Source organism: Diadema antillarum, unplaced genomic scaffold (assembly GCF_040938485.1).
Source record: "Diadema antillarum isolate AM-2024a unplaced genomic scaffold, OU_Dant_1.0 seq00000427_RagTag, whole genome shotgun sequence".
Lineage (NCBI taxonomy): Eukaryota > Metazoa > Echinodermata > Echinoidea > Diadematoida > Diadematidae > Diadema > Diadema antillarum.
Genome location: NW_027271408.1, coordinates 1 through 72089, shown reverse-complemented (window position 1 = coordinate 72089; position 72089 = coordinate 1). Strand labels below are relative to the sequence as shown.

Genomic DNA, 72089 nt, shown 5'->3' with positions numbered 1-72089 from the left:
TGTTGAATTTTAAAAGAAAAAAAATAACAAAACAAGATTCTCTGAAGGACTTGCCATACACATCATACTCTGGCTAAGCCCTCTTCGACTGAATTTGATTATAATTTCTTCAGGTGTCAACCACATTTTAGTATTTGAGACTTCTGACCTTGTCTTCTGACCTTGTCTTCTGACTTTCACCATCCATTCACAATGATATACCACTGACTACTGTAATAGTGGAAATTTTCGCGGTGTTGAAAGTTTCGCGCATTTCGCGCAACCAGAAACTAGCGCAAAAATAAAGCACGCAAATATTTTTGCTTGCCATACATTCCTGTGCGTGATGTCTTGATTCCGCAGAATTAAAAACACGCGAAACTCTTCTGACCCGGCCAAGCGCGAAAAATTAGTCGCACGAAAATATCCATTTTTACAGTATTCTTTCACAATGATATAGGCCTACCACTGACTTGCCCTGTTAACCAAAGATCTGTGACCAGTTTAATGACACTTCTTCAAATGGGTTTAAGTGTTTAGCAAATAACTGTAAAAATGCAACCACCTGTGTCCATAATCCTACCTAATGAAAATCATGTGAGTTTATTAAAAGTCCTCCCAACAATGCACAAATCAGGCCTGATTTTCAGACAGCACTTTTCTAATGATTGTCAGGAAAGTTAAATTTTGGCCAGTATCCTCACCCCATAAATTTTTATTTCAGGCTTAAAATCTCAATACCCATTTGAGAATCTGTCATAACGATTTTCATTTTCATAACTGATCGTCCTTCAGATTATAGTCCTCAGACTGAGTCAAGAAGGCCAGAAAGATTTTCCTCTGTATAAAATTTACCTGCATGCTGTACAAACACAGAATATGCTAGGTCATTCACACACACATTATGAGATGCTTATAAATTCCATGAATGTTGTATATCCTGTCAGCTATGATCTGGCTAGTTTCAAATCAAAACAAGCAAAAAACAAACACAAAACCAAAATCAGAACCGAAAGCAGAAAACACCAGAGAAGATTTCTAGATTGATTTTTGCATGTTTGTGCAATAAAGATGATAGCATCACGACAGGGATGCTCGTTTGCTGCGGATAATCACCCCTTGTAGCAAGTAGCTGCCACCAAACAAACTCGCAACAAATTTGAAAACATGGCCTTTGTAACTCTCAGGATGGCTGGAATGTCGTGGATATGGGCTTTGATGTAGGTTGTGCGGAAGAGCATTTTACATTATTATATATACGAACGAGTGTCGTTTGTTACTGTGGGATGATGCTTGTTTATGGCAGGTCTGACGTTAACATGCTAACTGTTGCTTGCGATGTAGGTTGGGTCAGCCAAGGTCTGGCTTATAAGCTCCTGTTATTATGGCAGGGATTTTCCCCAAGCATGCACCATCTGTGTCTTTATTAAAGGGAAATTTACCTGAAACATATATGTGAATTTACATGAATGTAGAAAAGGTAGGCCCACAACACAACTTTCAAAACAGACTATTCAACCTTTCTCAAACTTCATGAATGTAATCTCCTAATATTTCTGAATTCACAATTACACAAGCCTCTGCATTAGTCATGTGACTGCGTTATGACCACTCATCGACTAGAATTTATTCAGATCATTTTATACATAATTCATACAGTCGTCTCGTGGTCTCATGGCATTGGTTTTTACGGAAGGTAATGTAAAAGTGTGGTATGTGTCTGCAGTTTGAAGATAACCTTTTGCTGAGAGGCTCCTTGTCTGGGGAAATATTCAGAAGTATTCAAATAACAGTGTTATTTTTTCCTTTCAATTGTACAACTATGAGAAAGCACATGGCAAATGTAAACCTTTAATAACTATTTACCAACAGGAAAATGTCCGTGCATAACAATTCTCACCTTGAAAGAATGAAGGTGTAAGGAAAAAAATTGGACGTAGAAAATGAGGTCTGTCATTAATCATATATAGGAAATGAAACCATTCGCCAAACATTCTCGAAATATAACACAAGGTACAATACAGTGCTAGACATTATACCGACAAAATGATCCATAGAAAACACCAATCTTTCTGATGGGCCTTAAATTTGATCCAAAAGTCACTTATCTGTACAATCCCGAACATAAATGACTGCAATACAAACATCAGGTTATTTGATGAAATGGTCATTATCAGATTTGCAGCTCTTTTGCACACACATCCTGTTTCACTGCTATCTAAACATATGGACATGTAATTTCATCAGGTTTTGAAGAGGTAACACTCGTAGATCTGCCGTGACGGCTGTCACTGAATACAGTAATGTCAGACACACAGGGCTCTTACTAATATCTTCTGAAATATACTACTCCTGATCATTCAATTTTCAAGACACCAGGATTTCTTTTATCATCATGCTTGATCATGTGCTTCGTGTGTTATCTTTACTGGTCCAGTTACGACTTACTATTTTAGCTGACCTTAAAGGGACTGTACAGTACTGGTTGAGGTAGGGATTCATGTTTTGAACATTCCTAAGTGAGATAATGAAAAGCCTCTTATGAAATATGAAAGAGCATGTAATTTTAAGAAGGATTCAACGTTTATTTGATGAAAATTGGTTTTCAAATGGCTGAGATATCCAAAAAAGTGCTAATAATAAAAGGCGACATGCCACAACTTTATTAGGATCTCTTTGTTCCACGTTGTTTTTGGATATCTCAGCCATTTCAAAACCGATTTTCATCGAATAAACTTTTGATACCCCTTAGAACTGCATTCCCCCTTGCATCTCATAGAGTGGTTTCTGAATATCTCGCAAAATGTTAAAAGCTAAATCTACACCTCGACCAGAACTGTACACATCCTTTAATGGGAGAAAGTAGTGCAGGATTTTCAGTCAGATACCAGAGAACAAAAAAACAAAAACAAAAACAAACAAAAACAAAAGAAGATGAAAAAAAGAGAACATTTGACGGGGTCTTGATAGGATCTATCCAAATCTTGGTTGACTGGACATGGATTGACCAAAATGTGAAGTGTTCATCTTGTCATTTCTGCAACCAAAGGGCAGCACAACACTTATGGCACACCCAATTTTTGTGCTGAGATGTTACCGAGCAACAGGTTGTTGGGTCCATATATTATGAGGTGTGACAAGCCATCTCTTTGCAACATGCATTAACATCTTCACTGAACCACATCCACAGTACCCCCTAATAATGATCCACTAGCTCAGGAGTGAGCAGGGGAGGAGGGGAAGGGAAAGGGAGGATCAACCTTCGTCATTGGGGGGAAACCACTACCACCACAGGGGGCACGGGAACCTTGACACCAACCCACTCTGACATGTAAATCCTACCTCTACTCACTAGTAAACCGCCCTCTAATCTTGACAGAAGAGAAGACGTCTCTCCCCCTCTCTCTCCCTTCATCTCTCCCTCTCTCTCCCCACTGAAAACCCTGCTTCGTTGAAGGTTTCATTAGTCACAGATAGTCTACGGGTAAGAAGCGTCTTGGAGTCTTTGGTCCAGGAATGGGTCTACCCAGAGCTAACCTGTGGAGAATGGGAAATGATCACACTGAACAGCTATGAGCGGCTTTTCTTGCTTTTTTCTGTAATTGATGCCTGAGTTTTGTGCCTAGTACTGCTGTGAAAGCTAGTATCCCCTTATCCAACATCCTTTCCTTGATGCTGATCCACTCTAGGTGTCCATTCACACACAAGAATCAACCATTTTTGGATCACGATGCAAAAATCAATTTAATTTTTCTTCATTCACATGTGGCCAAGCAAAAACTCGTTCAGCTGCAAGCAAGGCGTTTTAAATCTGCCAACTGTGCATGTATAAACAATGACTGGAGCATGACCCGAGGCATGGCCCCCTCCCCCAAGATCATGTGTGATGAGCTACATTATTAGAATAAAAACAATCTATTTTTTTAAACATGCCATTCATGCTCACTGCGCATAGGAAATAATTTCGAGGGTTTCCTTAGGAAAAAATTAAGGCGAAATGCTTTTGCATCAAGATGTGGATCACGGTAGTTTTTTTATTTTTGTGTGTCCACACACAGGAATTGTCAAGTTTTGTATTGTTTAGGAAAAAACTGATTTTCAAAAAAAAAAAACATTTTGGGTGCGTGCAAATGGGTGTTTTTTAACAGCTCGCACATACGTACAAATGCAGTGCACTGAAGGTTGATTAGTGCACCATCAAATGCCGTCATCTCTCACAGTAAATGTGACTGAACTTCAAATTGTATGCACCAATTTGCTGATTTTCCAAAATATTCACTGACAAATTACATGATAATGGTTAAAACTGTGTTAGTTTTAAGTGAGATTTGGCACTGAAAATACATAAAAATATGCACAAAATTGTAAGCCAGCACACATTCACATGATAGAGAGATCCAAATAAGTTATAGCTGGATAACTGAGGTCAAACTGTACTACTAGTACTGGAACAACAGGCCACTGACAAGCAAACTCCAAGATGATTCAGTAGGTCAGATCACTGCTGTAGAATCCCTCTCAGAAAAGGAAGGTAAAAAGAGGTGATGATATCGAACATGACAATAATGTACTGAAATCATATTCTTTTTATTTATTTATTTATTTTACTTTCTTTTTTTTCTTTTTCTTTTTTTTTTGGGGGGGGGGGGGGGGTAAATGACCCCTTTTAATAATCAGTAAAACTGGTGGTAGATAGAACCTTAACTTAATTGTATCAATATTGAATATTTGTCGTACTAATCACATTAGTTGTTCTGCTCTGTAACATTTCTGTCAACTTCTTTCATCTTGCATAGTGGGAGATATCAACAATGACTTTGAAGTGAACTACATTCCACCCTTTGTAGCATGATAATCGCATTACACACAGCCACATATAGTGGCATGTTTGATAAGGAAAATATTCTAGAAGTGATCATTCATACTGTGATTTACATAGAGAAGGGGTCCTCGTTAACCTTTAGTGGTATCTTTAAATAGCTGAACAACTCTTCTGCTCTGCACAACGGCACAAAACATTCGGGAGTTAGGAAAGGGGGGGGGGGGGGGAGGAGAAAATATGAGGCAGCGATCCCAGCCAAAGATATGCCATAGTCTCCAGTAGGGATCATAAAAATTTGCGCCATAACGTCTTAGCGAGGACGAAAGTTGTAGTTGTAGTAGTAGTAGTAGTAGTAGTCGTAGTAGTCCTGTGTGTTTTGGGAATGGGGTGTTAGAGAGAGCTCGTAAGGGATTGTTAGCATCCCTGCTTGGGCTCTAACTGGGTACTTCCTGTGGGAAGCCCCTCCAGGCTTGTGACTCAACCAGCCAGGGGCCCCCAGGCAGGGGTGGGGCACTTGCCACGGAAGCCTAGACGACAGACTCTCTCTCTCTCTAATGTACACAGCAAAACTCAAACCACACTGAACCACCCCTCCCTTTCACATCGCAATCACTTCTTTGAAAAGTTTGAAGAAAATCCCTCCCCCCCCCCCCCCCCCCAGACGTCAGGATGCAGAGTAGCTTTCACTTGGCAATCCAAAACCACAAGCAGAATATTCACCATCAATCATTTTTCACTTAACATAGAATGACATCTTGCAGTTGTACATCGCACAGATCTGTACCACTAATTTGACACATTTACAAACAGTGTAGAAGTTTGTGGTTGTCTTCTGACCTCTTATCAAAATACATCGACCAGTTTAGAGAACATGCAACCTTGGAACTTGCTTCATGAGTTAATGTCATTTCAAATATGCTTTTTGTACTTAACCCCTTGAAGACGAGTCCTGAGTATACTCGGGCAGGTGTCTATGGGAAATGTGTGTTGTAGCAAAATCAGCCCCTTCTCAACGAAAACAAAATTAACTTTGCAGAGTTTGCCAAAGTCCAACAAAATCAAACACATAACATGCTCTGCTAATGACTGAGAAGCTTTGATGTCAAATTACATATGAAGATAAACTTAAGTGGATTTCATAGAGAGGGGAGCAGGTTAATGGATATGATAATCCCCCATATGCTAGCACCATATAATCTGGGGCAGAATATGGTTGGTATAGCCTACACACATGCAGCACCCCACAATGCCTCCATTCTCGTGCATGTCAAAGATGACTGGTCTATAACCGGCAAAAGGAATTTTCTGACCGAGCAGAGTAGCAGCACTGAACATTTCACACAACTTTTAAAAACAAATAACAATCACTATATTTCTCCTTTCAAAGTGAAAGTCAAATGCAGAAGAGAGTGTTCACTTGCTTTCTCATTGTTTTCTAATGACATTAACAATATCAGGTGAAGTTTTATCATTACTGTTTGTCAAGTCACCTATGCTTTAAGCCAATGTATGGATAGTTTCTAGAAAGTTCTACAACACACAGGAAACCATCACAACTGTAGACAATAATGCTGCTTTAAACTGAGAGTAGAACTTTGATGTCCAAGGACATAGGCCTATAATTATCTATAGACAGAAGAGAGGTAGACATATTGAGATTGAAAATCTCTCTGTATCCAGAAAACCTGTTAAAGGCCAGATACAGGGCACTCCATGTCCAAAGTGCTGATAGTACATCCTGCTGTGCTATTACCAGCTACAGTTTGAAAATCACTCTAAAAGGAACAAATGAGCAATGAATATTAGGGGTTTCAGGGGATGAACACTATACTAAGGCTTTCTGTGGCTCAGCAGGTAGAGCATCAGTCTAGCAATCCACAGTTCTCGGTTCAAATCCTGTTGGAATTCATTCATTTCATTCATTAAAAGAAAGAAATGATGAAACTTTTGATCTTTTTGTATTAAATCCTTGAATGCAAGACCTTCCACCAAGATATAATAGCTGACTTCATTCAGTTCTAACACAAGAAGTTAAAAAGCAAACTCATATATAATTTCACATCAAAGTTGTGCTGGCTGATAGAAGCAGTTTTGTTGTTGTTGCTGCTGTTTTATTTATTTTTTCTATAAAAAGGAACAAGGGAGGAGATATTCTTAACATACATGTACATTGTAAAAAATGCATTCATATACGGTATCTTTTTCTTTTTCATAAATGTGTCAGAAAGGCATTGGAATGAGGTTAGACTGAAAAACAGCAGACACTCTGCAAAGTTAGAAAATACTTGATTTGAAAGTAACTCTCATCGTGAAAGCAAAAACTATCTTTTTTATGGACAGTGAGTCAAAACTATCAAAACAGAGACCAAGTTGAGCACTCCAACAGAAACTGTGTGTTACTTGTTTGTTCAGGGACTAGGTTAATGCCACGGAGCACCGGAAAAAAGTGGCTCCCTCTCCAGAAGATTCATATCTAAACTCCGCTCCAACTCCAATTCTGTCTGTCGGGGGACCCGGGGAAGGACTGGTCTGGGTGCCACCTGTGTTCACTGAAAGCAAGCCAAGTTGTGCTGTGGCTAGCTGGCATTAGTCCCACCACCCCACTACCCCACCCCTGTCTCACATCACGGCCTCTCGCGCAATCCTGTTGGATCAAGTTGAATGAACTCGCACAACTCTAAAAATACAATATCATTCTGTGAACTAATCAGACACTTCTATCTCGTGAATCACGAAGGGTTTTTCAATCTTGATCCATTCATGGTCAGAATAGAGAAAAAGAAAGCCCTTATGATTTCATGTGGTGTGCAATAACTTTGATCTGACATACTTCTGCTGAAAAAGAATACAATACATTTTTTTTATGTAAAAGGCATGATTCAATGTGTAAGGTATTGATTTAAAGAGTTGTGAGTAATACTACTGTGGCAAATCTGCAGTATGACTTACATATGCACAGCTGTATCTGCAGTATGACTTACATACGCACAGCTGAGGTACTGACTGAGTCCATACTAAAGTTGGTGATAATGATGGAAATAATTGCACTTCAAGACATAATTCTTAATGAGCATCAAATAGCGAAGAAAAAAATATGTATATTCTTATATCTTTAAAACAAATAAATCTCAGGACTGAGATAAATGCTTCCTTGTAGAAATTTTACTATTTTCTCATGAACCTTCCGGGAGAGTTTGAATATTAGTGAGAAGGCATGCTTGACACTCAAATGTCGTACTGCATCTGATGTAAACACCAGAAAGGGACAGTTGACAATTATGGTTTCACAATCTTGTATAAGCTGTTATTTCCACATACAGATATTTTTGCGAATGAGGAGGTCACTGACATTTTCACGAGATGTTGTTTTTTCGTGAATTGATACTGAGGCTAATGTAAACGCATGATTTTCCTGGCGCATGGCGACGTTTTCACGTGTTGTTAAATTTGCGGTCCGACGGCGATTCGCGAAATCCGCGAAAATGACCCTCGCAGAAAATAACAGCTTATACAGTACTGGATGAAGGGAGCTCATGGTGGAAAGATGAGACTGATAAGTAGGCGATGGTCTGTGAAACAAAGTGCAGGTAGAGATAAAGGAATTGATACAGTAAAGGACTGTGGCAAAAGAATTGAAGTGTAATACCACATCATGTTCAAGTTTTCCTTAATATGTGAAATGAAACAAACAGAACAGTTTAGGTTTTATCAAAATTAGACATAACAACATGAAATTTATGGATTAAAAAAAGTTCACATGCTTTCATAAAATGGTGATATTAGCTGCAACTACATATCCCAATTAGATCAAATAAAGATGTCATAACTTCACAACTCTCCTACTGACCTATCCCAAACCTTCACTGATTTCTTTACATACATGAAATCAAAAAGACAACTCTGTCCTTTGAAAAATGTGTGTGTGTGTGTGTGTGTGTTGCTATGACCTGAGCAATGATGACACTCATAGGGAAAGAAAAATAAAAGAAATGAAGTAGGTTATAGTTGCCAATCAGCCACCATAAGCATGGCTGTTGTGATATTTATGTGTGCAAAGTAGTGGAAGAGATTTGGGCTGATGATTTTTTCACCTTTTCTACTTTGCATTTGTGGTTGTGTCACCAATATCACCCATTCAGCATTGTGAGGTCTCAATTTGAATCTGGTTCAATGCAATTAATAGGATTGAAAGTTTGCCTGGCAAGCCAGTCATGTTTGATTCTTGGTTACAAGGTTCCGTGCTCTTCAAAAATGCGAAGCTGCTGCAAGGTAACTGAGAGGTACCTTTAATTAGTTGGTAAAAACAGGGTAAACTTTGAGGTACATCTGCATTTAGGGCATTGTTTGCATGGTCTGGTTAAAGTTACACTAAGCATTTTTCTTCACCTGTGTCAACTGGTTTGACAGAAAGCAGGTACTGATGTGCAGATGTCATACACAATGATGTGTCTACCAGACATACAGAATTTCAAGTTCAATCATAACTAAAACACTCCCTTATTTCATATGCAGCAACCATTTCGTGTTTTTTTTTTTTAATTCAAGGAAGCAACATTCTAGCCTAAGAATCCTATGCTTCAGTAAACTGTTGATTGACATATATTGCAGAGTACTATATTTCATTTTTCCAAGGGATAGCATGTGGTAACAAATGCAGAAGATGTCACAGCTGATGACTATCTAAAATTGTCTCTTCATCCGACCATGAACAAATAATTTATTTCTTTGTTTTTCTTGAAAGTGTTACTGCAGGTAAATGACAAGGCTGCCAATATGCTGTTGTCATAGATTTGATTTTCAAGCATTTAACAGACACAATATACTAACATACAACTTAGTTAGGTTAGTTATAGGTCTCCACATCTTAGTTTCTTTGTTTTTCCACTTTTTATGTATATCAGTCTATCAATCACATAATTTGATGTATTACATGTGGGGGGAATGCACCTTACAAGCACTGCTTTTTAGCATTCCTCCCCATTTCCAGCATTTCCGTATACTTACAATATTTTGTAAAATTATCCTTTATTACGTATTATGACGAAATTTATGTATTCAATTTCTGTAAGATATTTATATGTTTCTGTTGGAAATGGAAGAATGAATGAATGAATGAATGAATGAATGAATGAATGAATGAATGAATGAATGAATGAATGAATGAATGAATGAATGAATGAATGAATGAATGAATGAATGAACGAACTTAGGAAATTTCTCCAGCAGGGAAGATCAAGTAAAAGGAAAACATAGCAGAAGAAAAGAAAGAAAAAAAATGCCATCTCATATTCAGTGTGTGGGTGGTGGTACAAATCAACAACTTGCCTACAACCTACAGATTGCAAGTTGTTTGATAATCCTATGAAGCTTGTTAAAGCATTTACAGTATTCTCTGAAATAATTACGTGTCAACCAAGGTTGTCTCTCTATACTTTCGCACGAAGTATTCATGAGACCTTTGCACTGGTAGAAGCTGGTCATCACCTCTAATTAGATCTATCTTAAGTCCTTATCTCATTGTCTTTCCCTTTCCTTGATATGAGAAGATCACTCAAATTGCACCCAAAGGTCTGGATGAGTTGTTTTTCTTCCTCACTCTCTGTTTGCTAAGGTGGTTAGCGTAGGTGCATTTCGTCATTCATTTAGGGGTAATTACCAGAGCTTGGTGCCAAAACTGATTACGTCACCTACTATGTTTCCTCTGTAGTTCTCACAGCATGACTCTTTCCTGCCTGTCCCTCTCTCCCTTAGCCCCTCTCCCTCCCCTCCCCTCCCCTCCCCTTCCCTTCCCAAACTCTCCACTCCATCCTTCACAAACAAAACTGGAGCGGGCCATCAACAGCCATTGCACTTTTTCTCCACCACCTCAATTCGTGAGTCATCTTCCCTTTAAAATGCCGAGGGCTGGGATAAAATGCTGCACCTCTTGTTCCTCACCGACTTCCTGATTCATTGTGATGCCCCCACCTTAGCAGGGAAACAAATGTGGCATATTTTGTCTGCGGGAGCAGCTGCTACGCTTTTGTTGCCACAACGTTGGCAAATGTTCTCCAGTTATCAGCAGTGATGGTGGAATGCTCGCTCTCTCTATTTCAATCTTCTCTTGCCCTATTTGTTTATCTAATATAATTTTCGGGGGCAAATCCCGATTTGCGCATGAATTCTCACCACACCTGTCTGGAACAAGTGCCTGCTCACCGTTGATATATGACCCGAAGTTGAAGATCCACACTGGCAGTCAGTGTCTTGTCATCACGGGGGATGAGCAATTGTTTGCGACGGGTAACAGGTACTTCCTCCGCACCCAAACTCTGCTCCTCAACCAAGTCAAGCAGATCATGGAGGGCTTTTTAAACTTATTTTTAGTCATGTCTTCATGAAGGCCTGGAGAGGAAGACCAATTACACGCACTTTTTCCTCTTGATTTCAACATGAACTCTGGGTTAAGGAGGGTTAGGTCTCCCCTTGTTTGCACCTTGTCTGAAGTAGAAACAGAATTGGCAAATGAACCTCTACTCAAAGATCTTCCAGTCACAATCGATACAAGTCAATGTTACTACATGTCCCTTTGACCTTTAGGACAAATTGTGTCACAGTCTTTTTATCTTCTTTGACAAACAAGCAACACTTTCAGCTGCTTCCAACCTTCCGTCAAGTCTTACCACTGATCTGAGGAGTATTACACAAGTCCTGATGAAGGCGCTATCACAACACTTTCTCACTTCAGTTTGCTCTCTTCTTTGACTAAAGAACAAACCTCACTTGACCATTTTATTGAACTACCAGTGAACACAAATATCTAATCCACAATTCTCCCAGATCATCATGCATGATAAAAGGACCATGAAAGTATCTTCTTTGCTGTTTTATGAATGGAGAGATGATGATTGCATGAGACGTTCACTGTCATGAGAGCAGACCATCAGCCTAGGCTACTATGAGGCAGCATATGGGTAGATTGGAGCTGTATATCTTTACCTGAAAAAAACATGCATGGCTTCCAAGTGCTTGGATTACAGAGGAGAAAAATTTCAATAAACATAACATTCAGAATTTATCGGAACTTGAATCACAGAAAAGTCAAAGTTTAATCACACAACATTCATGGTTTCCACATACTTGTTGACAAAAAAAAGTTTAATTTCAATTCTCATGCAGTGAACTTTATTTTTAATGTTCACTCAAGGAGTGATTTATGATACATGTCACCAGAGTTGAGACTTGAATCAAGTATTCATTAAAAAAAAACAGCCATAGCTCTATAATCAAATTCTGAGCAAATACAGGAATACTTCCTCATTTCGCTTTTTCTTTGCTGCGAATGAACTCAATTTGCAAATCAACTACAACAGGTAGTGGAATTGCCAATTTTGAAAGACTTAAAAAGATTGTTTAAACAGCACACAAGCGAACATCATTAATTTCTTGGATCACAAAGAAACAACAAATTACATCCAGAATAATGGATCTAGTTGATCAAATGAGAGCAGGCAAGACTATCTACTGATCAGATGTTATCATTGGCTGTTTACTCGATTGTGATTTTGAACCTGCATTATGTCACTAGGACTGTTGCTCGATGACAAAATCATCTACATCATTGAGAACAACGTGTTGACGACACTGCACCGCCCTCGAAACGAACGACGTTTGTTACAAACAGCATTTTCGTTGACATGGCGGCAGTACCACGGTGCACCTCCGGGGTCAGTGTCATGGAGAACAATGAACACCACACATGCTCCACTTTACTAATCGACAGTTTCATCTCCTCAAGGCTACGGGAGAATACGTCATCTATTAGGGTCACCTTTAACGACTGGCACGCAGACAACAGGAAAGAAGAAACAAAAAAAAAATTGAAGAGAGTCGGAGAGGGTGAAATGGGGCACAGGTGTTTGATTTATGACAGATGCCGTTTTTTGATATGACACCGCAGAGAGGGAGAAGGTAATGAGACTAAAGACAATCACCTAACCCTTGCAACCTTTCAGCAAAGGTGACATAGAGTTCAGCAGGAGAAAGTTTACTTTACTGATATTGTGTCATTACACAGAGAAGCAGCCCCCCAAAAATCTCTGTAGATACCAGAACTCCATGAAGTACCAGGTCATACATGCATTCATAGTCTCTGCATATCGAGATATGAATATGCAACTCAGCTCTGCACAGATCCACTTGAAATAAAGCTCTATCATTTTCAGCCTTGTCAAAGTACTTTTGCGATTTGTCTAAAAAATCACTTATGTGATTTCTTTTTTTGGTCTTTCCTTCAGATGCTGAAATAAAGTATAACATTTAACTGCATTTCCGTTTTCATTATGTGATTGAACTTCTCGAGTAAATGAGGCATCTAAACCTACTTTTTTTCTCTCTTTTGGGAGGCCTACAAAATGCAGAATAAGAAATAGCAATCAGCATAAGAGATAAATCTATATGCAGTGAGTACATAGATCATCCACTAAGGCAAGTATTCATTTTATGATGTAAAATCCCATTTATGCGGGCAACAGCAAATTGTTAAATATTTGAACTCTAATGTTTTTGACTCATTGAAATGCCTGATGATGAGCCTACTCCAATTACATGTTTGTTGTAATCATGCTTTGTCTGGGTGAAATCCACCATGCACATATCTAGTGTCACTAATGGTAGGCAGATGAAGATAAACCCTGGGCAAAATTTGAGCCCTAAATAGATGGCAACCGTAAAATGTTCATGTGAACTATAAATACAGCTTGACACCAGTTTACCAGCTTCACATTATCAACCTACTGCAACATCGTCTTGACTGTCATTCATTAGCTAAGTTGTCACTCAAGAATTCCATCTTTGTCTCTGATTGCTGCTTAACAAAATCACAGCGAAAGAAATTCATACATTATCCACAATTGTATATGATACATGCCTGTTTTTATTGTACCTGGAGGGCTTTGTGTTCTCTGCAAATTTAACTTTTCTTACCCTGCCTTTCACACAATGTATGGCAGAGCCATTTTGTATGTAAAAGATGTATCTATCTGCATTTGATATTTCAACCAAAACAAACAAAATAATCACTACATCCTCTGGCACTAGATCGAGACAACACTGTCACAGTTGTGTACAACATGACATATTCTTTGAAATTCTTCCACTATCACTACGTGAGCAGGTTAACTCAGCTCTTCATAAGTGAAGATAGATCCTACCCTGTACAACCCTGTCAGTGCTGTCCTTCACTAGTCAGCTAAGGTTATGACAACATGTTAGTGTGAAGGAGAAAATTTCTTGCCACACATTATGTCCTTAAGTACTTTGAAGACAAAGATTGCTTTAGAAACATTGTTTTTTAAACACACATAATTATAAAGATAGCAGCACATAAAAGTATCTCCTATATTCTGTTTTAAATGCTCAGTGCAGTGATGCTAAAATCTGTGTCTTTTCAAAAACTTGGGGATAAAAAAAAGGAAGTTTGACCATAGAAACATGCTGCAAATGTTCAAACACAGCATAAGGCCATCTGCATCTGATTATATCATACATCCATCTGATGTTGCGTGCGTCATGGTGCTCGTTACAGTTTGGGGTATGATGATAGCAGGCAAGCAGCCAACGTAGACAGACTGAAATATGCAGGGTTTCTGGGAAGACTCTCCCCCGTGGATGAATCACTTGGTGGCCACTGTGAACAGGTGGCCTGTGGAGACTTGACGGGAGTCCCAAACTACAATGCGTTAAGGTTGACAGTTCAAACAGAAATATACCAATCACACGTAAGACTGACGAAACTCAGTAAGCAAGCCGTATCAGACTTTGACTTTCTTGTAGGTGAGAAACACTCATGAAAAAGTGACACTTTTTTTTTTTCTTTTTCGTAGAAACAGCTAGAAGGCCTGTTGGACTTCCTACACATTCTTACCAATGAGACCAATATTCTTTCATCCTAACATTGGATGACTACTTGATCGCAATTTTGAGAAATGTGATGACACCAGAATACATATGGAGATAAAAAACTTTAGGCATCTGTGAAACTAAGAAAGTGGAACGATAGTTCTGATATTTGTGTCATCCACAGGTTTCCAAACAAGATAATTTGAGTGTACTTTTAGATGCGTATAAAGTGTGACCTCGAAATGCTAGCGCACTTCAAACATGAGGGCCCCCAAAAGCCACCACTGCAACTAGCTTGTCTCACAGGTAGATTGATTGTACTGCTGTCACATTGTCAGTGTCAACAGACACATGAAAGCAAGTGAAAAAGATATCATACCACATCTCTCTGCAGAAAGGGTTCAGGGAAAGTTCATAATACATTACAACTGCAAATAAAGAGGAGGTGGGGGTTAGGGGGGAGAAAAAGCGTGGGGGTACGGGGGTGGAGGAGTGGAAAAGCACAAGAAACGCTTTGTTGTAACTATTCATCAATCCATGCTTTATGTAGTAGTGACTGAAAGAAAAAAAAGATTGCACTTGGTGTGTAATTTTCCATGATATAAAATAGCATTCATAATAAAGTGCTTTCACCTGACTAACATTTCTTTAAAATGTTTGAGAAAGCCTTGGAAGTAGTGGTTCTAGACTCTAATCTTTGTCCCAAAATGTAGTACCTCATTCCTAAGTCCTCTCCGTTTTTGGCAAAGTATGTCTGAAGATTTGACCTTATAAACACCTCTGCAGCAAATCTAAGGCAAAGCATTGTGCACACAACAGGTGGAATTACAGTGTCTGCGTTTGGCTATGCATCATGCATAGCAGTCCTGTGAAAGGACTGTTAGTACTCTTTCTTGGTCGAGTTCTGAGAAGAACCAAGCAAAACACTTTGGTTGGGCAACACTATGATCCGATTTTTATTATCAGGTTTACTGCCACTCCTACCATGGACTGTCAACCTGTTCAAAAAGTGTTGTTGACTACAACATCCATTGGTTGTTCCTCTTTGATGCAATTTTACTAGTCATTCGCACGGCAGGCAGGGTTTAGTCAATACTGCCTGCCAGGAATAAAATGATAGAACCAGAAAATGAACACAACTACCAGAACAGTCATAACATCCTTAGTGAGTATTGAGTGTTTCCAAATGACTACCAACAACAGAAAAAAAAAATACCCTGTCTAAGTTAATTTGTGGGAGTGAAAGTAGGCCAAGATCACTCCAGGGGTCAGCATATGACACTCTCAGTGGTGGTTGAGGCATGGTTTCATTGTCAAACTGACGTGCTAGAGTTCTCCCACATCTCCACTTGTCATCGAATTTCCTTCGATTTCAACCTTCTTGCATGACAGGCAATCCTGTTTGACATTTGGCTTCTTTCCGAGACATCTCCTACTGTCCCACAAACACCTACACCAAACTTAGACTCACCCAACTATCAAAGCTCTCTGGTGCTGCACTTCCCGCCAATTTACCTCCTGCTACTTTGCTTCTCTGAGCAGACAGCTGACGAAATGCGACTGAATGAAACAGGATGCCTAGATGTAAAACCACAATTGAAGAGTCCAACAGATTGACGGCAACGCGACAGTCTGTTAATGTTTATCACTAGCACTGGATGGAAGATTGGCCATTGAGGTACCTTGGCCACTGAGGTACCTTGATGCTCCAGTTCCCTGTCTACACCAACGTGGATCTGAAAATGTTGCAGTGATTTCCTCCGAGCCTTAACATCAGACTGAATTCCTGACCATGCACTGTGAAGACTCCCTATACACATCATTTTGCAATACTTTTGAGCTCTTTAAATCAATTCCTTACATATTAAGTGCACACCCTTTGCGGAAAAATCACAAGCAGATGCTTTAAATCTCAAAGTGAATGTCCACAACTCGATTCATATGAATAGAGTGAAATCATTTCACAGTATTTTGTTTGCATGACATAGTCAAAGCAATGCTGGTCAAACAGATGTACATGGCAGTTACATGAAGGGACAATGTCACAGCCTGACACATTGACCTGCACATTAGTCTTTTCTCTGCTTCCTTTTTTAAACAAATCCAAAAAGAAATTATATCCTTGCATCAAATCATTTTACAGTTGTAATGATTTAGCAATAATGGCTTTAAGGAAGGGGTCACTATAGGTACTTCACAATTCACAAGATTTTAAAGAACAGACCACTAGGAGAGTTGTAGTCTGATGACATCATGACCTCATCTAATTTGCATACATGACTATGACCAATATGACTGTTTCATGAAAATACAAAAAAGATTATTGGAAGGAGACTTTCAATCTTATGTCGATTCTTATCTAATTTCTTTATCAAGGTCACCTTGAAAATGACATAGAATTTACCTTAAAATGATCAAATATGCTCTTGGGTCCAGAGGGAGTCAGCAGAAATCATATTCATTGTGGTCAGCAAGTGATTGGGTTGGAAGAAAACTCCTTCTATCAATGCATGTTTAAAACTCAGACACTTAAACTGGCAATCCAGTGCTCCAAGGTCACTTTGTCACCTTACTTGGTGGTCTCTCACTGGATCAACGAATGTGTGAGTGTGAGTGTGAGTGTGTGTGCGCGTGTGCGTGTGTGTGTGTGTGTGTGTGTGTGTGTGTGTGTATTTGTGTGTGTCTGTGTGTTTAATGTACCTGAGAGGGCTTGCTCCTCTCTTCATTTGTAGAGCTGCAGATTGAACATAACCATCTGTCCACATGAGTGCTATCACACTATACCCTACTCAAACATACACACACACACACACACACACACACACACACACACACACACACACACACACACACACACACATATAAACATCCAAACCGCACAAAGCAGACATCATGACATACAGCCTACCCACAGGCATTCGAAAGTGCACATTTAAGACAAGAAATACCCGGTATGCGGGAGGTTACTAAAACTCTATCAGAGAGAGTGTGTGGCATAAACTTGGTAAAGTTACTACTCAGTCATGATGCCAGTATGCTTGAGCTTTACTGCACAGGGGAATACTATAAAACAGCACCATGTAAGATGACACATGATGTGAAAGTAGGACTTAAAAGTGAGTATATTGAGGGCTTGATCACACAAAACAGCTATAGTAGTGATACACAAGGTAGAGAATAAGAATACAACACATTCAATTTACCCGACACTGCCAATCAACTATCTATGAAAATTCCTGGTAAAAGTTTGCTGTTTTGTATGAATTCTTCTTTCTTATTATACATATCAAAGAAAAAAAGAGCACTTATAACAAAGACCAAAAATATTAAAGCAGTCCCTTAAGTTACAAGTTCATTGAGGTGCTAGTTCTATGCTTACGGTGTGATGCTGTACTTAAAGTCGAACAATTTTTTGTTTAACTTGTTGCTGTTGTTGTTTGTTGTTTGTTGTTTGTGTTTCCTCTTGATGAAAAAAAAAAGATTTTGCAGAAGGTAATTGACAAACAAATTGAACACTTGCATTGATCTGTTCTTCCTCCTTGTCCTTCGCCTCATTTGGGGTAGAAGACTCGTCCTTCTCCACACCTTCCATTGCCCATCGGTGAAGCAGCTTGATGCGGTCAACAATGGTATCCACAGAGGAGAGTAGGGTGAGTAGATATGGAGCCACATAGAGCAGGAGGCAGGGGTGTAAATCCCATGCCAGAAGGTCTGATACCAGCATAGATTGTAGAGGAAAGAGGAGGAGGTGGAGAGATCAATACATATCAAGAGAAAGGGGAGTGAGAGAAGAGATGATAATGCAAGCATATATGACATGTCAGGATAGTTAACCCACTGAGGATGGGCTAATTTTGCTATAACACACATTTCCAAAAGACACCTGCGCGAGTATTCTCAGGGCTCGATTTGATATACTACTATCAAATACTAAGTTTCTTAGATATTTATCAAGGTGAAATCTTGGAGAGTGACATTTATGTTGCAAACGACAAGTCAAGTCTGTGAAATTTCATTGCAACGCGAGTTCAGGCGAGTCTGTGCATTAAAGGTAGGGAATCCCATTTGCATGCCTTAAATGAAGAGTTGTATAAATATAGTGGTATGTTGAAGAGAGTATCATTTTAGAAACTCCCATAAAGTATTGAAAGTGGAAGGTAACATTTAGTACACTTTTTTGACCGTTAGATTTTGAATTGAATTTTTTTCGGGGCTCACCGTAAATTCCAGTACATTACTAGGCTACCTTTGCAGACCCATGCACTGCATGTGTGTCCATCATGTATATTTTGTGAAGAAAGTTCATCAAAACTTACAAACATTTCTATATACATTCTTGCCACACACTCTATATGTTATTACATCAGCTCTTATACTTTTAGATTTGTGTTTATAGATAAAAAATACAGAAGACTGCAACAAAAAGGCTTAAGTGTGGCTGACACACAGAACTACTGAGTAGTTGAGTTTTGTGCATTATTCAAATTGTAGATAACTGTTGACTTCCAAATTCTCAGCAGTGGCCTAAACAAGTCCCCTGAGGTTCATATCTAATGTTTTGCTGCATTTTGGGAGGTCTGTAAAAGGTATCCCCTACCTTTAATGGTTACTGTACACATGAAAAGTCTATTGTCTACTGAAACCCAAAGAAAGCAGCTTCATTTGTCTGATTTTTTTTAATGAACTTAACCAAATGAATGCAGCTCTTGATTTGATAAATCACTGCTTTTGCTCATTTGTGAGCAAGAGACCATAAATGCAGCAGTGTGTGTGACATATGAAAGCAACATGTTTTTAAAGACCCTTGCCCTTAGAAATTGTCACTGTAAAATCTTCAGCACAGAGAAGATGTTCTCACAGCTCAAACAGAACAATACATACTATCTCTAAATGTGCAAGCCTTTACTGCTGTCTCCTTACCTGGCAGACTACCATGCTCCCAGCGTAGCATGATCCGGAAGACGGCTTCAAAAGGCTCCAGAAGGGCCTTGGTGGTTACCATGACAACACTGCTCTCCTGTAGACCCAGTAGTACAGGCCAGTCACATGACAGCTGCTCCATAGTGCTCTGGTGAGTGCACAGCCAAAGTGAAAGTCAGCCCACAGAAGTGATGCAAAATTGGTAAACATGATACAAATTTCATTGGGAAAGCAACGAAAAAACAAACAAACAAACCCTGACACACACAAAAAATAGTGCTGTAGTAAACTGGATGATCCGCAAAATCTACTTTTGATAATCAGACCTACGTTTCTTGTCTGGCAGGAATTGTCTCCAGTATGCACATACAGACAGACAGACAGACAGACAGACACACACACACACACACACATGAAATATTTGCATATTTCCATCTCTTTTGTGTCTTTTTGTTGTAGAGGGTTGAATAATGCCATTAGAGACTTGCTAGATGACAAGACCTATCCCCCACCTGATGACAAAAGCTAAGATTCATTAAAAAGTAAGTTTGACCACAAGGATGGGACATTGACGTGGCCCTAAGAATGAATGACCTTTGACTGATTGCCACACCATGGACATCCTCCTACTTTCCACAAACTTTAACCCATTGAGGACGGGCTGATTTTGCAACAACACGCATTTCCCACAGACACTTGCCCGAGTATACTCGGGACTCGTCCTCAACGGGTTAGAGAAAGTGAAAACTATGAATGCATGACTTAAAAAGTTGCAGGCCTTTCACCATACATACAGTCCTACATGGTTGAGGGAGGGCATGGGGGTAAAATAAGCTACTAGTATCAAATATATAAGACCATCAGTTCCCTAAATGGAAACACTCTTCAAACCAACTTTTTATCTTTTAAAAATCCCAAAGAACCTGCAGACCAGATTAAAGGTAATCTGTAGTGTCACATAAATATGAAAATCACAGGTTCTGGTGAGAAGCAAAGAGTTCCAAGTCCTTCACTTATTGAGGTCTTTTTTTCTTTTTTCTTTTTTCTTTTCTAAAGAAAAAAAACCACACCAACCAGCTAGGTGCAGTTAAGTCAGACTTAAAGGCATAATTTACCATTTGCAGATAAAACAAAACCCAGCATTAGTGCTTTAAAATAGTTCTAAAATGTGAGTCAGGGATAGAAACAACCACTGTAAAATTTGAATCCGTATAATCGATGCAAAGTGTTGTTAAATGCACAAAATGTGAACAACAGTTATGATAATAATATTTCTGGATTAAACCGTCTACAGTTACAGTTTATTGAGAAAAACACTGATATCTCCTTATATTTTAGGTTTTATTGTGAAAATCTTATATAGTAGGATGTTTTGTGACACAGCAGACCGACACATATGCATCAAATGTGATATCTTGCACATTTTTAAAATCACTGCTCCCAAAGGTAAACAGGACCTTTAACAGACTGGGATGGATCGTTGTTGCTTTTCAATCATTGCATGCCTCAATACTCCAAAGATATGTACTTGTATGATCATGTGCAACTTCCATGGAGAAGACTTGCACTATATATGAAGATATTACAACATTTACAGCCATGAAAGCAGAGTGGGATCAATGCCAGACCAATACACTCTGCACTGTGAAGATGAAATTTGTCAATGGCCTTTTCCTTCCTGTTTCCTGCAAAAACACCAAGAATTCAACCTTGACAATGTAAACATGAGCAGTCGCATAGCATTAGATTATTTGATTTGATTCCAAATGTTTGGAAAAGTATTCATTAAAATACAGAAAGGAGAACTGCGAACATACTGATTTTTTACTGATAGCCAGCTCTGTAAAAACGCTTTATTCAATTTTACATTACATATAGCAGGGCTCGACATTAGCAGGGGACTGATGGCCCTGAGCCACTAAAAATTGATGTCAGGCACCAAAATTCCCCCAAAAGGATATCTTTTGATGGCCCAATCAGGCAACTAAGATTAAAAATGGATCATTATGTTTCATTTTATTTCAGGCTGACACAATTGCTTTTCAGGCCACCAAAATGTCAAATTCAAGATTTTTATTTAGTAGTCGGAAGTGGCCACTAAAGAAAAAAGTTAGCATTGATCCCTGCATATACAGTCCAATACGATGTCCACGACTGTACAGCAGAAATGAATAATGATGAATATCAAGCGACAGTCAACTGAAACAGTGGCTCTATTCATACCTCATCTATGTGATCACTTGTGGCTATGTCCAGCATGACATGATCCAGCAAACTTTCAACGTTCTCCACCTCTCCTAAGCCTTGGAAAAGTTCTGAGAGGAGATACAAAGGATCACACATAATCTTACAAAAGCTCATTATTTATATATGTACAAGCCCTCACAAACATATGTGCATACATACATCCAGGAAAGCACAAAAATTTGTTTCATTATTTCATCTATTTTCACTCTTTCAATTGCCAAGTAGGATAGCCAAATCACCGATGAGCAGTATTTCATTGTCTCCAGATATTACAAAAATGCTGCAAAAATTGCAATGCCAGACACAGAAAAATAAAGTATGAATACTGTAATTCATATACACAATTGACACAGATCGATAGAGACATTCAACTTGTGGATGCCCAGTCTATCACACGAAAATATCAAGTTAGTGTGAATGTGGTACTTTATACTTCCTCATCACCTATCTAGGGCCAATCTGAATTGACTTTGCATGCCCAATCAAAAGAAGGAAAGGATGAAAATAGTCCATCAACGGGTTCATGCTGCTTTTAGTTTGTAAACTGTGACTGTGATATTACTGGGTTTTGATAGGTTCACTTGGTGCAGCTTCAGGCACTGCCACACTTGCATGGTGCGAAAGTGTCTTCAGTGGTTAAAGAGAAAGCATAGTTCACATCTGCCTGCATAACTGTCAATCTTGGTTCTAAAATTTACACATATGCATAAGAAATGTGAGAAGTGATGCTATAATAAGACAAATTCAGTGGGATTATGATGAAAATGTGAAATATTACCCATAAAGGTTTGCCAGAAGTACTACAGTCTCAGAGCAATGGTTGCTGCATAATTTATTTCTAACTTTTTTATTCATATATATATTTTTTTTAAATAACCAATTATCGACAGTCAACAAACTGGGCCACAGCAGAATCCACAATCTTCAGCGCTACAGTGAAACGAATGCAGCTTGTTAAAGATACAATGGCTAGGGCATGGTCAATCATCATGTAACATTCTACCTGCGAACTACTGAATGGGGAGGGCGCTTCAGGAATAAAAGTTATGAGCATATGATCAAAATTATTGGACACTTTTGATCTCGCAATACTCCAAAATAACTCTTATCCTGGCAAATCCTGTCATCCAGACAAGTTTCTTGGTAGACCCTTTCAATGTATTGCAAGCAAATTCCAAATGGTGGATGATTAATTTTGAGCCCTTCTGAGAACTATGTTTTGGTTTGAACTTAAACCAGACATTGCATATATGAAAGGAGGAAGGAGCAGGTCTGGAGTGTGCAGTCAGCAGGGCTGCCTATAGCTGAATGCTTCACGGGTAATTACCAAAAGTCTGTGGAAAAGACATGGCTGCCTTTATGATGAGGTGCAGATGCAGGCAGAATCATAGTTTGGAAGCACCAGTGGGCTGTTAGTTTGTTTCCAGGCAATACGTTATGTTTGGTAGTTGCACCTTGTTTTTGGAGCAAGAAAGGTCAAGACAGCCCTTCCCCCTTCTTCCCCCCCCCCCCTCTCATTTTCACTGAGGGTATCATCACTTTCAATAATGGTACTACAAATGCTGCCCTCACACTATTGACTGTCAAAGCAATCACCAAACCAGACCTGCTCTCAAGGACATCACTTCCCCTTTGGAATTGGCATTTTGGTGTATGCAAAAGTCTGATAACTTGCTTTGTGCAGATTTAACAAACAGGATTTCTATGTATTTGACAAAGGAAGTCACCTGTTTCATCAATATCTATATTTATCTCAGTTACTGGTATCTGCCATAAATTTCATTCAAGTTCTACACATTACAGTGATGGGCAGACCTCAAGCCAGGTGATAAAGATTGATTTTGTTCTTTTGAGTGTAAAGCAAGGTGTGAAGAGTCATTCACTGTGTGATCACTACCAGTAATTTTCCACAGCACAGTCAAGAATCCAACCACACAAGTGACATAATTTAAAAAGGGAAAATACAATCATTGATGTACACAGACTGCATGAAAGGAGAAACAATACACAGATTCAAATTCATGAAATTCTTCCGTCGTGATGTGTTTATTGCAACTGATTGACAAATTGCCCTACATCGACGTAAATAAGCACTGAATTAATCAGTGTTTTAGTAGTAGCCATGATAAAAAATCATGGGCGTACATACTCGAGCAGGATTCGAACCTACGACCTCCTGATCACCGGACAGGCGTCATCTCCACTAGACCACCGAGCTTTCGCCCGACAGCAAGTGTTGGTTCTAATCCTTATAGCATGCAGCGGGTACTGCTTCGTTATTCAAATTCGTGAAATTCTTCCGTCGTGATGTGTTTATTGCAACTGATTGACAAATTGCCCTACATCGACGTGAATAAGCACTGAATTGATCAGTGTTTTAGTAGTAGCCACGATAAAAAATCATGGGCGTACATACTCGAGCAGGATTCGAACCTACGACCTCCTGATCACCGGACAGGCGTCATCTCCACTAGACCACCGAGCTTTCGCCCGACAGCAAGTGTTGGTTCTAATCCTTATAGCATGCAGCGGGTACTGCTTTGTTATTCAAATTCATGAAATTCTTCCGTCGTGATGTGTTTATTGCAACTGATTGACAAATTGCCCTACATATTTACGTCGATGTAGGGCAATTTGTCAATCAGTTGCAATAAACACATCACGACGGAAGAATTTCATGAATTTGAATAACAAAGCAGTACCCGCTGCATGCTATAAGGATTAGAACCAACACTTGCTGTCGGGCGAAAGCTCGGTGGTCTAGTGGAGATGACGCCTGTCCGGTGATCAGGAGGTCGTAGTTTCGAATCCTGCTCGAGTATGTACGCCAATGATTTTTTATCGTGGCTACTACTAAAACACTGATCAATTCAGTGCTTATTTACGTCGATGTAGGGCAATTTGTCAATCAGTTGCAATACACAGATTACCTTCCTGTTACATTTTATTTACAAATAAATGAATGAATATTATATATGGTCACCCACCCAAAGACTTCTTGGCAAGACTTCTGTATTAATCAAATTTCTGTTTCTAAGACTTAGCTCACTCACCCTGTTTGCTGTTTGCCCTGAGCTTAGTGTAGACTTCTGCTGATACTCTAGACAGACACTGGACAGCCGCCCCCTGAACTCTGAGGTCATCATCTTGGAGAAGGTGTACGAGGACACCTATGAGAGAGCAGCGCATGGAACCTGTGGAAGAACTGGATCTCTTCAGTCTTTTTATTTGCATACGTGAGCACTGCTAATGGCATATTTTTCTTTAAACATAACATTTCCTTCTCCAAATCAGTTTCACTTCCCCTAAGAATATCCCATTCATTTCCAAGAGAAAGTTTCCGCGATACTCTACAGCCTACATTACCAGACAAGTCACATGACTGCCGTGGTCAAATGAGTTAAGAGCTCTGCTGTCAGTACCATTGTAACACGCTGTGATTACGAACTTTCATTTACCAGAAAGAATCCAACTCTATCTATTCTTACAAAAAAACTAAATGATAATAATAATAAACATACAGAGCATATATTGGTCCTTTGAGTCAGCTTAACTTCAATAATATAGATCGATCATTTCAATCTGTGACATATGCCAAGACAGATTACAGTCTATGTTTGTGCCATGCTACACATTTGAAGATGTACAAGACCCTACAATATCCTCTTTTTTTTCACCTGCCACACGAATTCAAGTGCTACTTTGCTAATACACAGAATGATGTAAGTAAGCCATGTCAATGAAATCAGGGAGGGGAGAATTACCCCATGGAGTCATGAGGTATTTTTGCCGCAGAGATATTATCTTGTCCTCATTAACTTAGCACCTCTGAATAGCACTGTGTATCGTATATTGGAGAAGGATTACACAGATCTGGTAAAATTTATCAAATCTGCTCAAAGAAAAAAATTTACAAAAAATCACCAATGTGAGACAGATATAGGATCTTCAATCTTCTAAAAAGTGTTACCAATTAAGAAATCAGATATATTTAGGACTGATGTGCTGTTTGAGAATTCTACAAATGTAACAAACAATTAGGGAATGAACATGTATGGGCACCAACAAAAGATACTGTTCAAAACTAGAAGTTTTCATATGCATGAAACTTTCATGAATTTTGCAAGGAGCCAAGATACAAGAAAGTGAAATGCACACAAACATGTTAGTCTACACAGTGCATTGAATGCCAGTGGTGAATTGTGAAAGTTTCATGCGGCAAACGTTTCTGGTTTTACAGTCAGCAAATAATCAACGTTGGTGAAGGTGATGGGACAAACTATCACTTCCGAGGCGATCTGGATGTAGCTATCTTTCCGAAGCGCAGCTGAGGAAACATAGCGTACACATTCAGATCGCCGAGGAAGTGATAGTTTGTCTCATTGCCTGAAACGAAAAGTTGATTATTTGCTTTATATTCCACATCTATATTCCCATTCAATTCCACATCTGAAATCACTTTAAACTGTAGGGAACAAGACGAGAGGGGGAGGGGGAGGCGAACAACACAGCTAGATCTTGTTAGACAGTTACAGACTTGTCCAAAAACACTAACTGCAGATCTAACGTTATGTCTAGCGAGAGTCAAAGAGTCTAGACCTATCCTAGGTAGGTAGGCCTATACGTATCCTTGGGGCTTAGGCTACATTCACTTACCAATCATACAAGTTGCTAAAAACGTTGAACATTTTGAAACACGATCTACGAGCAAGGCAACTGACTAGACTACTACACACACGGTACGGTAAACATGCGAGTCAACCTTAGACGTAGGCTGGCGCGTCTCACTGATACTAAAAGTGTGTTGCACTGTGGTCTATCACTTGGCCCAGGTCAAAAGATAGACCACAGTGCAACGCACTTTTATTTTGCGCGTACTCAAAGCTGTAAGTGATATCACGCGTTAGGACTGTGGACTAAGAGATCAGCGAAACAGAAATGGCTATCACAATAGAGTGTAACGAACTTTACTTCTCAGGTGATGTGATGGGCAAAACTATGTTTTATCACGTGATCAGCTCTTAACCAATCCTGTAGCAAGATTCTTAGCATGTGGAATATAATAGTTTTTAACTCTACCTCATGAAATATCAAAATATAATAGTAAATATTCTAACCACAAAAATACAGCACCAACTAGATTATGTATTTGGACAATCACCCCCGGAGGACAATTACCCCCTGGCTAAATACCAGTTAGTGACAGGGTTGGAGTAAAGATTAGGGTCAGGGATAGGTTTAGGGTTAGAATTTGGGATAGGGTTCGGATTAGGTTCAGGATAAGGTTCAGGATTAGGATTAGGGTCAGGGGAAGGGTCTAAGGTAACTGTCCAAGGGGTAATTGTTAAGAGCCACTAGATAAATGTGGTCTCTAGATCTCGACAGTTTCAATAAATTGACATCATACCTCTGTGCAGGACCGATCCCTGCACAAGGAGAGGCAGTGCCAGGTCAGCCAGGAGCTGTGCCACACTAAGTCTGAGCTGTGAGCTTCTCTCTGTGTCACTGCAGGACATCATCAGTTGTGTCCACTCCAACAGGACAGCTTGCTTCTCATCACTGCCTTCCTGTCATCCAAGCAAACAATCAAAGTTTGCACTATACATTTACTTGTTTTTCTCCTTTTAAAAGAGGACTTAAAATAAACAAACTATATTACTCTTGCATCAAATCATTAGAGCACTGCACTGACTATATGCTATAGTAATTTGTTTTTAACGGGGAAGGAAAGGCATTTAAATTATTAATTAAAAATGGTACTTTCATCCTTTCTAATGTACAAAGCAATTGAAGGGTGAATTAAGGTGAACATAGAAAGGAGTTTCCCTTTAACTCTGATCAATTTCTATTCTCAGAGTCTTAAAATTTGTAAATGTACAACATACATGCTTCATCCACTTAGTAGCTGACTGAAGATGGAAGTGTACAATACTTTGCTACGGAATGAGTCCACCAGACATGTATTCTTACCTGACCACTGGCAGCTAGTACTGAAGGCAGGAATGCTCCAGTCAGGGATACAACAGCAGACACAATCTCCTCCCTGGGAACCACCAAAACACAGGAGTCATTAAATTGAGCTCTAGGGGGTCTTCATGTACATCTTGGCTTTAGTTAAATTTGACCTTGATTCAACCTTCTTGCTGTGCCCCTCAAAAGGTATGAAATTACACTAATAGGTCCAGGTCTCATGGATAGTCAGCATTCTCAACCTATAAAGATATCTACATTATAAGATATATTTTACCTATACAGCTAGAAAAAGAGAGAGAAAAAAATATATATATGTTTGACATTAAGCATTTTAGTGCTCTGAATTCACCACCCATAGATATGACTCCTGCTAAATCTAATCATGCATTTTGAAGAAAGTAATTGAAGGGTTGATTCTTTCTCTGACAGCCCACTATGATTCTCCCTCTGAAACTGGAAACTGCCAAGTATCTACAAACATAATACAACTTGATGTGCTATTAGATCTAGAGAAAATGCTTATATTATCACTGTTTTTGGATCTTTGGAGCATTGTTCTGGGACCTTGGTTCGTGACCCTGATGTGGAGTGTTGACAATTTACCCTGATACCCCCACCTCAACAAGAAACCTCCATTGTCAATTTAAAGCCACCTCAATCATTGTCACAAATAAATCATATTCTTTATCTCTACAAAAATCTAGATGCATTTCCCCCTGACTGGTTCAACAAAACGAGATATGTTAACCCGTTGAGGACGGTTTGATTTTGCTACAACACGCATTTCTCATAGACACCTGCCCGAGTATACTCGGGACTCATCTTCAATGGGTTAAATTTAGAGTTTGTGCCCTAAAGAACTCTACATCATTTGAACAAAGTTGTGTCCTGTGCCGCTTAGAATTATTGCTTTGGACTTCATAAAAATATAATCTGACATTTTATGGAAGGACAAATCATGTTAATTTCAAACATTAGACCACACCAAAACTTATGTGCCCTATCAGGTTACAACTAGGTATTTTGTACCTCTACTATTACCTACATATAACAAGACCTGGCTGTACTTCTTTTAGAACTAGAGAAGATCATGTTTAGTATTTACAAGTTTGGGCTTTTGGAGCTTATTCCTTAGGGTCCAAATGGGGAGCATCTCTACCACTTCAGCAATTTTGCATCCCATGTTAATTGGAATGATTCCTGATGAACGTGGTTACATTTTGAATGGGAGCATCAATACAGGCAATTTTATGGTTACATAATCACACCAGTTATTTCAAGGTTCTTAAAAAACACATAATTAACCTAGTTTTCTGAAAATCAAACTGTTTAGTTTCACATTTGATTTTGGTCAGACTTTCCACTGTTCTACCATATGCAACTTTCTCTTTTAGGTGAATTCCTCTTTAAACTGAAAGCTTGACATGGTCAAGGTACCTTGTGGCATGGTTCTGGGCAAGGTGTAGGCATAGACGAATACAGCTGACAGGTTTCATCAACGTGGGACCAGAGGATGAGGAATCAGATGTGAATGGTTGATGGTGCATCATTGGGATGAGGGAGCATAGTGCTTGACACACCTTCAGCACAAGAAATGAGAGATTAAAACTAAGAGTTGCTCTGTATCAAACTAGGTGAAAAAAAGAGACAGTCATATATATAACAAAATTGAGAAATACTGTATAATATCTTCATCATCGTCTTCCTTCTCTAACTTTCATACTTCATTTCCTCCTTCTCCTCACCACCGTCATGACCATTATTGTTAATCTCATCATTATCATTTACGAATTGTAAACCTGGAATGCACTTTAGTACATGTTGTCAACTATGAATTCATCTCAAGTGAAATATATCTCTTTTTAGTGAATTATTGATGTGGCCATGCTGGCTACTGCATCGGAACTAGTACAATTACTGTCAGTCTAGCACAAAAAGACAAAAAAAATCATTACATGATTATGGATACATATTTGAGACCTGACTCACTTTGGATAGGCATTCAGGCTCATGTTCTTCCATCAACATATCCATAAGTCTGTGGTATAATAGCCAAGCATTTTGCACACCCCTGTGGTGATGTTGCAAGTGGCCAGGTCTTCCATTGCTATCTATACAGCTGGAGTGTTCCATGTCCTGAATGAGGTGGGTCAATGTGACAAGTTTGACTTCCAGGAAAGGTGAGCTGAGGAAAAATAAATAGGGGCTTCCACTAGTACTAGTACTATCTGATGAGTTGGGAACAGGAGGCGACCCTGTAATTGCATCTTGTGGTTGCTTTTGTGGAGCTAGTGTGTTGTCTGGTGGACAACTTCGTGGTTGGTGTTGCTGCTGGCATGGACTTGTTATAGAGAATGTGGCATCACCAGCTTTCCAAATGTCATCATAATCCTCTCGCTGTAGGGATGTTGCTGACGCAAGGGTGGTGTGGACCATCAAACAAAGTGATGCAAACGTTGCCTGCCACAGGAGAAAACCAGGGTGGCTGCAAGACAGCTGCAAATGAAACTCTCCACCAAGAATCTCTGCTTTTATCAACTCCACCACTGCTCCAAGGAATGATTTGGGGCCGATGTCTCTCTCTAAGTACTGCTGAGATGCAGGCAAAAGCCTCTGCAGCCACTGACAGTCCAGGCAGAAGTCCTTGATGATGGCTGTGTAAGCTGCTCTAGTGACGAAGCAGGTATTCTGGCTGCAATATGGAGAAAAAGGCTGGCATGTTCAAATCACTATATAACAGAGATGATCAACATCATCTCAATCATCACTATATTTGGAATCACAATTGTCTGACTAGGGTGTTAACCCGTTGAGGACTAGTCCAGAGTATACCCGGACAGAGGTCTATGGGAAATGAGTGTTGTAGCAAAATAAGCCCATCCTCAGCGGGTGAACGTTGACTCACTGAGTGAGCAAAATGAATTTAAATGTCATATACTTGCATTGACTGGTATTTTGTTTGTTGTTTTTTATCATTTTATGTACACAATTAAAAACACAACATGTCCACAGTTGGTTTCTGGGACTCCAGAGGATCAGATCTTTGAAGTCAGATCTAGTTTCTTAAAGATATATCTGGTACGTGGACAATAGCTTATTGCAAAACAATATAACAATTCAACATTTATATTCTTTACCCGTTGAGGACAAGTCCTGAGTAAACTCGGGCAGGTGTCTATGGGAAATATGTATTGTAGCAAAATCAGTCCGTCCTCGACGGGTTAAGGATAGGAAATCACATTCAAAAGCATGCAATCATCTCTTCCTAGACACATAGTATGTAGAACAGGATGATTTGAATATCACTGGCAATCAAAGTAGACAGAAAAAAACAAACAAACAAGCATCAAAGACAGACTGCTGTGTCTACATGATCAGATACAACAGAGCAAAAGGCAAATAGAGTGGCCGAGTATTGAAATACTGCAGCTTTTTGACATGCTGCAGGCAGGTCAGATTGTACATCATCACAATGCCACAAACGCTCGAAGAAACTGCAATTAGGACTCTGGACCATGGAAGAATATATCAGTCTTTCAAATCTACACTGTATTATGTTTTCTTGGAGTCTATATTACACTTACCTTGATGCAAGCCAGATGAGCTGTTGAATTCTAGGTAGCACAGTTCTTACGATGTCCTCGGCAATGTCACTGGGAATGATAGCATCACTGCTGTGCCTTGCCAGCAGGCCGTGGATCTGTGTTTGTTTGAAATGATCATTGTCAAAAAAAGGGAGAAATTAAACTTTAGCTGAATGTAGTTCCTGTATTGATAAATTACAGATTAGCATGTTGATATCTACATGGTTTTGGCATATTTGGGTACTGTATTGATGGTGGGTAACAAGCTGAATACTTTTGCCTACTCTCCTCCCCCCCCCCTCAAAAAAAGAGAAGAAAACAAACAAACAAACACATGTAAATCAAGGGTATGTACACAAATGACATAGTGAACAATACCATATATGTCATCACAGTTCAGCACATTTTTCTCCATCAACATTCTATTTTCAACATTGACATCATTGCAATGTTATGTTTGCTCACACGATGCTATGTTGACCAATCAACGAACAGAATTTCATTAATGAGGGATATACAGTATGTCCCAAAAAAAATTACAATCGGATTTTCGCATTGATAACACTCAATATGATTAAACCATCTAAATGCTACTTCAGTGTCTTAAAATATTACATCTCAGCTCTATTATGCAGAAACTCCATTCAATTTGGTTAAGCGGTCACAGAGAATGTGGATTGTTGTAAAGCATGTCATGAGTCTGATTCTTCCAAGTTTAGCAATTGGATGCTCTTGGAACTGCATATTAATGTGTGAACACAATAGACAGAACTTGGAGGGAAGAGATTCCTGACATGCTCTACAAAATTCCTCATATCTCTTTGACCACTGAAACAAATCGGATGGGGTTTTCTGTAAGATATGGGCAATGAGTTATAGTTTCATACCCTGAAATTGTATTTGGATTGATTCACTATTTTTAAAGCTATCGTTGCGGAGGGTACTGTTGTAATTTTTTTTTTGGACATACGGTATAATAATATGATATGGACCGACCTTGAGGGAAATGTGACATATATTGCCTGAATTAGAATTGTATTGCCCTCATTTTCAACTCGGGCATTACAATTCTAGTGAGGGCAATTAATGTCATATCCCCCGAAAGAAGCTAGTCCATATCGTCGCTGGGGCGACAAGACCTCGTATCTACAAAATGTCAAATGTTCAGGAGAGCCAAAAAACATGGCAGCCAAAGCACTGTGGCAAATAGGATAGCCTTTCCTTTGACATGCCATGGTTGCTTCATTTTTGGAGTAAGACTGTTGGGATTTGGACAGGACATCATTTAACCCATTATTTGACCATTAATCCAAATAAGTCATTTTCACCAAAATTGCAGATACAAGGTCTTGTCACCCCAGCGACGATATCATTATTATTACCCATTCCGGGTATCATGAGGAGTAAAAGAAATTATTACAACGTAAACATTTTACAACTTCCCAGTAACAATCTATACTTGGCGCCAATTCTAGCCCTACACCAATGTGCTGCCTCCATACCATGCACACACATAAGCACAGCTCAGGCAAGCAGCACGTGTTACAGCCAGTGCGCACAGTCACACACACGCTCACACATAGAGGGCAGCTGCTGCAATCATCTTCTATTTTGTATGTGTTAACATTTTGGAATTTGCCTTTTGTCGCGAAACTCTCATCAAGAGCAAATTTTCATCACTGGATGCTCAAGTGCCCGGATGGTATATTCCCCTCATTTTTAACACCAAAATCCCATGGGCATTTGTAAAAGAGGGGGATATAAGAAATATAACCATCTTTTCCCTGCTGGCACTTAAAACAAGGGGAATACATTCTTGTACAACCACAGCTCAGATGTCTGATATGGGTGATGATACAAAATATCCCCCACCCCCATAACGTTATCTCGTTGTATTCCTCCTACCCTAACATTGCATCATTGCTTGCCTGCATTAAGACACCATGGATGGTATTCTGAGACAGTTGTTCCTTTGCTGATCCTGGAAGCATGTCCAGCAAGCGGTTGAGTGTGGGCACAAGTTGATCCAGCGGCACCAGCGGAACCAGGGCAGTGGCAGCAATGCTACGAGTCTTATACACCGCACTACTCCCAGCACTGATGGCAGAAGAAAAAGAGACAGAGTATTGGTTGTGCTTCTAGAGTAAAATATAGCAAATACTGTCTATGTCTGCTTCCAATAATAACTCATTGAGTATATCATTGTGCAAATTAAATGCAACTAACCTTTTCACTGTCTGTGAATCTGTGAAGTAAAACTTGTATGGTAAACCAATGAAGCATTTGATCTACATGAAAGTTGTTTTGAGCTAAAGGCAGAATGCAGACCACTCTGCCCGAGGACTGTCAAAACAAAAAGTCTAAACTGTATGACACACATATGAGCGCTGGAGGAAACTTGCTGGCTTCATTAAAAAAACAGAGAGAGTTAGCAAGATGGTCTCACCGAATGATGTATGGCAGAAATGGAGCCATGCTCATGTTAGCGTCATTGCTATCATTAGATGAAGGGTAGAGCTTGGAGAGCAGCAGCAGACACGGGAACAGACTTGGGTGCAGGACTGTGACATCTTGCCTGCAGAAATCACACAAAATTTGCATTTGGAGCATAAAAGAATTTAGAACACTGATAAATCAGATTTTTATGTTATCATTCATTTATTCATTGATTTTGTTTTGTTTTGTTTTAGCAACAGTTGGAAGGATCAGAATACCAGGGTGAAATTAAGACACTCTCATAGAGGACAAGAGATATTAAAGTGGATATGAAATTGAATATTATCATGCTCACTTAAATAACATCCATTTATACCAAAGTTATATGCACGAGTGAAAAGATTTCAAAGAAATTTCCAAGTCACTGTGTCATTATAAGCCTTCTCTGCTCTTGTTAACATTTAAAAAAAGATGGAAATATACACCCATATCATTCAAAATAACAAGTGTATTTCTTGTTTGTTTGTGTTTTTCTGCAGAAGCTTGTATATAGAGGCAGAGTCTACTCATTTTCATGAAATTCCATAACTCCTCTAAAGTGTGGGTTACCCTACAATGTACATTTGACTAAACTTGGACATTGGGAAATTTGAGTTTTGAGTTGAATAATGAGCAGAAGACTCTATTTGACTAGAATGATACATTAGGGGAAAAAATGTTGCATACCAGTCTTCTGTAAGGCTCAACCTGATGCGATGGGTTGATACCATATGCTAACTATTGCTTGTCTCCTAAGGCAAGCTTAGAGGGGTCGCCATTATTTGTGGGTTTGTGTGTGTGTGTGGGGGGGGGGGGGGGTTGGATCACTTTACCAGGTTTGTATCCTAGTTTTCACAAGAAAGTGAAGTGGAAACTTTTACGGTCACAAGTCATAACTTTCTAACACAAGGGACCTCCATTTCTACATCCTATCCAAGAGACTGAGTGCTACTTACTCTTACTATAGTATAGGGGACAGTATGTTTCAACACATAATATCTCAGCAAGAATCGCTGGAACTCAAACCTGTGCCATTTAATGGCAAGGCAGACACACTACCGACTGAGTCACCTCACCATCCTTGAAAGCTGAAATAATAAACTGACCTGGACTCCTTCTCCATCTGCTCTGCCTGCCTGAACTGGTCCAGCAGAAAGCCATGGAGGGATGGGAATCGAGTGAAGAACTCCGTGCCTGTCATGCTGTTTGAACAGAAGAAGAGGCAAGCATCTCATAATGGTAGCCAATGGGGTAATGACCACAACGGTTTCTCTGATTTTAGAAGCACCATTGGCGATCGTGATGTAGCTAATGATATGGTGAATTACCTGATAAGTACATCTATCACCTTAGTATTTTCATATAATGCACAAGTTACTTGCATTCTTAACAAACAAAACAAAACAATAAACAAGTTATACCAGGTAAACTGAATTTACCTTATGAAAATTCATAGAATTTTAGATTTGCAGACTTTTTTTTTATTATAGTGTGTAATAACAACAAACTATGAAATAATAAAAAAATAATAATCACCAGTTTTTCCTGGCTAGCTCATCTCTAGCCCGTTTGACACCAAATATCCTGGATATTAGAGCACTGAAAAGCATCGTTGCAGAGTTCCTGACCTGGATAAAAACAACATCAAGAGAGGAGAATTTTACAATCACTTTCAAATTACAAAGGCAGAAATGTAGTCAGATGCAAATAAATGGTTACTTAAGAAAATACTGGTATATGTAAGACAGTATTCATAATGCACAAAACTTAATTTATGAAGGAAAACAAATGAGCATTTCCCTTTGACAAGCATGTGCTTTTTATTTTGCAAATATCTTGCCAAAATATGCATAGGCAACTAATAATTTGTAAAATGAAAAACAACAAAAAAGGCATCCATAATATTCTCACAACTAGCACCAGGCTAAACACTCAATTCTGGAAGGGCAATCCATTCAAATGTTCAATGAGGCACAAAGCAATTCAATGCACACGAGGCAGAAAGGACAACCACACTCACAGCCCAGAGCTTGGCGGCGAATCCCAAGATGGCGACTTTCATTCCATCAGCGACGTAGGGAAGCACTTCCTGTCCCAATCTAGTGTCTCTGAACAAGGCTCGGAGGATGTTGAGGGCATGGACCTAGGCTCAGATGAGAGCATGAAAGAGCATTGACAATCTGGGGCATTTCAAAGCCTTATTTAAGACTCACATCTTTTTTTCTTTTTTTTTTTCACCAGACATTAAATTACTAATTCTCTTGGAGAAGTCTGTGCCTTTAAATGTTTTCTGGAACACATCTATGGGACTGTTCAAATGCTGTGAATCATCACCATCTTGATAGAGATACTGTAAAACATGATATATTCGCGGCACGAAATTTTCGCGAATTGGAGCCGACGGCCTTTTTCGTGGCATGAAATTTTCGCGAATTGCCACTGGCGTTCAATGCACATAGTGTAGACAAGAAATTTCGCGTGCATTTTAATTTCGCGAATCTTGGCGCTCGCGAAATTCGCGAAATTAAAATGCACGCGAACATTCCTCATTTTACAGTAGATGAAATCAAAATGAATTCAAAGACTCAATACAAGTGTGGAGTCACACTAAGCAAAAGATCAAACAAAAATACTTGACTGGATAAAAGATTTGGCCTCAGAATACATTGTAGATTTTGACTAGATTACAATAGTATATTCCCTTTTGTCTGAATGAAAAGCATGTGTTTCTAATTGCACAGATCTCATCCATTCGTTCATTTTGGAAGTGAAGTAAAAAGAGGTCAAGAGGACAAGTAATTCTATCAGGAGTCCAATGTGAATGTGACCCTAGGTTTGTTATCATTAACAGCAGAGAAAGTTAACTGGACTTTTTCTTGTTACAGCCCCACACCTTATGACCATGCTGTTTGGTGCAAAGGTAAAGGAGTATAAATAAATAGGCATGAAGACTCTTTTGACTGACTCCTTTTCTCTACACATCTAGTGTCTCTTTCTCTAGACCTACATCACACAGATCATTCTAAAGTAAACAGTTTCAGTGGTGATGAGGCTTCATTGTAAAGGGAAGAAGGTGCTAAGCTTTTCTCCAGCTAATATCCTTTATATATAGAAGAGATATTGTTCAGTGTGCATTTATCAAAGTACCAACAAGTATGTGATTTCAAGTGCGGTAAACTCTGACTTGGCAATGAAAATCACACATCGTAGACATTAAAAAAAAAAATCTGCTACACAAAAAGACAACATTCTGTGGAATACATGCAATACAATGAATACAGGCAGAGCACAACATATGCCAAATTTAGTAATTATTTTGTCAAGAGAGGCTTACAAAGCAAAACAAAAAAAAAAGAGAAAGACCTGGCATTGGGACAAATTACAATTTGCACAAACACAATTAAAGAAGTACAAAAGTACCCAAGTACAGAACTGCACATCAAACAGGATAAATTCGGTCCTACAGAAGATAGTGACACCCCTGCCAAAATAGTGCCCTGCCTTGATATGTACTTGAGGATTCTTTAGAGAAAGATGTCCACAACAGAGAGAAAAGCAAAATAAAGAAAAGAATTTTACTTGTATGCTCAAATGATTGTCACTTCTTTATGAAGCCTACCCTTGCTGTGTCATCCTGTTGCTGTGATGGCTGTGCTAGGGAGAGAAGCTGCTTCATGGACTGGTTGAAGCAGGGTTTTCCCAGCTCCTTGGGCTCTGGTCCTACAAGGGCCTTGAAGAAACACAAGAAGCACACAGTGGGGATTAATCAATTAACCTGTTGAGGATGGGTCCCAAGTATACTCGGGCAGGTGTCTATGGGAAATGCGTGTTATAGCAAATCAGCCTGTCTTAAATGGGTTAACTATCAAAATGCCATTTGGACAGTTTATCACTTGACCCTTCATTAAGGATACACACCAACACCTTCATATTGCAATATCAAATATACACATCTTTCAGTCTGACTTGATTTTGGCTAGCATTTTCTCATATTTCATTCAATTGTCTATCATCAACATTTGAGAGGAAATTGTTGCTTCAAAATTAAGGCATCATTTTTTTTGAAATAGTTGAAACAACAATTGGCAATATATAGTGGTGGAGGCATTAGACAAACAGTGGTGAGTAATAACACTTCTCTGTATTCATCAGAAATGACAACAAATGTGTATCAGTCCATTTACCTGAATAGCAAAGGGAATTCCAGCACTCCTACGAGTTGCACACAACATGGATTGGTTGCTGGTGATCTCTTGCAACAGTCCAGACAACCAGTGCCACAGTAGTTGATGGAGACAGCCTTCCTCACTGGTTGGGGGGGGGGGGGGGGGGGAGGAAATGAGATACATGATATACTAGCATCAATATTTCCATTTATTCAAACTACTGTAAGGGCTTGCCTTTTACCTGTGGACACCACACTTCTCACCCTAATAACTACTGAAGAAATTAACATTACTTTTTAACTACAACATAACATGCACAGTGAAGTACACAATGTAAAGATTAGGATTACAGACAGACAAGAGGGGGGGGGGATGCAAACATTAGGGATGTTGTAATTCCAATCCAATACACGAGATAAAGAGCCAGGCAAGTTATTTAAGAAATATCTTTTTAATCATTTCCATTACACACGACAATGGCATTCAGAAGTTGCAACCGGATTTCATCATTACAAGTAACATGGCACAGCAGCAGGGCAGTAACTGTTTTGTTTTGTTTTTTACATTCTTTCACAAACAATCTTTCCATTAGACTGAAAACGCAACTATTTTGTTGCAATCGGACTCAATCAGTAAAAGGGTGTTGCAAGCAGCTACCTCCAAAGCCTTGTGGTGAGTTTGATGAAGCCAGCGTACGCAAGTTCAAATGCTCCCCTGTGCTTAGACTCTTTCAGCAGTTTCATGAAGAATGCACCAATAGATTCCATCTGTGACAGAATACAAGGGGAAAACTGATGAATTATTATCCTTACAGAGGATTTTTAGAGCCCAAATACAAGTGTTATTTTGTCGACGCACCTCATAACCTCCAACCCACTTAAAAAGTTTGTTGAACTCGACCAATATTTTTTGCCGAGGCGACCAATATTTAAAATATTGGAGGGCAAGAGGGGGATTCCCCAAAGTTTTTATAAACTGCACCGTGATTGGTTGAGATATATACGAGATGACCTGAAATAAGAAGTAAAAACGTCTGTGATTGGTCAATCACGAATTAACTAGAATATCGTTTCTTCTAAAATTCTGTGTTTATACAAACAAATTTCATATATCAATAAGTTGAAATTGTTTTTCACACAATTTTTCAAAATATCACTTTCATAACAGGAAGTTAAATTTAGGTTTGATGAAAACAAGTTGCATTTTTTTGTGCATGCAGGTGCAAGGCGACGATTGATCTGCAGCTCTGCATGCTCAGCGCTAAACTAGATAGCCCGCGCGCGATATAATGTAGCCGGCCACCGCCGCTGCGCTTGCATTTGCATGCGCGATATGCATATTACAGTTACTGTACATGTACGTACGTGTGTACAAGTACGTTATATACAGCACAGTAGGACTAGTTGTGGTAGTAGTAGCCTAATTCGATCTTTCACGATCTACGGTAGATGTGACGTGAATTGTTTCTCAGATCTCGGATACAAATACATCTAATTCTGGTCTAAATTAGCTAGATCTCGGCCTAGCAGTAACATGACGGCTACCTTGGATACATAGATCACTGTTTTATCAGAGACTGAAGTGGATTAACTTGCACTGAAGAGTGTACATGTACCATACCCCATGTCGGGATCACTACACAGTAGGAACAGCACTCGGAGTCGGAGACAGAAAGGGTAGGCCAAAGTGAAAACATTCTTTGCTAAAATCCTCTGTAGGATAATAATGATGATATTGAATGTCCTATTTTCGATTAATACAAGGAAATATTGGACTCGCTAAGCAAAATATTGGACTCGTCTTCGACTCGTCCAATATTTGTGCATAGCTCGTCCAATATTTCCTTGTATTAATCTCAAGGCCATCCAATATTATATAAATATTACCACTATTCAGTCAGCAAATCCTAATCAAGAGTTTTACATGAATACTCAATGCACTCATTTTGTTCAGAAATTTCACTATTGTTGGATAGATTTGTTAAAAATTCTTTCTACAGGGCCTAATCCTTTCTATCTTTCTTCTGTGGTTCTGCACACATTCATCTTGTAAACTAAAAAGCTTCACTACATCTGGAAGTACCAGTATGAAAGTTGGTGACCATACAAAGGTTATGGAGTTTCTCACAGAGTTGAGGTTGAAGGGGGTCTTTTTCAGTTTAAGCTAGCCAAACTTGGCGTAATTACAAATTAGATTAACATGACAAGATTATTGGTAATGGACAGACTTCTTATGTGAGACTGAACAGGCAGAGCAAGTTTTATAAGTTGCATTGCCGACATTTACATGAAATAAAGAACAACATTTATCGAAGACATTTTGAATTTCAGTGAATCCCAGATTCTAAGATCAGTTCACTGACAACAATTAAACTCATTCTCTTAGCCTGTGTTTGTCTACACTAGCAGCAACTGGCATCATACCTATGCAGTACCATGAAAAGGATACAATTTGGGGTGAATTCCAAAAGGACTATACCTGACTGTTGGAGATGATGCCTTCGGAAGAGCCCTCGGCGCCGGTCTCCGGTGTTAGGGGCGCCCTCAGGGACAGCTCTCCAAGGAGTAGCGACACCTCCTTCATACTCCGCCAGCAGCACACCAGGATCATCTGTGGCGTCACGTGGAACGTCTCCAGCTGCAAGGTGCTCGTCACTGCGGCAGCTGTCACTAATGTGGGTGGCTGTCTTTCGTGTTGATTGTTCTCTACACCTGCATTCATTGAGGGGGAATAATTTTCAGAGAAGTCCCAAACATGCTATGTCTATTTTTAGTTGCTTTCAAGCAATTTTGATATACGACATGACAAAATAATCATTATCCCCCACAAACAAAAATTAGAGAAGCATCTCTCTTTTCCGTAAAAATTATATGTCTCAACCCATATCCCAAATTGTATGCTCATTACTGTAGTCAAATTATGAATATTGGCAGGGAAATATAACATTACCATGTGCTTTCACACAGAAACAGATAAGAAAAAGAAACTCATCAAAATCAAATTTACATAAATCATCCTCTCAAAACTGCGATTTCACAAGTGGCAACTACAATGTAACTATCCACTTTCTACAGTGCATGCAGGCATTTTTAACTAATTTTTGTATTACATCAGTCATGATATTGTGCTGCAATGGGCCAAGCAGCTCTCAAAGTTACATAAATGACACTGCTATCATAAATTTTGCATCAAAATGCTTGGTAGTCAGAGAAAACACTCAATGAATTATCACCTGGCTTCTCTTCTGACGGTATAAATCCCTCAGGTGATGAGTTGCATACCACAGTTGCTGCAACGTCTGCAACACGCAAGGCTAGGCTGATAATCTTTCCAATGGTTTCTCGCCAAGACTCCACAGCCTGTAGACATCTGAAAATCAATATGGATAAGTCATTTTCTTTCCTCTCAAAAAAATATATCCAACCATAGTCAGACATACTCACTTTTTCACCTAATAATGAACAAATTTAAGCAGGCTTTTGTTGATGTTATTGTTGAACTAATATAACTGTCTCAGTGGGACCTTGTTTAAAATCTTGTTCTGGTACTCACGAAATAACAACTTTGTAGTACAACTGCCCTAGCTGCCGCATCAAATCATCTGGTTTTGCCTCCTGCAGATATATATTTTTTTCTTTGGGACTGTGTTGCTGAATGACAACACATACCAGAATTTGAAAAAAAGTGGTTTCCAAAATTTCTCTTCAAAAGAGATATAATGAAAAAAATGTTTCACAATGTGCACACTGCAAGTATGAAATATAATATCAGTTCTAGTGTGGCTACGACTTTAATTACTGCATGCTGAGTTTTACATGAAGTAAGCCTGAGCACCCTGCTGATTTGTGGGGCATTGCTATGGTTCAGGTTTGAGCATTGCTGAGCAATGATGTGTTCATCATGCTGTCCCCTCTTTAACAAAGGGCAAAACACTCTGTCCCCTGGATAGGACATCAAGTGAAGGTTCTGCGTGTAAGAGTCACAACTCAGACATGTAACCACATTTTACTTCTCCAAGTGGAGGAAGGTGCTAGCCTGTTAAAGTAGCTCATCCCATAGACCACCTTGAAAGCTTGTGAATTACATCCCACCCCTTCCCAGTGAAATGGGTGTTAACATGGCAAAGTGTGCCATGTGAAAGAATCAATTAATGCAAAAATATGATTTGTATATTTCTACCACAAAAATCCCATTATTCACAATAAAAAGATACAAATCACTTTTCATTTATATAATTTTTTCTATCAAAGTAGTTTTTGTTTGTTTGATTTTTTTTTCTCATGTCCATCCCCTACCTCAAATCTGTGACTCCAAGGAGGATGCGTAGGCAGTGAAGGAGGCCATACATTGGACCTTGGACTGATGCCTCCAGCAGACTCCGCCTAGCCACCTCCACCTGTTCCTCAAGCCGTGAGCTGAGGTCTCCCATCATCCACAGTGTGTTCGTCTCCACTGTGCAGGAGGGTTGACTCGGCAGCCCTGGAGCCGTCTGTTGGGCCAGGAGTAGAAGGGCGTAGGCTGCTGTCTCACAGTTGTAGGGCTTGCTACTGGTGGCCAGGTCCACTGCTGCTGTGCAGAGCGATAGCATCGATGCCTGATCCTGCATTTCATGTAATCAAAGTAAAATGAGGTTGCAACATAAAGACGCAATTGCAGTGTGATCAATTACAATAAAATGGCATTCAGATACATTCCTTTTGACTTAAATATTGTACCGTAGGAATAACACAATGCTAGTAGAGCACCTGCACAATGTAACCCAGTACATTGCAGAAAAATCATTGGGATGAAAGAATGGGCTTCAACAACCAATACAGACAATGTGATTCCCTTCAGACCAGTTTACATGCAGTTTGACCCTTGTGTAAAGTCCACCTATATATGAAAAATATCTTTCCTACTTCGTTCGTATCATCTTTCACAGATTCGTTTGAAAGGGGTAAGTTTTTGTGCATTGGTATAATGTCAACGCATTCAATCTAAACTTTACTCAAATGTTTTGACAGTCCAATCTTTGTATTGGATACCTCAGCTGAAGAGCAGTATCCACTGCATCCATTTCTATATCATTTTCAATATCAATATCTCTTGAATGGCAACAGTTCTTTCTCTAGAGGCCTGTCAGTTTCCATCAGACTTAACCCTACCTGGTGTGGGGTATCGTGACAGTACATGTGTGAATACTCATATATAAAACACAATTTTTTCATTTTATCACACAACTATACTGCCCCAACTTTTCCTCTTTTTAAAAAAAGTTTCAATAAATTTTTTTTTTTTTTCAAACAGAATATTGCTAATTTAAGACTTAGTTATTTGTCAGGTGCTGTCAGGTTCACTCTACCTTCCAAATGAGATTTGTTTGGGACAGACTGCTAACACTGAGACATTTGGTTTACCTTCAATCCCAAGACATCTTGTGGTAGCCCACAAAGCATCTTAAAGGCCATGTCTCTGTTGCTCTCATAGTTGTCTCTCAGCATCGCAAACATCAGCGCTACCCGTTCCTTGCTCCATATGGATGAGATCTCAAAGATCCCTGTGGATATAATCATTGAGACATAAAACAGCCAGAGTATCAGCTTGCCGCTTTCTTCTACACAACAGCATACATTATGTATGTTTGTAGAGAGGCATATACATATGTGACCCACTACAACAAAAGGATCCTAAAGTCGCTGACGGCCAAGCCGAGAAAATCGAGTTTGGAGTCACAACATCAAAACCGGTCAAAACAATCGGATTTCTGTTTTTGGCATAATTTTGTAGTCTAATGTTTTGTCCATCATCTGCCAAAATTTCGAAGCTAAATGATCAAAGGAAAGGCAAGAAATTAACGTTTTTCTGGGCCATGATTTTCCGACTTTCAATGTAAGAGAAACGTGTCCGAAGATTTGGAGTGCCGCAACTAGACTCTGCCCCTAGCAACGAGGGAGTGATCTTATTGGTCAGTGCGTGACATCCTGATTACCGATTGGTAGTGCGTAGACCGCTGGCGCTAAGCTTGACTGAACATGGCGGAGGTCGCTAGGAGCGTGCCTTCTATTGTCAAGCCGTCAAAACTGTCTCGCCTCCCCATGACCATGATAGCGTCAGAAGGATAACTTTGAAGGCGTTTTTCTTGAAACTCTGATTTCCTCAACCACTTGACATGCGCTGATAAAATCATCGATATCCCAGCAACCAAGTACTTTTAAGAGTTGTGCTATATATGAAATTATAGGAGAAGGGTACGGGAATAATATCATTCCATTTTCAGAAAATTGTCCTTCCCTGACTTTCGGATCCTTTTGTTGTAGCGGGTCACATATATATAGATACAGTGTATTTATATCTTGTGAATGTTTTTGAAATTTTGAGAAATTTACAGCATTTATGCAATGAGAAACCTTTTGAAAGATAACAAAAACCTTGACAATATGTAATTACCATTAAACTATATGAATACATTGCTTTCACGTGAGACTTTCCAACATATATTTGAGTGATTTAAGCGATTATGACATGATATTGTACACAAATTCTGTACAAATTAAAAAATTTAATGATAGTACTCATACCTGATAATTCATTACTTTAATCAGGCACAAAAGCAACAATTTCTTTATTACCAAGGCAGGCTTTCTATTTAATAATCCTCTCTTCCATCAAATAAAGAGATCATATAATTGAATGGCCTCTCATCAGAAGAGACACGTAACTATGTCATAATGCATCAAATACAGTAATCAAACTATATTCTGCATTAAAAAAAAATGCTTCCAAGATAATATGAACAAATGATGAAAGTATATTGTAATGTCACATTTCCTTCAAATCAAATTCATACTCCTTTGCTGCCTACGGTAGCAATCCTTCTTTGAAAGCCTTCCAAGTTTCCATCAAAAGTTGTGAGAAGTCGACATTGTTAGAATGACGCAGGTAAACCTTCACCTCATATTGTCAATGTCAATTAACTATAATGATAAATCAAAATACTGTTTGAATCTCCTATCAAAATGTCTTCATGGTGGACATCTCCTGGCTACCTTGAGATACGAGTGTCTAAATGATGAGGTGACTATCTCATTACACCATAAGGTGGACTCTGTGGAGTCTACCAAAGGAGCCATTCATTACCTCCGCCAAGGGAGGAGTTATGTTTTCGTTACCGTTGGTTTGTTCGTTCGTTCGTTCCTTTGTCCGTGTGCAAAATAACTCAAAAGGCATTTAACGGATTGGAATGAAACTTGCAGGAAAGGTTGAGAATGACACAAGTAACAAACGATAAACTTTTGGTAATGATCCGAGAATTTGGGGGGAATTTATGAAGGATTTTTGATATTTTGGCAGGTAGGGTCAATGAACTTGGGAGTTCAGGCTGCGCGTATTTGAGGTTTGCCTGCACGCACTAAAGTACGTGCTCTAGTTTCTGCTGGGGCGAGGCGCGCCGTGCAGCTGAGGGTTTATGACGCAACAAAGGTTTCTATATTGGGAAATCGGGTGACTTTCAGCACCGATGCTGTGTGTACGTATGACATCTCTATGGAAGAACAAGATCAGTGGTGGAAATAAGCTGCGTGCTTGGCGGAGGTCTGCGCTCTCAGAGTGCTTTTCTAGTTTCAACTACAGTCAGCTTATTTCTGTTTGAGACCCCTGAGGAGGTTCTACCAATCAGGGCTAATGATTGCAAGACACTGAGTTTGCAAATGCCAATCGCTTTGTAACCCACAAAGCTCTCATGTCACTTCATGATTTTTTCAATGTCATCCTGTTCTCTATGTTAACTCAAGAGATAACATGAAGGTTATCAAGCACTCACCTTTAGTTGAATCAGAGAATGTGTTTGTCACTGCCGTAAGAAAATGTAAAGAAGTTGCCCGCCGGGCATACCCAAATCCAGGAGCAAGTCCATGGAAGGCGATGCTGCACAGCCACTGAAGAAAATTCTGTGGAGAAAGACAAAGAGGAATGCTTGTTTCCTGTATGCCCGCATTTCCACTTACTGACATTGAAGACAACATGATTTTGGATGGAATTTCTTCACACCAGCTTTTGGAGGCCATTTGACATTTGAATTATATTGTAGCTTCTTAACATGGCATGAATATGCACTAATGAAAAGGAAAAACATAATTTGATATTTACATTACTATGCATATATCATGTAAAATTTTATTAGCTTTTGCTTTTATATGTGACCCGCTACAACAAAAGGATCCGAAGGTCGGGGGAGGACAATTTTCTGAAAATGGCATGATGCTATTCCCATACTCTTCTACTTTAATTTCACATATAGCACAACTCATAAAAGTACTCGGTTGCGGAGATATCGATGATTTAATCAGCGCATGTCAAGTGGTTGAGGAAATCAGAGTTTCGAGAAAAACGCCTTCAAAGTTGTCCGTCCGACGCAATCATGGTCATGGGGAGGCGAGACAGTTTTCACCGCTTGACAATAGAAGGCACGCTCCTAGCGACCTCCGCCATGTTCAGTCAAGCTTAGCGCCAGCGGTCTACGCACAACCAATCGGTAATCAGGATGCCATGCACTGACCAATAAGATCACTCCCTCGTTGCTAGGGGCGGAGTCTAGCTGCGGTGCTAAATCCAAATCTTCGGACACGTTTCTCTTACATTGAAAGTCGGAAAATCATGGCCCAGAAAAACGCTAATTTCTTGCCTTTCCTTTGCTCATTTAGCTTCGAAATTTCGGCAGATGATGGACAAAACATTAGACTACAAAATCTTGCCAAAAACAGAAATCCAATTGTTTTGAACTATTTTTATGATGTGACTTCAAACTCGATTTTCTCGGCTCGGCCGTCAGCGACTTTAGGATCCTTTTGTTGTAGCGGGTCACATATCTCTTCAATCTCCAAAACACCTGATTGATTTTTCAAGATGAACGGTGCACATCATTATCTACAGTGACACACACCTTGACGGCAAAATAACTGCACTGCAAAACTTGCATGATGAACAGAAACTCATTTGTCAAAGAATGGTTCTGCCCCATGCATTTGTTTGGACACACTTCACACATTCTACACTTTACCTGATATTGAGCCTTCATGTCTGTTGAGTTGCTCTTGTCTGACAAGCTTGATTTTGCCTTACTGCTGTTCTTCAAAAGTATTCTACCATTCTCCCTGAGGCGCAAAAGAAGCTGAAAACAAAGCACAAAACAAGTTTTGACATTCCCGTGAGACAAAACCAATACAAATGTGAGAAAAGGTGGATACCAACAAGTCTATGAGTATATTTGATTTTAGTAGAGTTTCACGACTTTGTTATGCAACATTCCGATCACAGATGCTTGTAAAATTATGACTGAGGTGGAATTTCCTTATCATCTCAAAATTATGCTCTTGAAAACTTGACAAAGACATATTTTTTTTTTAAATCCAGTAGTTGCCATGTCCCCAGGAAGTTCTGATAGTATCATTTTGTACAATAGGATATAATAATAATAATAATGATAATAATAATAATTGCATTTACATGGCGCTTCATACTGACGTTTCTAAGCGCACTTTGCTACTCATACAAATAGACTAGAAAACACAATAACATTAACAAAATTAACGTTAACAGTAACAAACGAAGAAGAAAGAAAAGAAAAGAAAAGAAAAATACATGTGATACAATGGTACAATGGACATGACAGATTAAACCTGCTGCACATCAGTTAGATGTAAGGACTCTTTATACAGTGTGATATATTTATTACACAGAGCTTACTTCAAATCAAATTGAAGTTAAGCTGACCTTGTTAGAAAACCCCTAGGATCCAATGTGAACATAACTCAATTAGCTACCTTGAAGTTATAAGCAAAGCTCCTAACTACAACTAGAAATGTCGCTATGGCGACTGGTATGCCTCCGCCATAATGCATGATTCTCCTAATAGGTCTAGATAGTACATGTGGACAATGTGTGATTACATTTTCACAAAACTGGCAAAATACTGAAATGACAAGTTTGTCACAAATGTGTTGAATGTTCACCTTCCTTGACCTTGATTTAATTGGATGAATAGGAGAGCATGTATTTGGGGATTTAAGGACTTTAACTTGACTTTGACCCATTCATACATTTATGCATTGAGTAATTTTCATGGTACCGGTATGGAGAAAAAGTGCAATTTCTGTACTGAATAGTAAATTGTTACCATGTTCATCTGGCCTTTGACCCTAAAATTCATAAGATAATCACTTTCAGGTAGAACATGCATAAATATGCAGTAAGTTTCACGACAAATTGAGCCACTTCCGAGATATGGAGGAAAAAGTTAGTTCAGCACTTTCACTTGATCTTTGACCTTTTGACCTTTGAGCGAAAAAAAGGAAAGAAAAAAAAAGACTCTCCAGAGAATTTCTATTAGGTTACACATGCATACACCAAGTGTAAAAAAAAAAAAATAATCCTGCTGGCATTGCATGAACATGAGGGAAATAGTAAAATTTTGAAGTGTTGCACTTGACCTTTGATCCCTGACCTTTGACCCCATGAACCCTACATTCTCTAGATAATCACTGCCAGTCAGTACATGTATATACTATGTTCCATGAAGATACCTTGAACAATTTTCCAATTTACAGAGAAAAAAAAGAAGTTTTAATACTTTCACTCGACCTTTTGACCTTTGACCTTTGACCTCATGACCCAAACTTTCACCAGAGAATTTAAATTGGGTAATACATGTATGCACTAAGTTTCAAGAAAATATCTTCAGGCATTGCATAGATATGGTGGAAATAGTGATATTTTATGTATTTGACCTTGACCTTTTGACCTTTGACCTTGAGCACGTGCACCCAAAAGTTGATAGGCACAACTTCACCTCCTAATACACATACATGCCAAGTTTCATTAGGATACCTCAACAGCTTTTGATAGTTACCTTGTCCACAAAATTCATTACGGACGGACGGAAAGACGGACGGACAGACGGACGGAAGGACGGACGGACGGACGGACGGAAGGACGGACGGACGGACGGACGGACGGACGGACAACCCGAAAACATAATGCCTCCGGCACCACTTCGTGGCGGAGGCATAAAAAATATTAGGTTTATAGGTCATGAATAACTGCACTCCTCACAAAGCAGCAGTGAGCAGGCCTAAGTGAATGTAGGTATCAACAAGCTTGTGGTGAAGTTTGACCCTCTGAGCACTAAATTACTTCTGGTATAAGAACACATCAAATTATTTGCACACCATTACTACAGATGTTTTACGCAAACACTCACTATTCATTAAACAGGGTCAAAGCATGTGATGCACTATACTCTCAGATTTTACCACTGAGTGCAGCTTGTTGTTCGATAATTATGAGTCCTACATGTATCATCCATGATAAGCACCATGTGAAGGCAACCTGTAGCTGGCACCAATTCTACCTTTCATAGATGACATGCTGCCAGTTTGAACATGGCCATACTTCATTCTACAGAGAAATACAAAGCGAAACAAACTTTCCATATGACATGCATGGGGAGCTTGGGCGACTTTAATTCAAATTAAACAAGTTCTATCTACCTTCTTGATGTGAGTGACAAGCTGTTGTCTGAAGGATGGAGACGGGTTGCTGAGATTAAAGGGAATGCTGATGGTGAGGAGGTCAAGTTCCATTGGTATCACGCCCTCTGTGGTTTTGTTGGAGTCACACAGCAGACCAATGGCATCCAAGCGGATCTACATACAACATGAGTGTGGAATGAAGCATGAATTTATTTTGACTTCATGAAGAAATTTGTTTATTTGTTTGTTTTTACTTTTCCATGTGGATATGATGTGGCAGGGTTCAACATTGCTATTAAAAAAAATTGAAAAACAGTGGAAAGTTACACAACTAACAAACTAAGAAAAAAAAAAATAGCACTGCAGGTAACTGAGATGTACCTGAGACTTCATGGAGTCCAGTCATGATTGAGGGAAGTCATAGTGACAATTTGACAGTATAACAATATGTAGACTGTCTCAGCAAAGTTACTTCTGTTTGTGGTGTGAATTTAGTGATCCCATCTAGCTTCTATAGAATTTGACATCATTTGCACATTTCACTGACCTTTGACCCCAAAGGCTGGAATTCATGAAACATGATTTGGCCTGCATGTCTAAAACTGACTCTGAGACAAGAAATTGCACATGAATGCCTCGCTTATGTGTCAGACAGCAAGTGGTTTATTCCCAAATCAGGTTGGTTCTGATAAAGCACTTGTACACAAGGTCTATTCGTCAGATGAACTTGGAAAGAAAATGACTTTGGGGACCACAAGGATTGAGATGTTGGTAGCGGTGTTTGGTACTGTACTGTGGTGATAAATCAAGATCCGTAATGATAATGATGCTCCGGGAATAGAAGTAACAGAAGGCAAACAGAGTGGTCACATATCTGATTTGGTGGTAGTGTGGTGTTGAGTTAAATCTTGCAATGCACAATTCTACAAGTTAGCATACAAGTATCAAACTATGCAAATACAATAGTATACCTGGTTAACCGAGTGGCAGATAGCTCGCTGAAGCAGAGACACTGGCACCAGACCCTTCCATAGCATCTCTCCTCCTGACACTCCTCCCTCCCCAAGCCTGCAGTCGCTGGTGGCAATCCTCACATTACTGCTGCTAGGAAGAAGCCCCAATACCCTGGCCGTCTTGAGGCAGGAGAGGAGTGCCCCAAGCTTCCCCGCATCTGGGACCTTGGAGTTCGTTCCACGTTCCTCCCCTGGAACAGTCCCACTTTCCACAGTTACGTTGTTTGTGCTTGGGAAAGCGTGACCGCTTAAGTGCTTTATAATGAATACCAGGCTCTCGGGGCTACTTTTTAATAGTTTGGGAATGAGATACTAGAGGAGAAAAAATAAAGGGAGATGAGGAAGGGGAAAGAGAGAGTGAGAGAGATAAGATGATATTTTCCTTGACAAATTAAAAAATGCATCATTCTCTCTTTCATTCAAACAAGTGGCCACAAACTCTTAATAACATGAATTATTACATATAATAAAATGGGTTCAAGAATGTAGCCAATAGGAAGCGCTGAAATGAGTCACGTGTGCTTTGGTTACTCAGTCCCATTGCACTGCGTGTTAAATCCAAAGAGATTATAATCTCTTTGGTTAAATCCTATTGCCGATCGTCTGTGCGCGCGGCGGCTCCTTTGAATTGCATGCATACGCGCTGTCAATCCTGTAAACAACTTCTAGTTCGGGCTGCCGGCCGGCCTTCCCTAGTGCATAACATGTGTGGCGTACGTATACTCTACTATACGTACACTTTGTACAGTACAGTAGACCAAGCGTTGTGGGACCGGACGCGTACATGGAGTCACTTTGAAGGGCAAATCCAACGATTTAGCAGGTTAATTCTCACGCCGTTTTCAGAGTATGTTGTCTAGTAGGCCTATATGAGGAGTCTATATCAAGTCTTTAAGGTAAAGGGTGCATATTCTAAGTAAAATAAGTAAGTTTTCATGCGGGAACTTGAGTGTCCGGAAACCCAACCCCCCATTAGTTATACTGTATGTGCGGGATTTCCGAGTGCAACGTGCGTAAATGTTTGGGACGAACATCTTCGGACGTCTTGACCCACAAAGGTACGTGAAAAACGCTGAAAAATGTTGTTAGTTTTCGAATTTTCGATCCATTTTATAAAACAAATGATGCACAGGATTATTTCGTGGCGTTAGTGGAGGCGTAGCTCACTCTCGGGTATTCACAATTGTAAATACCCTCGAGTGCACTATACGCCTACACTAACGCACTCTATCCTGTGCATCATTTGTATATTAAGCAACATTTATTAATAAAAACAGAATGCAATCAAATACACATAAAAATTACAAGTGCTTACATACAGAAAGAAATCATTAAGTTAGTAAAGACCATATAACTTTGATTTTGATATGCTGGGATATGAATCATATATCTCAAGCAGATACAGCCTGAGGTTTGCCTATGCAAGTAGTTAGAAAAAATACTACCCGGGCTCTTTCCTATTCAAAAAATATTCCTTCTTGAACAGCACTAATTATCTTTTCTCTGCAATTCACATACAATGACATCCGGGCTTCACAGGATGTCTACCCATTTTTGATGGTGTTTCAAATTTCACTGAGAAATATTTAAACCAACTGTCAAGTCAAGTCCTGTTTCCTCCTTTAGAAACTGCATTACTATTATTATTTTTCTTTGTATTTTTGTATTTCGTGTGTGTGTAAACTTATACCTACAAGCATGTTATATTCAATACATTGTACAGACACACACAGCCAGAAGGCACAAGTAAGTTCTGTGTTATTTCAGATGGCTTGCAGGATACTAGCACACTCACATCAATGATAAAACCCTTCTGTTTGTCTGGTTTGGTTTGGTCACTCAACTCCTGCAGAATAGGAACCACCCAAGTTGTCTGCCACTCCAGAAGAGAGTCACCATCACCCCTTTGTAGTGTTCTCTTGTGTTGGGTAAAGAGTTTCTCAATGACTTCACAAGCCTTAAAAGCAAGCAGATGAAAATGAGAAAGAATGCAACATTATACTTATGCTACAGAATATGCAAAATTAAGACAAGTTAAAAGTTCAGTCTCCCTGTCTTGATACAAGGTATGAGGTCATAAACCTATTAATCATGTTTTGAGTTCAGAATTGCTGACACAAATCTAAAACATGGGGAAGGCCAAGTTAGAATTCAGAGAACAACATTCTTTACTTTACATTTGCTTTCCACAGAGTTTGTTGGTCCTGTTGGTAGTTCTGTTTGTGTGTTTTTTTTCTTTAATAGATAAAGGACACAGACCTCATTACAAATAAAAAATTTCAAGCAGAACTCAATCAATGGAAGCATTTTTTGTGTCATGAATGAAGAGGAGATCCAACATGGTAATATTAACTTGACATGTTACTCTCTTTTTTTCCCCTCCTCTAGGTGTATGTCTCCTGCTTAAGGAGTATTTGCTCCAGCTAAAATTTAGCTTTCTCCCACCCAACTTGTTTTCTTCCTTTTTTTCGGTCATATGTGTTAAACTAGAAATGTCGCTATGGCGACTGGTGTATGCCTCCGCAATAATGCATGGTTCTCCTAATAGGTCTATAGTACAATGTCTTGACAATGTGTGATGACAGTTTCACACAATTGGCAAAATATTAAAATGACAGGTTTGCCACAAATGTGCTGAATGTTCACTTTCCTAGAACTAGGTTCAATTGGATGAATGATTAAAACGTCAGAGTGCAGGTATTTGGGGGAACTGATGATTTTTACTTGACTTTTGACCCTTTTATAAGTTTATGCATTGAGTAATTTTCAAGGTATTGAGAAAAAGTATAATTTCAGTATCAAATGGTAAAATAGTATTATCTAAACCTGGCCTTTGACCTTTGACCTCACAGTTCCAAAGAGAATCACTGTTAGGTAGAACATGCATAAATATGTAAGTTTCATGATACTAGTAATACCTTGAGTTACTTTTGAGATATGGAGGAAGAAGTGCAATTTAGCACTTTCACTTGACCTTTGACCTTTGACCTTTTGGCAAGAAACTTCCCACATAATATATATTGGGTTATACATGCATACATCAAGTTTAAAAAAAAAATCCTTCACTTTCACTTGACCTTTGACCTTTTGACCTTTGGCAAGAAACTTCCCACAGAATATATATTGGGTTATACATGCATACATCAAGTTTTAAAAAAATCCTTCAGGCATTGCATAAATATAAGGAAAGTAGCGATATTTTGAGGAGTTGACCTTGACCTTTGACCCCTGACCTTTGACCCATGACCCCCAACTTCCCTAGATAATCACTGCCCATCGGCACATGCATATATACTAAGTTCCATGAAGATACCTTGAACCATTTGCGAGATATGGAGAAAAACATGAAATTTCAACCTTTTTTCACAAAATAACCTGTGACCTTTGACCTTTGACCCCGTGACCCTAAAATCTACACAAAGTATTATCCCCCCAGGTTATACCCTCATACCAAGTTTCATGTAAAACCACCACACGGTTCTTGAGATATCGACAAAAACAAAACGGGACGGACGTACGGACGGACGGACGACCCGAAAACATAATGCCTCCGGCCACTTCATTGGCGGAGGCATAAAAATAAGGCTGGAGATGGCAACAGAGAATATCTTTAACCGTAGAGCTGGATGCCACAGGCAAGGAACGCCATGCTTCACTCTAGTGATGTGCGTATACTGTACATGATACTGAGTTAAGTTTTGTGTGATCCGAGTGTCCAGTTTGCTTAGGGTCCAGGCAGGCAAATCTCCTGTTTAACCCGTAGAGGACGAGTCCCGAGTATATTCAGGCAAGTGTCTATGAGAAATGCATGTTGTAGCAAAATCAGTCCGTCCTCAATGGGTTAAGAGAAGATAGGAGATGGAGTCTCGGTTGTATCTAAAATATGACTGATGTTGTACTGACATTTTAATGAAGCGACTCACTTTCTCACTTCTATTTTAGTAAATCTCAAACCAGAAAATTATTTATCATGCTGACACTATGCTATGTTTGACTCACATGTGTGGCCATAGTGTGTTCTCCCATCACATCCAAGAGCTGGGCCAGTAATCCTGGGTACAGGGCTGCCACATGTTGTGCTCCCACGGCCTCCGCCATACACCCAAGAGGGGCGTACTTGCCCCTTGTGTGCCGATCAGTGGCCACAAGCCGTGCAAGGGTGTTCAAGAGGAAGGGGTCCAGATAGGGTGCTGCTGTTTACGTAGGGGATAAAGATCATAATGTCACAAATAACAAGCTTCAATATCTTGTTAAAAAGAAAAACAACAACAACAAAGAAATCAATTGCAATATTAGCTTCATGAGTTTGCTGACATTTCCCAATTTAATCCACTGAGGACAAGCTGATTGATTTTGCTAAAACACGCATTTCTCATGGACACCAGCCCCAAGTATACCCGGGACTGGTCTTCAACTGATTAATAGCTGACAGAGAAGAATACATTGCTTTTTTTAAGGCGTATTGCATGACTCTATCAATGCCCAATGACGCAACCTTCTTCTGCCCTTTCAGTTTTGTATTGATAAATATTGAGTGCTTTCTACAAGAATTTTGCAAAAAATTTCTGTGAAAGTAACACAACTCTACCAGCTGCAACCGATATGTTAAAATCCATTTCAATCCCAAAATAATGACAAACCAGTTTTTGAAATACATTTCCACACATTATTATGATTTAGATGGAGTAGAATATGAGGCAATGATTACATAAAATAATTCCCATACACATAGTTTGGCTAAAGGCAACGTAGAAGTACATTTGGCAATCAAAGGAATGTATTGTCTCAATGCATACAATGAAATGAGCAGAACTGAGTTCTATGGAACACAGAAAATTCAACTAGAAATTACAATCTATCAAGATATCAAATCTAAAAATATCTTATGATCATGTTTCATTGTGTGCATTTTTTCTGTCATGATTCAATATCAAAGTTTTGTGTAACTCTTTAAGCTCAGCTGAAGTAAACAGTATCACCATCTGTTGGGATATAGAGAAAATGCGATTATTTGTAGTATCTGTTCGTATTTGCATCCACATTGATCAGATTAACAAGTGGAACAAATTATTGTCAGGATACTGTGGAGATGAAATCAAAGCTGTAATTGAATACAATGCAAAGATTGTACCTAGCCATGTGTGAGCACAGCTGTGTAGATTCATTCATGTGATTCTGTCAGCTCATTTCAGACTTACCTCCATGTAAAGTTGAAATGTGCAATTTCACCAAACCTTCAAAGATAGACTTGGTCTGGTGTCTCAGGCCCTGAGATTGCAGAGATTAACAGAATAAAACATTTAACATTTATATTCAGGCAAAGAAATTCACGATACTTGATGAATAGGTACGCAAGAAAACTGAAGATTGCATTGCAATACAAAACTCACTTACCTCGGTATGCACATGTATGAATAAACAAAAACAAAAAAAGACAGCTCTACATCTTTGAGTAAACAGTGGTTTCCCACAGTTAATGAGAGTAAGTATCTATAGGAGAGGGACATAGGCCCTACTGTTTGTGTGCTGATATGTCTACAATATCAAATAGGGACTAATCCAGTCCAAAATCAAAAATGTATGCAGACTAATTCCTTAAAATGCCAATCAATATATCCTAAACTTACCAGCAGTGGGAAGAACATACCAACAGTTACATTTTTCTTGAAACAAGAGGGTCTTTGCTTTTCTTCAGTCAATGGCTTTTCTTTTAAACATTTGAATATCAATAATTTATCTTCTGAATATTCCTCACTGCTACTGGTGCAGAATTCTGGAACTTACATCAACAGGGTGGTCCCAGTTGGTTGTGACATAGTCCAATAGTTTTTGGGATATTGGAGAGTGGCCAGAGAGGGCCCCCTTCAGATGGGAGGACACATCATTGGCTGTCAGTGCTTCTATGGCCACTGTTACCCATTGGGACAGAGTCCTTGCAGCTGGAAGGGAACCACTGTTAGACAGAAAGATTGATTTGAGTTTAATGATGAAGAGATTTGTGCTGCAATATATGACACTGAAGGACTACTTCTAACTGAGGCCTCACAACATGAGTTTCATTAATCTATTACATGATCCAGAAGCAAAAGACAAGGGAGTGTCAGACTTTGACCCTTAGATTTGACCCCTGAACTTCAGTAGAGTTTGCCCTACAACTGATACATAAATGTTGAAAAAAAAAGACTCATTGTCATAGTTAATAGTACTCACATAACCAGATGGTGATATTTTGGTTTGCTGTTAAATTTGCAAATTTTTTTAATCACAAAATTAATGGAAATAAACCCAGTGAAATGTTTGGCATTTACAGTAGATCTCAATGTGTGATCTCGACCAGTGATTGTTGACAACACTCACCCGTGACTAAGACTATAAATCTCTGGGAAAAGAACACCAAGCAGCAAAGTTCTCCCCTCTGTCCCAAGATCTTGCAGGAGATCCCCTGGATCTAGCATAACCAGGAAGCCATGGCAGATGTAGAGACGGGAGAGGGCAGGAGAACTGGCATAGACATCTAGGGATGACAGGAGCCCCTGGAGTCTTACGAAACGATGGGATGTGTTGGTGGAAATGTGTTCTATGTGGTGTGGGTACAGGCTGGATGAAATCTAGCAAATCATGTAAAGGAGGGGTGAAAAGAAAGAGCTTGTAAATAATTTCACATTGGCATAACAAGAGTAGGAAGCTTTGTTCACTACAAAATATCCAAATAAAATTATTATGTCTCAGGTAGCTATCACAGCAAACATTAAGTTTTCCAAAATTATCACTCCGTCATTCTATCTAGTCTGAACACTCATTGATGAGCTATCCACTAGTTAACCTGCCTCTATCAACTAAGTATCTTTGATTAGAATTCCTCAAGCATTCATTTTGTTAAGGTGGGAAGCGAATGGAAAATCAAACTCAAGATTTTGAAATAGAATGAGTGAGATGCATCGAGTTTGACATACTTCACTATTAAATCACATTCATTTGGGACTAATTGAATGATGGTGCCATTGGAGTATTGATGCTAAAAACCAACATACTAACATGCTCAGGTTATATATTAGTTAAGCAATATAATTGAAAATGTTAGTAGAATCAACCTACCTGCATCATCTGTGTTATTAACAAGCATATAAGACAGGTTTAAGAAAAGCCACTAAAAAGTAAAGGCATGGTGGCATGAAAAGAACAGACAAACTCTAAAGCCAACAGAGCCATATAGTTGCCTCAGAACACCTGAACAAATCATTCTTTTGTGCATTATAAAATCTTTCAACAGCTGGATACTCTAGCAGACGATAGGTGGCTCTCTGTGTATGTGTAAATGGTTGATCGTCCTTGAATACAGCACTGTAATGACCTAAATCAGTGGCCCACTGCAGGAAATAGTGACTTATGAGCATAGCACAGCACTCTGAGAAAGTGCTGGTTGTTGTTTTGTTTTTGTTTTTGTTTTCTCTCTCTCTACAGACACAATCATTTACAATAAATATCATCCAGATTACGCTTTATCAGCTAGATGGGTGACATCCAACTTCTCACATCATGTGCAAGCAGGAATCAATTCCTTTAAACTACATCCACTGGAAAAAAAAATAATAATTTAGTCTCTAGACATTACACATCCTCATGGCCAGATTCCTGGTGGGATGCACTTGGATTGATACATAACCCATTGCCCACAGGAAAACCAGGCTGGTCCTGTATGAGTCTACCGGACATTTCAGAATCTTTCAGGGGGAACAAATTGACTCACCAGCTCTACTCTCTCCAGTGGACGGCTCAACACCTTGACTATGACAGCAAAGAGCATTCCAGCAGCAGCTTGGCAGTCAGCCAGAAATGTGTCTGCAGATCAGCATACCAGACAGGAAAACAAACACAAATTTGTCAAACACATCACTCAAACAGGTCCACAAAATATGTTTTCTTGACACTTTGGTTTTATAGCATAGTTCTAAACAATAAAATAAAAGTTTATTGTTGGAGAAAGATGACTTCACAGCACATAAATATTATGAGAATTGCTGTCATGAATCAATCCATCCAATAGTTATAATATTCTGCATCATCATCATCAATAAAGACACTGGTTAATGCATAACATGTATTTGTGACTATGAGTTCCAACACAACAGAAATCCTTGCTTAACTCACCAGTCTTCAAGATAGCTGTCAGCAACCTCAGGATCTGTTCCAGGGGTGCAGTGACCGAGTCTGACTGCAAGTCCATCCTTTCCTGCAGGACCCCGTAAGATTTCTGGATGACAGTCATACTAGTTTTCACCACGGACAAACACTGGTTCATGGCCTGTGTCTGGCCTACCGCACTGCCCTGTGATCTATTCCCAACAGAATTCCAGACAAATGATAAATAAAACATAGCTCAGCACTGGTGACAGTAAACTGATAACAATCAAAATAATCACAATGAAACAGCTCTTCCCGCTAGGTAAAAATCATATTTGCAATCATAACAGCAACTACAACATTTCAGATTGTATAAGAAATTATAAAGACAAAGTAATTAGATTTTTTTTTTAATGATAAGTCCATTTGTTCAATTTTTCTGTATTAGTCTGTTACATCTGAAAGATATATAATGCTCATATTTCTTTTTAAATATGACAGAAAAATACGGAAAATAGAACAATGAATCATGGAAACAATAAATTCTTACCTAGTATGCTGCAAGAGGGTGTTCAAGGACTCCTCTGTGAATGACAGAACTGAAAGAAAAAGAGTGTTTGACAAATCTTATTTTGTATACACATCGGGTAATTTTTACTGGCTTAAAATCAACGTACAGCACATAACATACTTGAATAAAGTTGATTTGAAGAGAGAGATTCGCACACGATAAGCACACTCTTAGTAAATAATAGAAAACTACATGGTAGTTCGAATATCAGCAAATCCTCTAGAGTGATGAAATGTCAACATTATACTTGTCATCTTGGCCACATGACTGAACAAGACATTACTTCAATATCACTCCTATTTTTATTTACTTTTTTATTTTTGAGTGTACAAAATATCAAACAAAAGAGTACTAGAGGGCTTGAAGATTGATTTAACTTTGATACAACAATCCTCTTTTGTCCCACAATGATAAATCATTCCTCAATGATAAATCATTGCCTAAACCATAATCTATCATTCCACAGACTGTAACATTATTTTCCATTGCTGGTTTACAGGTACCTTAATACGATGATACCATTAACCTTGAAGATTAAGGGCTTGAAGATTGATTTAACTTGGATACAACAATCCTCTTGTGCCCCTCAATGATAAATCATTGCCTAAACCATAATATGTCATTCCACAGACTGTAACATTATTTTCCATTGCTGGTTTAAAGGTACCTTAATAGGATGATACCATTGAAGGACACGTTCACCTTAATAGACATGTGGATTGAGTGACTACAACAATATTAGTAGAACACATCAGTGAGAGTTTGAAGAAAATCGGACAATCCGTTCAAAAGTTATGAATTTTTTAAGTTTCTGCTCAGTCAAGGCTGGATAAGAAGACTACTATAGCTTGTGATGTCACATGTGTGCAACGATATAAAGAAAGAATAAAGAAAATTCAACATATTCTGACTTTTCTCGCATAACAAAAGAACACTTAACTTCTCTCTTTCAGAAAGCAGGGGGAATAATATTACCCTTATCATATGTCAGTAACAAGTCGAAGAAATGTACCCTTTATTCAAAAAGTGAAGATTTGTGAAATTCTCTTTTTATTTTCTTTACATCTTTGTACGCATATGACATCACAAGCTATAGTAGTCTTCTCATCCAGCCTTGACTGAGCAGAAACTTCAAAAATTCATATCTTTTGAACGGATTGTCCGATTTTCCCCAAACTTTCACTAATGTGTTCTACTAATATTGTTGCATTCAGTTAGTCCACATGTCTATGAAGGTGGACTTGTCCTCTAACCTTTATCACCTGAGAGAGAAATGATCCTTGAAACTCACAGTGCACTGGCTCTGGGGAACAACTGACATTTTTTCCCCCTCCAAAAGCATTTTCATACAATGTGACTGGGATGTACAACTTCTGCATTGGGTATAAATGGCTTGTATCTATGGAAGTGTATGTTGATCCTGAATGCTGCTAAATCGTAAGTTCATTTGTTTATACCACAAACACATTCTATGAATATTGGGGACTACTAGAGTCTCTTTTAACTCTTAAACCAAGATTCAAACACTTACTTGATGTGACATGTATTTTCACACACTCCTCCCCAAGAGGAAAGTTTTCCAGGTGAGATGCCACCACAGCAATGACATGCTGCATCGCCGCTCGGTCTGAGGTGGATGCTGTGGACATGACACAGTCTCCGAAAAGAGAAGCCAACTTTTTCAGGACATCATAAGAGAAAGTTTGTGGAATGCCTTGGATGATACTGTAACAACAAAACATTTTTTAATGAAAATTTCAACAAAATATGCAAAATATCTTGTTGGTAAATGTGACAGTAGGTTAGTATCATTCAAGCTGTTTCAATCTTTTCATTTTCTTGTAATTATTTGAAAATGAACTAGAAATGTCGCTATGGCGACTGGTATGCCTCCGCCATAATGCATGATTCTCCTAATAGGTCTATAGTACATGTGGACAATGTGTGATTACATTTTCACAAAATTGGCAAAATATTAAAATGACATGTTTGTCACAAATGTATTGAATGTTTACCTTCCTTGACCTATGTTTAATTGGATGAATAGGAGAGCATGTACTTGGGGATTTAAGAACTTTAACTTGACTTTGACCATTTCATAAGTTTATGCACTGAGTAATTTTCAAGGTATGGAGAAAAAGCGCAATTTCTGTATTGAACAGTAATTTGTTATCATTTTCATCTGGCCTTTGATTTATAAGAGAAGCACTGTCAGGCAGAACATACATAAATTCAGCATGTACTAAGTTTCAAGATAACTTGAGCCACTTCCGAGATATGGAGAAAAAAGTAAGTTCAGCACTTTCACTTGATCTTTGACCTTTTGACCTTTGACCTTCTTGGCAAAAAAAAAAAATCCCAGAGAATCTCTATTGGGTTAGACATGCATACATCAAGTTTTAAAAAAAAAAATATCCTGCTGGCATTGCATAAATATAAGGAAAATAGTAAGATTTTGAAGTATTGCCCTTGACCTTTGACCCCTGACCTTTGACCCCATGAACCCTAAATTCCCTAGATAACCACTGCCAGTCAGTAGATGCATATACACTATGTTCCATGAAGATACCTTGAACAATTTCCAAGATACAGAGAAAAAAGTGAAATTTTAACATTTTACTTGACCTTTTGACCTTTGACCTTTTGACCTCATGACCCCAAACTTTCACCAGAGAATCTTAATTGGGTAGTACATGTATACACTAAGTTTCAAGAAAATATCTTCAGGCATTGCATAGATATGGGGGAAATTATAAAATTTTAAGCATTTGACCTTGACCTTTTGACCTTTGACCTTGAGCATGTGCACCCAAAAGTTGATAGGCACAACTTCACCCCCTAATACACATACATGCCAAGTTTCATTAGGATACCTCAAAAGGTTTTGGTAGTTACCCTGTCCACAAAATTCATTACGGACGGACGGAAGGACGGACGGACGGACGGACAACCCGAAAACATAATGCCTCCGGCACCACTTCGTGGCGGAGGCATAATTATTTCATCTGTAAGAGAACTTTTGAATGTGGTAGAATTCACCCCTGAGTAATGCAAAGTTGCATTGAACACATTCTTTTTTAGACTATGACCTATACGCACACATGAATAAATCCATTAAAGTATGCTTGAATGAATGGAAGAAATCGAATACATTCAGAATGAAAAGATGACTTCGGTAGTCGGTTGTAATTGTTTGAGCGATGATAAATCTTTCCAGACTGCATTGTAATTCATTCATCTTTATCACACACACAAAAATAACTATATTTCTGCTTTTCCAAGTTTGACATAAATACCATGAGACACATAAAAGAATTCATGCCACCAAACAAACTGGCTAAAAAGGCTTACCTGGCAATGGCTCTGCAAGCCATTCCCTTGGGATCGACAACCATGTGTAGTCTCGTGAGGAAGTCAAACAGTAATTCCCTCTCTTCCGTACTAACTGCCTTCCATTCCAGTTTCCTGACTTGCACTCCAAACTAAAACAGAAATGGTGGGGAAGAAGAGCACGGGACAGAGGAGAAAAGAAAAGTGCAGAAAGGAAAAGAGAGAAGACAGGAAGAAGACAGAATGGGGAAAAAAAAAGAAGAAACAGTCATGAGTTTACTTTACCACTATTTATAAGATTTTGACATTACAGAGTAATTTCTTCATTCATTTTCAGCTCATCAAGGGCTCTGTTATTATACATTATACTCATCAGGGTTCGACCCTAGCTTCTTTTTCTAGTGGCTCATTTGGGCTGCTAAAATCTTTAGATCTGAATTTCTGGTGGCCTGAAAAAAGATATGTAGTGCCCCCCAAAACAACAACAACAACAACAACAACAACAACAACAACAACAACAACAACAACAACAACAACAACAACAACAACAACAACAACAACAACAACAACAACAACAACAACAACAACAACAACAACAACAACAACAACAACAACAACAACAACAACAACAACAACAACAACAAGCAAAAGTAACAATCCATTTTCAATCTTTGATAGTTGCCTGATGGGCCACCAAAAGATAAATTTGGTGGCTTGACACCAATTTCCAGTGGCCCCGGGCCACCAGGCTACCTACTACGTTATGTATGTCGAGCCCTGCTAACACACAAAAGTGCTGCTTGAACAGAATATATGGGTAAGTATGTGTAACTACTGTGAAAGAGCAAGTCACTGCAAGTACCCATCATGAGTAATATCTTCAGTCTGTAGCCTACATTTCATGCCTGTATACTACATGCCGTGGATAGATCTTAACTATATGAATGCACTGATGTATTGACTAACAATACTCTTGCTAACTCTAAGACCCTCAAAATACGTGGTTCAGTATAAACACATTAGTACAGAGTAACTGCAACTTTTGTGTCCACAAAAACAGTCTGATTCCACATGAGTTCCTCCTTAGCATTCTTCAGTAAAGCAGAAGATCAGGTTACAGGGTTCAGGATGTTTCTATATTTTAGAGTCTTAGAATAACAGGTCACTTTTAGTTCCAACTGAGTCCCAAGCACTGTGTGGCCCAACTGTTCACAACTGTAATAACCAGAACTCAGCTTGCACTGAACTATCTCAACATATGATGACACAGAGACCATCATTTTATATCAAATTGATGGGGTCATGGGTACCCATATACTTTGCCTTGTTTTTGCTTGTTTTTCTATAATAAACTGGCTAGAACTCAGGCGTGCTGTCACTGCAAAGTTTCTGACATCTATTACTGAGCACAGCATGGTATCACTAGAACAGGATGAGTGACTGATGACACTTAATACCATGCATCCTGCCATATGAAGTGAATACTGATAATTTCAATTCATAATTTTCAGGGTCGGCTGCCACTGTGTCCATTCCAAATTTGATCAAACAGACAGCAATCCGTCATAAAAAAAGATCCCCCGAAATGAGAAACACTATTAAACTAACTGAATTCAATCATTGTCATTGCCATCACATGAAAGCACATCATATTTCTAGCAATCCACAAACAAGTAACTGAGGGCACTATAGTCATAACTATAAGAGTGCAGTAACACTTGCACGAATAAAGGATCCTCAAAGGATCAAAGGATCCTCCCCCTACTCGAGTTCAAGTTAACATTTTGTGGTATAAGAAAGAAGACAATACAAATCAAAGCATTTTTTCATTTCTTCCATCAGGCAGCACCATTGTCATTTTCCCTGTTAACAGTTGGATATTAAGGTGTATAGGTAGATTTGTTCTCCACTTGTTTTATTATCCTATCAAGCACTAAATATATTCTACAAAACTCACCTCTTTTATTTTTGAAACTTGCTGGCTGCTATGGCACTGCTCCAATTCATCCAGAAATGTTGCCCATTGTAATATGAAATCTACATCATCGTCATTACTTTGAAAGTCTGGTGGGACATAAAGAAAAAAATTTGGTTATTTCAGAAGATACACATGTATACTGAAAGGTAATGCTTTTCACTTTATGTTCAAGTATGCATCTAAGCAAAGCAAATCATTGATGGAATTTATGCAGAATCATAATTACTCTTCTCATCTGAACAGAGGTAATGTAATTTTGCATAAGTCACCAAATGGGCAGGTGGCATTTAACAAGTGTAGCAATATCACATGTGATGAAAGTGATAAGACAAAAGTGTGGTTTACCACAAATCATATTCTTGGAATGTAATAATCTGGTCTTACTTACACTTGCACACTCCTTTCAGTATGAGCTTTATCATTCCTTCAAGTAGATTGCTGCATCTATACACTAAATACAGCTCACAAGAGTCATGCCACGAATGGAAATTTATGATCATTATCTGCTTCTTCATGTTACTCAGAATCTACTTGATCTATTCTGGGTCTAGGGCAACTACCCCCTGGGCAATTACCCCAGACCCTTCCCCTGATCCTAACCCTAATCCTAATCCTGAACCTAATCCTAACCCTAACCCAAACTCTGACCCTAAACCTAACCCTATCCTTAATCTTTACTCTAACCTTATCACTAACCAGTATTTGGGTGGGGGAGGGGGTAATTTCCCTGATATGTCTATTCTTTTGCGATTATATGCAAATTACACCACAATATGTTCACTGTCCCTTTGCCCTTCTCACATGAATGGTGGCAATGGAAGTCCATAAAATCCCCTGGTATTTACAAAGTACAGTTGTGGTTGCCAAGGGTAAATTCCTCTGTGCAATACAGTCCCAGAATTCTTCAGTAATATCAAATTTTCATATCCTTACAGCTAAAATACTCCTAACCTTTCCAGAAAATATAAAGACACATTTCATCAGAAATCAAGTTTTGGTCAGAGTTCTTTGACAATGTATTCTAACCATTGTTCTTAAAGGCATAATTTACCATTTGCAGATGAAACAAAATCCCCGCATTAGTGCTTCAAAATAGTTCTAAAATGTGAGTTAGGGATAGAAACAACCAATGTAAAAATTTGAATCAGTATAATCGACGTCAAGTATTGTTAAATATACAAAATGTGAACAATAGTTATAATAAAAATGTTTCCAGACTAAACCATCTGCAGTTATGATTTATTGAGAAAAAAACAGTGATGTATATCTCCTTATATTTTAGGCCTTAATGCGAAAATTTTATACGGTAGGATTGTTGTGATACAACTGACCTACACTAATGCATCAAATGAGATATCTTGAACATTTTTAAAATCACTGTTCCCAAAGGTAAACAGCTTTAAGCTTGTACAAAGATTCAGTAAAGCTGCATTTTGCAACAATGCTTTTCAGTGTCTGGCCCATAACACAGCAGATGGAAGCAGACTGTGTCTATAAATTATGATTTTTGTAGTACAACTGAATCATGATTTTTGTATTAGTGTAAATATTAAGATCTGTTTTCACAGCCACTACACAGGAAGCATTGAATGATTGTAAGCAGGCAACAATGGAACTGATGGCTTTCAACTCCAACTGATTAGGCAATGATGGTAAAGATGGTAGAGATAACTGATCTTGCCTAGGGGTACAACCACTGACACCAGGGCACTCAAACCAGGGACCTCATGAATTCTCGCTATCGCCAATGACGTAAAAAGTACCCGGATGTTCATTTAAGCGTCATTTACGGTGCATTATGGGATAGTCCGGTAGCAAAGTCACTTCCGTTCATACGCGCGTGATACGTGACTAATGCTATTTACACACACAACCGACTGTATTCTACGTGTACTTCCAGTTTTCTCGACTTGAATTTCAGCTTTAATATGATTTGAAATTTCTCCATTCTTAAGAAATTGCTGTTAATACGACTATTGGTTGTTGCTGCGAAGCTGCCATGTGTTGTTCGCACGACAATAAATGAAAAAAAATCTGCAGAAATAGGATTGTACTGGCATGCGAGACGTGACGTGGCCGCGTGGTTGAAGTTTGCGGGTGACTCCACAGCGCAGTACGTGCACGCGCGACTTACTAGTAGTGGTAGTAGCACTAGCTAGGTAGTAGGCGTTTAGGCCTATAGTGCCTACGTACATTGTACGTACTGTACTTACTGGTAAGAAGTTGCTTCGGAGACAGGATAAGTTCGAGATCAGTGTTCGTTCCCGATTGTGTTCGCGACATTTCGACAGAGAACAAATAAAAAAAAGATGGGCATTCCATGACGATATACTGTATATCCAGGAGGGTGAATATTTTCCAGCATATTTTCAGCATATGCAGAGATAACTGATCTGTGATGTGCACTTCGATCGCATGATCAAGCAGTATGCTGTACCGGTATAAACTATGTGTTAGCTTATGCGCTGCATGCAGTGGTGCATGCTATATGCAAGGCTGGCCGCCGGCAGGGACTACATTCTACAGTGTACGAGTATGACAGGCCTGGCCACTCGCTGGCTCTGGCGGTATATATAGCGGCCTACTGTACTAGTACCCGTGGTCGGCGCGGCGCTATAGGTAAGGTACACGTAAGCGCACGCTAGCGTTGTGCAAATTATGCCCCGCATCGGAAGTGCCCTTGCTACCAAGTGCACTAAATCTTGACGAAAAAGCCACATCCGGGTACTTTTTACGTCATTGGCGATAGCGAGAATTATAGTCCATGGTCTTACCCACTGAGTTCCCCCCCCCCCCCCCCCCCCCCGAGCTTAAGCATCTTTCAGCTTTAAATCATGCGATCTGGTGCATACTAACTGTAATATGCTGTTACACTGTTGTCAAGAGGTTCAGTTAGCACGTACTGCCCTTCTACATGCATCAATAAAATAACAAGACTCAAAGTGTATCAAGACTCAAACGGTAAATAAATTATATCTTCACTTATTTTTGTAATTACTGGTAACAGTTTCTAGGGGATATGCTAAGTTTACATATATGCAAAGCATCTGACAAGTTTCAAGAGAGACATATAAGATCCAGCTAGTTAACCCGTTGAGGACAGGCTGATTTTACTACAACACACATTTCCCATAGACACTTGCCCAAGTATACTTGGGACTCTTCCTCAACAGGTTAAGATAAAAATGTCTTTTTTTTTTGCTGCACACAGCTCTTCATAGACCTTTTTTTAAGGCAGCAAATACAGCCACATATCTTTTCCATCAAGCCACAAGTGTGTGGTTATAAAGTATCCATGGCCAGAGTTGCTGGACACAGCCATGTATGTGACTGTAGATGTATCAATAGCCCAAGAGGCCATATATCCCTTTTCTTTCAGGATGAAAGCTACATATAGGCAGTATTACTTGCCCTTTTCCAATATAGTTTGTGCTTATTTTGCTGTAAAACTTGTATGAAGATGACATGTACATGTACATGTACATAGCAATCAAGGCCGAGCTCAGTAGATTTTTGCTGACCCCATTCGGGCGCCTCTTTTGTGTTGAATGGAAGAGTTTGTGAGCCCATCAACTCAAGCTCTATTCAAACCTTGTGCCTGATTGATATTTTGCATTGTTCGATGTTGAAAGGGGGAAACATGTAGTGATGTACCACTTGACTGCTTTTGTGAAGGTGGATTACCATCCTGTTAGTTCTAAGTCAATTTGCAAAAATGAATCTCGTTTGGGGGCATTGGAGGCTCTCAGAGAATTGTGGGAGAAACAGGTTTGCACACAATGCACTGTAGTCTACATCATATAAAAATTCTGACATTCTATAAATTTCTGGACAACTTGGTTTTCTTAAGATGGTTTCCACTTCATTTTCATTGTCTTTTCTCCTCACTTTTGTAGGTCTTGTCACAAATGTTCCATCTGCTTAACTGCAAGTTTTCTCATTATTAAAGAAGAGCTTAGATCTACTTTCTAATCCTAACCCAAGGTCCCTGGTTTGGTCCATTCCAATTTCACAATTCCATCATCAGGGCATTGCCACTGATCCTACTCAATCGATATTCCCCTAATCAATTAAAGAATAGAATTTTGTTATTAATTTAATTTTAGTACCGGTACCTTTTGGTACATCCATCTCATAGATTATTTAAACAAACAACGAGAATGAAGAATGAGGGAAAAACATACCCCCAAAAATTAAGCTGTTTAGGTGTAGAATTAAATTATGAAAAAATGAACTTATTTTCTTTGCTTTGCCATTCATGCAAGGTGGCATGTCATGATTTGACTGAAAGATCGGTTTAAGTGATGTCCTGTCCAAATCCAAACTGTCTTACTCCAAAAATGAAGCCACCACGGCATGTCAAAGGAAAGGCTGTCCCATTCACTATAGTGCTTTGGCCGCCATGTTTTTTGGCTCTCCTGAACATTTGACATTTTGTAGATACGAGGTCTTGTCGCCCCAGCGACGATATGTGTGCATAAATAACTCGTAACACCTTGTCATGTTGTGACACTTTCACTGCGTCATTTTCATTACACATTACAGACGCACTCACACGCACTTACAATACGCGTCCGGTCCCACAACCTGTCCGGTCCCACAACGCTCGGCTTGGTGATGATAGTAGTAAATTTATGTGGTGTAAACTAAAGTCAAATTATATTTTTTGTCGATGTGGTGAAGGCCACGCCACATCCAGCCTCTCCTCCATCCATGTATGGATATAGTTTGGTCACACGCGTGAAGTGTGTTGTGGAATATCAAGCCATTCGGGCCATACAACCACCACACGTGCACGTGCGTGGCGTCTGGTCGGACTAGCTTCTCAGTTCGGCCTCGGCCTAGGTTCTACATGGGGAAGACCCAACCTCATTCATTACATATGGGACTGCGCCGAATACGCCTCGGTGAAAGACACTCAAAACAATGAGCCAGATCATTCCTAGAATCGTGAATCGTGTTTCTTATTCTGGCCCCTTATTCTTACCTCTACATCTCTGCTTGAAGTAGCTTAGTAGCAACTTGAGAGAATCCATGTTCTTCAAAAAAAAAAAAGTAAGCTACCGCGTTGACAGGGATCAGTGACAGTGGGATACAGTAGTGGTTTGCCGACCTGAATATATGGTACGCCACTTGATACAAAGTGAAATCAAAGATAGGATCTTTGGTGGAATCGGAAAAAGCAAGTTGAAAAGAGCGAGAATTCGGAAATCTCTGTACGTCGGTAAATAAAGAGATGTGTGTGATGGGAGTTAGTGCATATATCCCAAAGATTTTGATGAAATCTATGTGTCTATTGTGTCACCACTGTGGACAGGAACTTCAAATGATTTATGATATCACGCCGGAACGAAATTATGCTAAATTTCTTTCTTTTTCTTTTAAATGAAAAAGGAAACATTTCTTCCACTTGCTTGACACTGAATTAGCAGAAGTTTTATCAGTATCATTATAATTCCCTCTGAAAGAGGATGGTCAAGCATTTTTTTTCATATTGATGTCACTAAGATGGCGATTTTTTTAAAGAAAGCTTTCATTTGTAGATGATGTTCTGATGGACTGACATCGTAAATTTGTCACACTCCGAGTTTTCATCTGGATGGGGTGTTGATGCCTGCGACATCTGGGCTGCGACATGGGGGTAACTTATGACAAAAACAAGAAAAGAAAAAATAAAGTAATTTCTGAATAGATTAACTTTCCACAAACTTTCACTGACGTAATCATTTCATTTTCGGCATATATTTGTGTTTCACTCTTCTTTGTGTGTGTGCTTATTTAGGCCTACTTTGAAAAATAATGTTGACTTTAATCCGTAGGGAATTAAACAAAGATAACGTTTGACATTCACACAAATCTGACTCTCATATAGACTTCTTTTGTTAATGATCTTTTTCGTCTACACTGATTTTGCTAATTTAGTGTGAAGTTTAAAGAAATAGCTCTTTCAAAGGCCCACAAAAGAGCTCAAGAAGATTTCATTTGAACCTACTAGGCATGGGCGTAAATCCCGGGGGGTGGGGGGATATATCCCCCCCTGAAATGGAGGAGGGGGGGATGGCCTGTACAATCATCCCCCCTGAATTTTGAGGGGAAAAAATGGAGGAAGCAGAAATGTGATTGTATCAATTTTGGCATATTGCATGACGTTCGTACGCCGGCCTTCAGACAGGTAACAGAGCTGAACAGTATTCTATCTTGTAGGAAAATGTATACATAATTTTCTCAAGCGCTCGCTCGCTTCGCTCGCTCGCGAAGAAAGTAACATTGACATACACTGCTGGCTCAGACGTTGACAACGTCAATATAGGCCTACATGTAGGCCTAAACATGCTATGACGCGAGTAACTGGGAACCATCTGCAAAATATGTACGAAAACAAACAAATAAACAATAACAAAAACTATATCGCCATATTGAACCCCCTCCATTTCCTGAATCATTCCTGAGAAACGACAGTGACTAATGACTCAGTCAGGATATACATCTATGGGCATACCCAGGGAAGATCTGGGGGGCGTTTCATCAACGAGTTCGTCGGAGTTTTCACCGACGAATTTGCTATCAGCCAATCAGACCAAGGATTTCATTAGCTTTTAACAGTTGTCAGTGTAAATCCTTGCGTCTGATTGGCTGATAGCAAATTCGTCGGTGAAAACTCCGACGAACTCGTTGATGAAACGCCCCCCAGGGCGTCGAATCTATTGGGTGGGGGGGGGGGGGGGGGGGGGCAAATGCGGTAGTGTTTAGGCAGACAAATAATTTATCCCCCAAGCAATTCCCGAGATGAGGACAAATCTCGAACTTTCTTAATGGAAAATTGTCGAAAAATCGCCAGAACTCTGCACCAGATCGTTGTATTGCAATCATAAACATGCAAAAGCTCCGCTATACAGGATCCCTTTCGATAAACTTTGTACTTGACATTGACGTATATTTCCCAAATTTATCAAAGATTAATTTATCAAAGAGTGTGCAGCAGATCTTTCACTTAACAAAAGCACCCTCTATGCAGAGGCGTCGATGGGGGGGGGGGGATGGTTCCCCGATAAAGTGGGACGAACAAAAGCGAAAAATATAGCTACAAACGGCAGTTTTTGGAGTGTATAAAATGTCAAAATTTTCAAGCTCGCTCGCTCCGCTCGCTCGCATATTTTAACCGCTATGCCATTCTCCTGATGTTGCTAATAGTGACTGACAGCAGTTGCGCCAAGTGCGCCCCCTTAATTTCCAAAGCGAAAAATTTATCTACAAACGGCAGTTTTGGGACTGTAAAATGTCAAAATTTTCAAGCTCGCTCGCTTCGCTCGCTCGCATTTAATCATTATTCCATTCTCCTGATGTTGCTGCCAGTAATTGCCAGCAGTTTTCGCCCGATGCGCCCCCTTAATTTCCAAAGCGAAAAATATAGCTACAAACGGCAGTTTTGGGACTGTAAAATGTCAAAATTTTCAAACTCGCTCTCTTCGCTCGCTCGCATTTAATCATTATTCCATTCTCCTGATGTTGCTGCCAGTAATTGCC

General features: G+C 39.2%; 2 protein-coding genes across 2 annotated transcripts; both read right to left on the bottom strand.

Annotated features, from left to right (window-relative positions):
- Positions 1 to 14360: 14360 nt before the first annotated feature.
- LOC139732495 (uncharacterized) lies at positions 14361 to 27363 on the bottom strand. The gene is made up of 7 exons (XM_071643358.1): positions 27255 to 27363; positions 24901 to 25041; positions 21824 to 21915; positions 19601 to 19748; positions 18197 to 18391; positions 16152 to 16258; positions 14361 to 14510 (listed from the first exon to the last, which is right to left on the bottom strand). Exons 1-7 carry the CDS (start codon positions 27361 to 27363, stop codon positions 14361 to 14363), a joined length of 942 nt encoding a protein of 313 aa, XP_071499459.1.
- Positions 27364 to 29779: 2416 nt separating this feature from the next.
- Positions 29780 to 69601, bottom strand: LOC139732493 (tRNA (32-2'-O)-methyltransferase regulator THADA-like). Its single transcript, XM_071643356.1, has 31 exons — positions 69553 to 69601; positions 64545 to 64651; positions 62609 to 62739; positions 60789 to 60982; positions 59237 to 59285; positions 58714 to 58898; positions 58313 to 58404; positions 57661 to 57669; positions 56926 to 57173; positions 56350 to 56536; positions 55764 to 55833; positions 54565 to 54758; positions 52361 to 52522; positions 50524 to 50877; positions 49571 to 49726; positions 47083 to 47193; positions 45847 to 45973; positions 43445 to 43584; positions 42341 to 42645; positions 41327 to 41414; positions 40524 to 40802; positions 38703 to 38812; positions 38064 to 38187; positions 37499 to 37609; positions 35900 to 36022; positions 35416 to 35507; positions 34986 to 35081; positions 33851 to 33979; positions 33333 to 33501; positions 31405 to 31520; positions 29780 to 30512 (listed from the first exon to the last, which is right to left on the bottom strand). The coding sequence occupies exons 1-31, from the start codon at positions 69599 to 69601 to the stop codon at positions 29780 to 29782; spliced, it is 5040 nt and encodes a 1679-aa protein (XP_071499457.1).
- Between the last annotated feature and the right edge of the window lie 2488 nt (positions 69602 to 72089).

Coding starts and splice junctions, on each gene's coding strand:
- LOC139732495 (XM_071643358.1), bottom strand. CDS start 27,363: ATGTCCTGCAGTGACACAGAGAGAAGCTCACAGCTCAGACTTAGTGTG. Junction 21,916..24,900: donor CAGGGCAAACAGCAAACAGG/GTGAGTGAGCTA, acceptor ATCTCCTCTCAG/AACTTTTCCAAGGCTTAGGA. Junction 19,749..21,823: donor CAAGTGATCACATAGATGAG/GTATGAATAGAG, acceptor TGCACTCACCAG/AGCACTATGGAGCAGCTGTC.
- LOC139732493 (XM_071643356.1), bottom strand. CDS start 69,601: ATGGATTCTCTCAAGTTGCTACTAAGCTACTTCAAGCAGAGATGTAGA. Junction 58,899..59,236: donor ACCCTCTTGCAGCATACTAG/GTAAGAATTTAT, acceptor TGTTGGGAATAG/ATCACAGGGCAGTGCGGTAG. Junction 50,878..52,360: donor AGAAGGGTTTTATCATTGAT/GTGAGTGTGCTA, acceptor TTTCTCCTCTAG/TATCTCATTCCCAAACTATT.